This window comes from Cervus elaphus, chromosome 20 (genome assembly GCF_910594005.1).
Source record: "Cervus elaphus chromosome 20, mCerEla1.1, whole genome shotgun sequence".
Taxonomy (NCBI): domain Eukaryota; kingdom Metazoa; phylum Chordata; class Mammalia; order Artiodactyla; family Cervidae; genus Cervus; species Cervus elaphus.
Window position 1 is genome coordinate 130,558,197 of NC_057834.1, and position 51,903 is coordinate 130,610,099.

Genomic DNA, 51,903 nt, shown 5'->3' on the forward strand with positions numbered 1-51,903 from the left:
TATTTTTCTAACTATTGATGATAGTTTGTGGCTTGCTATGCTTGAAAGTCCATTTGGCTGGATATAAAATCCTGTTTGCGGACTTCCCTGGTTGTCCCATGGTTAAGATTCTGGGCTTCTAATGCAGCGGTGCATGATTGATCCTGGTCAGGAAACGAAGATCTCACGTGGTGTGACCAAAAAAAAAAAAAAGAAAAATCCTAAGTTCACGTTACTTCATTATCTTTTAACATAGTGTCACTATCAGAAAGTATGAAAATGATCAGATTTATCTTCTCTATGAGTGACCTACCCCCTTGCTTTTTTTTGAGGGCCTGGACTCCCAAGGACTTTTTCTTTTAAAAAACCCTTTCAAAATTGTTTCATTCTCTTTTTTAGGCCATGACTCGGCACTGACCATTCTGGGTCAATGTTCCTAGGTGTACAGTGTGTCTTCCCAATATATAAAGTATTTATAATTTCAAGCAAGTTCTCTTGATTCAGTGTATCAGAGTTCAGTCAGAACAGAAACCATACTAGTTATCTGAACAGAATATAATTTGCAACCTTGTGGACTGTAGCCCACCAGTCTCCTCTGTCTATGGAATTCTCCAGGTAAGAATACTGGAGTGGGTTGCCCTTTTCTTCTCCAGGGGATTTTCCCAACACAGGGACTGAATCTGTGTCCCCTGCTTGGCAGGCAGATTCTTTACCACTTAGCCATCAGGGAAACCCAAGGAGAGAGCAGCTAATATCCTGAAATGAGAGAACGAAGAAAGGAGTGGAATTAGAACAGCCTCGTGGAGCTGAAAGTTAAGGCACTGAGGAGGGATGATGCTTGTGCTGGTCTCTGAGCTTGGACCTAAGACCAAGATCCCTGAAAAGCGGCCGCTTGTATCTCTGACAGTAGGCATGATGAAAAGTGCTTCTTCAAGTGTTATAAAAACTGCAACCTGATTCAGCTGAGGCTAGGGAAGAAAGTGCTGGATCTAACAGCACTGGCTGGAATAATGCTCACAAGAATCACAAGCAGACATAAAGCCCACAGAAAGTAGACAGGATGAAAGATAATCCTGTTTCCTTCAGACCCGCCTTCTCCCTCTAGTGACCCCCTATTGACAGAGGCTAATATAAATACAGCTAGAGCAGAAATGGGGTCCCAGAGTCGGATACAACTGAAATGACTGAGCATGCACTTACACAGAGCAGAAACGTGCAGGGTTCCAGCTTCATCACCACAAGACTGAGGACAGAAGGGTGGTTGTATAGACAACAGCACAATAACCTGCACCAAGTTTTTAGTATTTGCTCTTTTCCATTGCTTTGGATTTCTTTGCAGACTCCTTTTTTTTAATGGATATCAGGTTTTCAATGACGTATCACTTTTCTTGATTTAAAACATTTTCCTTTTTTCCATCTATTTCTCTTAGGAATTATCAATTGTTTATTCACATTTGAGTTCCTTCCAGTTTTCACTTTGACTTTTATTCCTTTTAACTTCTAATACTTTCCTGAATTCTTTGCATTTATTTTTACACCTTTTATCCACTCACCTGAGCATTTCTAATTCTAGTTTACACTGTTCTTTTACAATTTTACCATCTAACCTTGGTTTGAAACAGTAGGTTGTTTTGTAAGGATTTAGTTTTATATTCTTCTAATTTTCTATCACATTCCACAATTCTATTGATCAGTTTTAAATACTTTTTAAAAAGGGATAGAATAAAAATAAATAAATAAAATAAAAAGGGACAGAATAACTTTTCTATCCTTGCGGTTCATGAAATATATTATTTTCACAAAGTGACTAAAATAGATGACCTAGTTCTGACAGCTGCTTCGTTTCTCCCCCACTTCATTCTGTTCTTTCCTTTGCCCCTATTGTCCATTCCTGCTCAAACTGGTGTTTACAGCCAGCAGTTTCTCCTTGAAAAAGGCTGTTTTGGAAGAAAGCTTACATTTATTAGTTTCAAAACAAGTTTGGAGTTTAGCAATCCTCTTAAACACCTGCATGTTAGCAGCGGCAGGATCCTTCACTTTCTGCGGCTGCTTTGAAACTGGCCCGCCACACTCTCCTGTGGCGATGTTTCGGGAGATCCCCTTTCTCAAGGCCATGGATGTCCCACTGCTTTTGTCTGTGACCTTCCCCACAGATAGCTGGCGCTGCTCAGGTTTTACAGTTGCTTCTGAGTCTGTCACTACCTGGTCTTATTTTGGGATTGTGGGGATACTGTATCACCAAGACTTGCTACAGATGCCACGCATAGATTTTTGCTTTTATGAAGGAATCTGGGAGATTAAGAGTACACAGCTATTTCTGTCATCTTCTATTCTTCAATGTACTCCTGGTAGTGAATTTTTTATTTAGAACATCTGTGATAATGGTTTGTATAAAAGGTAGTAGAACATAGTCATTAGAAGCATGAGCTTTGGAGTCACATTGTCTGGGTACAAATCCTAGATTCATCCAACATTTACTAATTACGTGATCATTAACTTCTATGACTTAATTTCTTCCATAAAATAATTGATTGTGAGAAGTGAAATAATAAGCACTGAGAAAAGTACTAAGGTTAAATAGTAAACATTCAACAAAGAAAGTGGCTTTTTTTCCTTGGCTGCACTGCACAGACTATGGGATTTTAGTTCCCCAACCAGGGATTGAACCTGGACCCCCTGCAGCAAAAGTGCTAACTATTGAACCACCAGGGAATTACCAAGAATCCCATTTTAGTTATTGTAGTTCTCATTTTCCTCTTTCTCAGTTCTAAATTTATTACTGACTTTAGACTACATTTGGAAAAAAACACCCAAGCTCTTGAAATCACAAATGCAAACTGCTAGAAAATAAAGAAAATGAGACAAACACATGGTAGGCAAAGGTGACTTCAGAGGAAAGGTCACAGTGTTAAGCACTTTCATACAAAACAGAAAGAAATGAAAATGTATGCAATAAGCATGGAATGCTAAAGATTAACTCCCTTCTATTAAAGCAGAAATCAATGGATTAAAAAAAAAGGAGTAAAGTGACAATATTAAATGTTGGCAAGGATGTGGAACAACAGATACAGATATTATCTGTAGATATTATCTGGGAGTAGAAAAATGGTTCAACTAGAAGTCTAATGCACAGTCTTGACCCATCAAGTCCACTTCAAAGAAAGTACCTCAGAACAGACCTTCCCAACTTCAGGCCAGCTGGGTAAAACCTGAAGTGGCCACTTAAGAGACAGCTGGACCACAAAGAAGGCAGAGTGCCAAGAATTGATGCTTTAGAACCATGGTGCAGAAGACTCTTGAGAATCTCTTGGACAGCAAGGAGATCAAACCCAGCCAATCTTAAAGGAAATCAGCCCTGAATACTCATTGGTAGGACTGATGCTGAAGCTCCAACACTTTGGCCACCTGATGTGAACAGCTGACTCACTGAAGATTCGGACACGACTTGGCAACTGAACAACCTAAGTGGCCTCAGCTCTTTCAAAGCCTCATGTTTTATCCTATGCAGCATACAAATATTCTTTTCTGTATTATCATCTATCTATTGGAGTTGCTAAGCAACCTCTTCTAATATTTTTGATTTCCACATGAGAAAGCTAAGCTTCCCTGGAGTCAAGGCCTTACTTTATTCTCTGCTGGATCTCTGCCAGCTAGAAAAGTGTCTGGTGTATCATGCATGCTGAAAAAATATTTGCTGGATGTACAAGTGTATATCACATACACAAAGGATCACTGCAGTATTATAAAAATACAGAATCAGATTATGTGAAATGCCCATTTAAATAAAGGATGAACATGTATATTCATATTATGGAGTGGGGAAAGGGACAACAGAGGATGAGATTGGCATCATCCATTGGTTTGATGGCATCACTGATTCTGTGGACATGAGCTTGAGCAAACTCTAGGAGATGGTAAAGGATACGGAAGCCTGGCGTGCTGCAGTCCATGGATTGCACAGTCAGAGAGGACTGAGCGACTGAACAAAAACAAATTCAGCAGTTAGAATGTATCAACTAGAAATCCATGTATAAATCTCAAACACTAAGTGAAAAAGGCAAACTGCAGAAAGATAAGTAGAATGTAACTTAAAGATTTATATAAAGTTTACAATCAGGTGGAGCAAGGCTATGTATTAAGTATAAAATTATATATGCATGGAATGATGCACACCAAGTGTGAAGACAGAAAAAGAGTTCCATCAGAATTATTTAAAAAAATAGTCACATTCTCATAAAGCAGATTAGGAATTCCTACTGTCACCCAGCTATGTATCAACCAAAACCACAACAAAATTTAGTTTTAATGTTTAAATGTGAGATTTCACAGAAATGGAAATTCAAATGAGATTCAATGTGATCCCTATCAAATTACCAATAGCATTTTTCACAGAACTAGAACAAAAAATTTCATAATTCATATGGAAATACAAAAGACCTCGAATAGCTGAAGCAGTCTTGAGAAAGAAGAGTGGAGCTGGAGGAATCAACCTTCCTGACTTCAGATTACACTAAAAAGCTACAGTCATCAAGACAGTATGGTACTGGCACAAAAACAGAAATACAGACCAATGGAACAAGATAGAAAGTCCAGAAATAAACCCATGCACCTATGGGTACCTTATTTTTGACAAAGAAGGCAAGAATATACAATGGGGCAAAGACAGCCTCTTCAATAAATGGCTTGGGAAAACTGAACAGCTATGTGTAAAATAATGAAATTAGAACACTTCCTAACACCATACACAAAGATAAATTCAAAATGGATTAAAGACCTAAATGTGAGACCAGAAACTATAAAACTCTTTTAAGTGAAAACAAAAACTCCACTGAGATTTCATCTCCACAGAGATTAGTATCAGTCAGTTCAGTTGTGTCTGATTCTTTGTGACCCCATGGACTGCAGCACACCAGGCTTCCCTGTTCATCACCAACTTGCAGAGTTTACTCAAACTCATGTCCATCAAGTCGGTGATGCCATCCAACCACCTCATTCTCTGTCGTCCCCTTCTCCTCCTGCCTTCAGTCTTTGCCAGCATCAGGGTCTTTTCCAATGAGTCAGTTCTTTGTAACAGGTGGTCAACACATCATTGTTCAAATAACACTTTGCAATAATCAAAATGTTTATTAATACTTAATAAAGATTCAAGGAAACAGGCACTCTCACATTGTTGGTGGGACTATAAGATTATACAATCCTTACAGAAAGCACTTTGCCAATATCTATGAAAAATAAAAATTTGCAAATCTTCTGACCTAGTAATTCCAGTTTAAAATTTTATTTTATAGCAACTCACTAATGTGCAACGGGACCTATGTACAAGGTTATTAAATGCAGCATTATCTGCAATTTAAATAGACTGGAAAGAAAATGTTTATCAGTAGGGACTGCTCCAATATATTATGGTACATCCATACAATTAAATCTTATGTGGTTATTAAAAAAAGACTCAAAAACTCTATGTACTGATATATGGAACATGAGAAAAATGTCATGTTAAATGAAAAAGGCAAGCTGAAGAACAGCGTGTACTGCACAGTACATTTACAACTAAATATCTCCAGAATGATATTTAAGAAACAGAGAATACTTTTGGGAGGGGGAAATGAGTATTTAAAAAGGGATGGAGCCTTTTCACTATGTATCATTCTATGTCATGAATTTTGAACCAAGTAAATGCTACATGTTCTGATGAAAAACCTTTTTTCTTAAAAAGACACACATATGAAATAAAAACTGTAATATACAACAGAAATCAAAATTCTTTCAGGTGAATTCAAGTTAGCAAGTACTATATTTCTTTCACCTGAAGGATAAACTTTTCCACAATTCCACTGAGCCTTTCAGGTTCCATCAGTTTATCTACCAATTCCTGTTCAACAGCCATTAGGGCTAAGCCACTAAGCTTTTCTTGTCCCCTGGTACGACATAAATATGTTTTAAGACGAGACAGTGTAGAAAATGAGTTTTCAACACTTGCTGAAGTGACTGGCCAAGACAAAGCAATATATAATAGCTTTGATATGCAAGGAATATTATTGTGAAGACCATGCTGAATAAATAAATGGCCAAGATTGCTGAAGTTGATAAAATCATATTCCAGGACAAAGTTGAGCTTTGCATAGTGCCGATAAAATCTAAGTTCTGGGATGATGTCTGCGTCAAATTTATAAAATTCTTGGACATCTTTGGCTGTTGCTTCATTTAAGGGTTCATTCCATTTAAGTAACAGTTCTGAAATTTGCTTCATTTTATAATAATCAAACTCTAAAAAACACAATTTTAAATTTTGCAATACAGTATCCAAGCCTTGGTAATAAATATTAACTTTGTATTGTTCTTCTGTTGAGGTAGGAAAAAACATACTGTCTGAATTGCCAGGATCTATAGTTTTCTGAATTTTTCTTCTTTTCTGAAATGAAGGTCTTTCAACTTCAAAACCTTTACAGGTTATTTTTTGACATATTTCCTCTGCTCCATCCCAGATAGTTTTGAAATAAGTATCATTTCTTTCAGATGATAAACACTCCAAAATTGCTTCTATTTTTGAAGACAAAGAAAAAATGTCTATTGTTTCACTTTGAAACTCTTTGGAAAGAATTCCTATAACACTTAGTATTCGATAAAGAAATTTCAAACAAAAGATAAATTCAAATTTGGAAACCAACGCCAACAAATCACTCAATTCATCAACTAAACTTGTGTTTGAAGAATGGTTTGATAGAACTTCCAGCGTTTCAATGATTTCGGGAAGACCCTCAATCACAGACAGTAATGTATTATCATGGGCTGTCCAACATGGTTGTGATGTGTGTTTCTTGCATGTTTTGTTTTGACTTAGGTTATAAATGTTTTGAAAATTTACCGACATTTCCCCATGAATAGTGCTGAACAAAGAACTGAGAGTATTTAGAGCACTTCGGAGCTCTTTCACTTCTTTACAAAACCTAATCACTGCTAAATCCAAACAATGTGTGTAACAATGCAGGTATAAAGCTCTTGGCTCTTCCTTCTTAAATTCTGCTGCAATTTTATTAAATTTTCCCCTCCAATTACTGGTGCTATCATAGGCCTGGCCTCGTATTTTATTCAAATCAACTCCAATTTGCTGCAGGTAAGCTTTGATACTCCTGTGTAAGTTGGTCCCAGTTATCTCTTCAACATCTATAAAACCCAAAAATCTTTCTTTAATTAATACAGCCTTTGATGTTTTCTGTGGGTATCTTACACAAACTGAGAGCTGTCCTTTAGTGGCACTATCAGTTGTCTCATCACATATTACTGAAAAAGCTGAGGAGACATTGATCTCATTTACAATATCTTGCAATATTTCAGTCTTTATTATTTCAATAATATCATTTTGAATTTGTGTACTATTATAGAAGTCAACTTGTGAATTCATAAGTCGAAATATTTCTTCTCCTTTATCTTTTGCTCGGATTTCTAACAATTCTAAAAAATTGCCTTTATTCACAGATGAAATAGACTGGTCATTTCCTCTTAAGAATAAACATTGTTTTCCAAGAAATAAAATATTTTCAATTATAAGCTTTAGGTACATTTTATTTCCTTCAATCTCTTTTGAATGATTAGATAAACTGTCATTAACAGCTTCATCACAAAATTGGTATTCTCTCCAAAACTGCAATGACTTTAAATGCATTTCACTTTTTTCATGCTTTCTGAATTTTTCCAGAGTTTTTTTCCAACTGGAAATTCCTTGCGCTATAAGTGACTCTCTTCCATAGTTAAATTTTTTCTGGCAGAACAACTGGCATGAATAACAGAATATTACATCCTTTTTAATACTGTTTTCTAATCGTTGAAAATTTGAACACCAAGATTTTTTAATACTTTGTGATTTACCTTTAACTTTACGTATTTTGGATGTAAATTTTGGGTGACGTAGTCTGTCACTTTTTTTCATGGATTTCATATTGTTTGGAGCATCTTGGTTTAACATATGATCTTTTTGTTCTTCTGTATCTAAGGCAACCGTATGCTGACTGACTACAGATGATGGTGGTGAAAGGCTAGGCTGCTGCACACTATTACTTGATTCAGTGGGCGAAATCTTGGGAGAAAAAGACAACATTTGTTTAAACAGTTTTCAAACAGTCAATTAAAATAACAAACATATCCATTCTAGTAACACGAAATCAATGGGTAAGTTACAATATGAACTCCACTAGAGGGAAACATTAACAACTATTATAACTCGGAATTCTTATTAATAATTTCAGGTCAGACTTGAGATGTGGGAACCTGAATGTGAATACCAAAAGGTGTTTATTGCTCTATATTTTTGAGGATCAAAACAGGAATGAATATGTTCAAATACACATATAATACGTTTAAAAAAGGAAAGCTTAAAAAAGAAGGCAGTTAGCAGGCTTCCCAGGTAGCTCAGTGGTAAAGAATCTGCTTGCCAATGTAGGAGACATGGGTTCAATCCCTGGTCCAGGAAGATCCCACAAGTCTCAGAGCAACTAAGCCTGTGTGCCACAACTACTGAGCCAGCGCTCTAGGGCCTGGGAACCACAACTACTGAACTGCATGTGCCTAGAGCCCGTGCTCAACAAGAGAAGTCAACACAATGAGAAGCCCATGCACTGCAACTAGAGAGTAGCCCCCACTCATGGCAACTAGAGAAAAGCCCATGCAACAACAAAGACCCAGCATAGCCAAAAATAATTAAAAAAAAAAAAAGGCAGTAGCAAAAACAATTAAAAATAAAACTTACATCCTCAACGACATTTGCTGTTACTGAAGAAACTGTACCTGTTAAAGCATAAATTCAAGATCTTATACTGTAATCTATAAAATAGTATCACTAACTATAATTATTCATTTCATATTAGACAACTGAAAGGAAACTTAGGATAAAGACAGATTCTATAATCAAGTATGGCAAAACAGTGTATATGTCAAATATCTTCACATCAATTTTTACCTTGTAATACATCAGAGTTCACAATGGGCAGGGCATCGTGAGTATCTGCCAATGACACTATATTGCTTATAACTGGAGTTGCGTCTTTCTTTGGAGAAGGGAGATTCGTTGAAGCATCACGTACCGCTGAAACATTTATTGATAAAAATGAAAAGATTTCTTATAAACCAGGCGGAATCAACCAATCAGAAAGCACTGTTTAATAACAAGTATCTCAATGAATAACATAAATATCTAATACCTTTAAGTATTGCCGAGTATTGGAGTACTTTTTATTAGGGCTTAAGGATAGCCAGGTTCTTTAGGATAACGTTAATACCAACATTAAACTGATAATTTACATTTTTCATATCTTTTACGTTTGCACAGTTTCTTAGTCCTCTTGTATTATTTGCTTGAAGTTTCAAGCAAATCTCTACTGTGAAACTACCCATGAAGAACACAAAAGAGATTCCTGTAGGATCTCCTAACGGGTATCATTTATAACCATTCCAGGATTCATCAACTTCAATATGAAGGAGCGAGGTTGGTGTCTAAGTATTGCAGAGATTGCTATAGTAAGTCCATCTGCATGATGCATAAGCTCCAGGGGAATCGCTCATTCCACTGTCTATGAAATTAACACTGTTGGTCCTACATGAGGTTCTTTGGTGGAATACATAGTTGGTTCTGGATTATCTACCCCTTTCTATTAGTGAACATCACAGTATTTTCAAGTAGCTCTGCTTCATGTGAAAAATGTTAACTTAGAGCCTTGTTTTTATAAAGCAGGGCTAAGTAGAAGATTCTGTATTCTAATACAAGAATCTTTACAATATTAAACCTTGTGATGAAGTGGTCTTCCTATCATGCAAAAACATTGGAAAACCTTTCTTTGAAACAAGTTTTAGATTGTTTTGACTTTTTTTCCCCCTGCTTCCTCCTCACCCTCCCAGGCCTCAACTCCAGTCACTACCTGTTTTAAGTCAGCTTAATTTGGCAATGAATCAAAGTTATAAATTAAGGGAAAGCAGTAATATTGTTCAACAGTTACTAAATCTCTGATAACTGCTAAGCAAATAATACCTGTAGAAGATTCCATCTTAGCTTTACTGTAAGCAGAGAAACAATTAATAGAGCAGAAAAGCTCTGTCTTCCCCAAGTCATTGGTAGTCTCAATCATTTCATCTGAGGGCTTCAATGATTCGCAAAGAACAGATGGGAGTGTTTTGGCTGGTTTCTGTTAAGAGAGTAAAATAAAGTTCAGATTCCTGCTCTATGACATATACCCACTACCACTGCTTAATTGAAATATTATAATAACAATGAAGTCACATTTTTGCACTTTCTTAAAAACCAGAAAAAAGGCCCTTATAGGTTGTAATGACTAAAATGAAAGGAAACTGATTAATCTATTAGATAACTATTAGTATTATTTGTTAGGTATATTAATAGCAATAACAGTACATATGCAAGCAATGAAGTGGTCATAAAAGATGTTCTTCATCCCAGGAAATCAAAACCAACTTCATACATGAACACAAGTCTTATAATTACAGATCCTTCCCCAATGCCAAGCTGGGCATCAACCAAGGAAAGCCTTCCACTGGTGCTAAGGAGGAGTCAGAAAAAAGCGCCTACTACACATTACAAAATGCTGTGGCAATCAGTTTTCTAGCCTAACTTCATGGTAAAAATTGCAAGCACATTCTAAGAAAGCTACATACAAGCAGCGAGAGGCACGGAACATAGTGTGCTCTGTAAGCAGTGAGTGTGCAAAGGGGAGAATCGAAACTCAGAGGTTCACCACCTCCTCTTTCTGGTGAAACGGCTAGGTAACACTAACAATGACCAAACAGTCTTAGGGGTACAAGATGCAGAGACAAATACAAATAATACAGATTTTCTGTGAAAGAATGTTGGCAAAGGAACAATGTAACAAAAAAGAGTATAATTTTGAAAATTACTATTTTTGTCCCTTACCGGTATGAATTTTCATATTTTGAGAAATTAACAACTCACCAATATTTAATATTAACCAACAAATAGTGATATAATTAACATATTACTGGGAAAGTCAAGACTTAAGCTAATTCTTGACTACAGTTCACTAACTATATGCATTTTCTCCATTATCAAAATCATACCAAAAACAAACAAACAAACAAAAATACAATACCTTAAATGTAGCATGGCATTGTGTTAGATGTGCCTTTTAACTTATCTAGCCAAATCAGTCATGCCCTATCACACAGGCTAAATAACTGAGTACTCAAATATAGGCTCTTAAAATGGGAAGTCTATTTACTGACTGTGTGGGGTAAAAAAAGAAAAGAAGGAATGGCATTAACTGCTTTCAGAGAAAGGGTTCTATGCTCTTTGTTCTCCCATTTGTGGTCCCAAGGTAGGATACTCTCATGGTGTGGGAATTCTGCCATAGAAAAGCTGTAGCTCCCAAATGACCTATTTGAATTGTGCCTTGTTGAGACTCATATTTTCAATTGCTTGTTTTTAAGGGAGAATTTATAGGCATAAAGTTGTATTTCAAAACAGTATCTGAACGCGCAAGACGTGTGATAGTCCACCTCATGAAAGGGACTCAGAACACTAATTGTGTTATCTCAATCCAGCAGAGCAGGGCCAGCTTCTCTGCTCTCAGAGCCACACATCCAAGGCCACACATCCTCTATCAGAAATAGAGGATTCTTTCTCATTGGTTTACTGCCTCCTAGGATTCCTGATTCAGAAAAAGCATGTGACATTCTTGATTCATCTTTCAGCCTTGCTTATGAGGTGTAAGAATTAAATATATGGAATTAAAAATAAAACACATTTCTGTGGTTGAGTCTTACTGACCAATAGACTATTGTTATTGTTGCTATCTAGTTTATAAATAAGCTTCCTTCTGCTTGCCTTTTCTTCAAGGTAAGGAGATCCCCCTGAGATTCTCTAGGAAAATCTCCATGTGTCTTTTATAATGAATTGTTGTGTAAGAAAGACCTGCTCTTTCACCTCTTTCATTATCTTACCAACTAAAAATAATTCCAATGGTACTAACATCTATACCCCTACATTCTCCTAAGGTGGAAACATTCACAAACCAACTAACAGAAGTCAACTGTCCATTTTTCACTAGAGTCTTATGCAACAAATTCAAAATGAAGTGATCTTTATTCATACCTGCTTATGTGCTGTAATACTCTTTGAACTATCAAAGTATTGAGACTGTCCTTCCATTTGAAGCATATGAAACATACCAGAGCTAGTGGAACAGTAAGCTCCACAATTCTCACAACAGTTCATGATGAGGTTGTTAGCAGAGTGAAATTTTGAAAAACAGGCATTACAGCAAAGACTATGTTTCATGCTCTGGTATTTTACTTCATACTGAATCTAGGATTAAAAAAAACATCCAGTAAAAACTCTGATATTTAAGCAGAATAATCAGAATCCCTAAAGGTTAAGAAATATTGTAACTTACAGCAGTAGTCTTCTGACACATGCTGCACTTGTCTGAAACACTATTAGTACACATGGTAACAACTGGCTTTCTTTTTTCTTCATATGATGAAAGACAAGACTGACTGCAAAAAGTTTTGCTAGCGGTAGTATCTTCCAGCTGTATACTGATCACATCCTTTAGATTTAAAATGTCTCTAAAAAATAAACAACAAGGGCACCATTAAGCTTTACCATAATTATTTTTTCTCTTCATAACCTAAATCACTCCCTTAAATAACTCTCTCCCCTTGTTTCATATACCTGAAGAACTATGAAATAGTAGAAACATAATCCTTGAAATAAGAAAATCTGAATTTGGTTTGATCCCTGGTTGGGGAACTAATAAGATCCCACATGCCACAGGGAAAGGCCAAAAAAAAAAAAAAGCCAAAATAGAATTAAAAAAAGGAGTAAGAACTAAATAAATTACAAAAAAACAAAAGCAAACAAAACCAAATCTGATTTTTAAAATACTGCAGAATGAAATGACAACATTTGGAAGTCTGTATACCTCAGGGAATCAGTATTTTCCAAATGATGATAGTATGCAACAAAAATCATTTGCGGGTAAAAGAACCATTATAAGTACAAACAGACCACTAAATTTTCAGGTGACAGTACAAAAAATTCACTGACATGGTTTCAGATTCCACATTACAACTAACATTTAAGAAACTACCACAATTCAAGTAGTATCAAAAAACATTTACAACTATCTCAAAAGCTATTAAAACACTACTCCCTTTTCCAAATATTTATTTTTAAGGTCAGATTTTCTTTAGACTTCAACCAAAACAACATTCTGTAACAAACTGAATGCAGAAGCAGATATTTAAACCCAGCCAAACAGTAAAGCAGTTTGCCATACTAATAAAACAATGCTCACTAAATTTTTTAAAAGGCTGTTTTCATAAAAAAATACTTATGTCAACATGCACTATTTATTGAGTTAATAGTTAAAAATTCCTCAGTTAAAATTCTAACACAATATATGTATAGCTAGATGTAATCTACATAAAACAAAGATCTTTGGATCTTCAAAAACTGTTGAGTGTAAAGGGATCCAGAAACCAAAAAATCTGAGAACTGCTACTACAGGAAAAACCAAAATATCTGGCTACCTAGATCCTTCAGAATATCAATCTCTCAAGATAATAGTTTTCCAGATGAAATACTCCTGAAATCAACACTACTTAATACCCCAATATTAACACATTTTTAGTGTATAAATCTTCCTTGACTTATGACGGGGTTATGTCCAGATAAACCCATTTTAAACTGAAGATATGGTAAGTTGAAAATGTACATCTAACCTATAGAAAATCAAAGCTTAGCCTAGTCTACTTTAAATTTGTTTAGAACACTTACCATAACAACCTACAGATGGGTAAAATCATCCTACAAAAAGTCTTATTAAAAAGTGATGAATATATCATATAACTTAATGAATATGGTACCAAACGTGAAAGAATGGTGGTAACGGTACGTAAAGATTTTAAGTTGATGAGCTGTTTACCCTTGTGATCATGTGACTGGTTGAGAGCGGGGCTCACTGCTGCTGCCCCCCACTGTGAGACTATCATACTGCATATTATTGCACTAGTCCAGGGAAAGATCAATATTCACAATTTGAAGTAAGTTTCTACTGGATGCATATCGCTTTAGCACCACTGTAAAGTAAAAAAATCATCATGGAGAACCACTGGAAATTGAGGACCATCTGTACTATAAGCTTTCTGCCTCCTTATACACCACCAAAATAATAGGTCAATTTTCATTATCATAACACCAGTCATTTTATTGGTTTAAGCTGTAGCTCTAAATGCAGTATCTAAGTTGTGACAAAATTTTTTCTAGGATTCACTGTGTTCCTAACAGTGTTTAGGAATTGGGCATACCAAGATGAATATAATCTGGTCCCTAAGGTCCAGAGGTTCATAGTCTAACTGGAGCAATATCAATTCTTTAAGAACATTATTTTAAGATAAGTGTTTTGGGAGTTATGGACACTATGAAAACACAGACTATGGAACAATTATCTGGGTGGTGGGTGGGGGAAATGAGAGGAAGGAATGGTATGGGAATTGATAAAGGGTACAGATATCTGAGGCAGATCTTTCAGATAGTAAGAAATTAGCCAGAGGGGAAGGAAGGTAGAAGAAACTGCACTGGCAGAAGCATGAAGTCTAAAATGCTTACTGGCTTTTACTGCTACTAGCATACTAGATTGCTGGCTTCTAATATACTAAGGCCTTATTTAAAAAAAATAATAAACCGGGAATTTCCTGGCAGTCCAGTGGTTAGGACTCTGTGCTTTCACTGCCAAGGGTGAAGGGTCAAACCTTGGTCGGGAAACTACGATCCTGCAAGACATGTGGTTCAGTTCAGTTCAGTCGCTCATTCGTGTCCAACTCTTTGCAACCCCATGAACTGCAGCACGCCAGACCTCCCTGTCCATCACTAACTCCCAGAGTTTACCCAAACTCATATCCATTGAGTCAGTGATGCCATCCAACCATCTCATCCTCTGTCGTCCCCTCTCCTCCTGCCCTTAATCTTTCCCAGCATCAGGGTCTTTTCAAATGAGTCAGCTCTTTGCATCAGGTGGCCAAAGTATTGGAGTTTCAGCTTCAACATCAGTCCTTCCAATGAACACCCAAGACTGATCTCCTTTAGGTATGGCCAAATAAATAAATAAAGGGTCTCATCTTTCTAACATGATTTAAAATGTCATTTTCAAAGCTATCTTTCAATTGGCTCATGAAACAGAATAAAAACTACATTGACTCTAACACAACATTGTAAATCAACTGATCTTCAAAAAAAAACCCCTACATTGACTCAAAACAGATTTTAAATCACTGCTATTAAAAAAACCTCATGGGTAACTGGTAATCAGCTAAAAATCCTGAGAACTACATATCAATACAAGATACTAATGAACACAGACGAACGCAGAATAAAAAGTTCTAAAAAAAGTACACGTTATTCTGAACAATGGATGGCCTCTCCTAGCCTAAGCATCACTACCTTTCCTCCCAACCTAAGCATCACTACCTTTCCTCCCAACCTATTATTTTGTATCAAAACATTTTTATTCCAAAGAAAGTAAAACTTGTTTGTTTGTTCATATTGGATTTCTTTGCCTTAAAGAACAACTTACACACTAAATCTTTCCTGCTTCAGCCTTTTCAATCTGCCTGGGAGCTCTGCTGAAGATGTGTAAACGGATAAACTCCAAACACAGGAACATGATACCTTAACTTCTCAGGGCCTCAGTTTCCTCAAAACCAAAAGAAAATGTTTGAACAGGATGATCTCTAAGGTCCCTTCCAGTTTTATGATTCTGCAGAGAAAGAAAGCATGCTGAAGAGAACGCCATACAGCCCACAGCAAAAAAAGAAAAAGAACAAAGTACAGTGTTAAACGGTTTACAAAGCACAAGAGAAAAGGTAAGTAGAATTCTGTGGAGGAAGATGAAGCAAGGGCTAACTCCTGAAGCAGCAGCCAAATGAGAAGCTAAAGCAACCAATGTAAAGAGTTGGTGAGTTTGTTCAGAGAATACCGATAGTCAACATTTACTGGGTTCTTATTACATGTCAGTATTGTTCTGAGCACTTAAATGTATTATTGAATGATCATAATTCTCATGTACATTTAACAAGACAGATGGGAATACTAAGTTCTCAATGTTGTTTGAACTTTGGCATGTATATGAATCACTTAGGGATAAACACAGTTCTGATTAATAGGCCTGGGGAAACCTGAGATTCTACATTTCTAACAGGCTCCCAGATGACATTAATAAAGCCACTCAGGGATCACATATAGTAGCAAAATGTGAACTAAGGAAGCAAGATTCAGATCGTGGCAATTTGATTCCAAAACAAGGTACTATTTGAAAGGCATTTAATCACATTCAGTGGCAAAACTGGAGGCTCATGTATTCTCTTGTTCTGAAACAAAGAACATTTAAAATGTTTAATACTAGCATTTAATGAGAAATAACAAACCAGAATTATAATACCATATGACTCTCAAAGCACTGAACCTTTATATATCTCAGTGTAGAGCTCAAAATTCTGGATGTTATGAAATCACTATTACGTCTTTTCTCCTTACCTAAATTGTCTCACATAAGTGAAAAAGTTAGCAAAAGAGACCCCAAGAGTAATTAGTTCACAGAAACCTTAAGACTACATACATACATCTATGTTTACTGAAGGCCATTAAATTTTTCAAAGGAAAATAATGAAACAACTTCACTTGCCACTACAAGAGAAGCATTATAAAACTTTACCCCTTGGAAGGTCAAAAAGTAACTCATTATGATTAATTTTTTAGTAAGTTACTTCCTATACAGTTAAATGATAAAACAGAATGGACTCACAATAACCCCAATTGTAGAGAATTTCCAATGTAAAGAAGAGGAAAATAAGTTTCGGAAGTCACATTATTTAAAGGTGAAGAGAAACACAACTCCTACCGTTTCAATTTCTGCAATTCTCTTAATAAACACACACACAAAAACTACTTCTGAACAATCTATTACAGGAACTAAAAGCAGAAGCAGCTTCTTTACCCTAAACCAAGGTAATTACTTCAGAAAAATACAAAGAAAATTACAACCAACATTCTGATCAAGATCTATGTAGGGAAGTAAAAGAGGGCATAATTTAGAATTATATACTTTGAGCAGTTTGAACAAGTTCTCTTCGGAAGAGCTGGTGAACTGACAGATGAAATGTATTCAGTGATGCACGGTCTAGAGCAGAAAAGCTCAGTAGAACCTTTCCTCTGATAAGCAGTTTGTCCCTTTTGAAAAACTTTTTTACAACCAGAACAGGAAACCTGAACAGCTGTGGTTGAAACTGAAGGAAGCATCTTATTCATGCCAGATGACGCCAGAGAAAGCTGAATGCCTGTAGTCATCTGAGGAGCTATAAATACAAAACAGGAAGGAAAAAAATTAGTATTTATATGAAATTAAGTATGCATTCTTTCACTATCTTTTAGAGGTTACTTCTCCTGGACTTGAAACACAAAACAATCAATGCACTATTCAAGGGGATTCTAAAAAAGTAGAATAAACTGGCCATCATATTGGTTAGAAGAAATATGATTAACTTAAGTAATTCTATTACCACTGTCTGAAAACGCAGAGTTTATTTTCAGGTCATTCTCCTGAGTTTTGGGCTGTTGGGCTTGACAGTACTCCTAAAAAAAAAAAAAGTTGAAAATAATGAAAACAATCAATCAATAGAAAATGATATATTATGCTCAAGTCTGTTCAGTGAATTGTATTATTGCACTGAACCATGGTATATAAGTAAACACTCCCCTTCTGGTGACTTCTGGCTGGTAACACCCACTAATTATTGCAGTATTTTCTACTGTACCTAGATACGACTTTATAAATTTTTGTTAACATAGTCCCTCAGCAGCTACTACAAAAAGAGGGGAGACATACTCAATAATGGTACTTGTTTCCCCTTCTTGTTCTGATCACTAACAGCTAACTGTCTTCATAAAGACCTTAAACATAAAAATTCTTAGACTGGGCTGAATGAGTCTTACAAAGCAGGATTTTTTCAGAGCGTCAGGCAATCAACCTAAACTTGCTCCATGTCTTTGAATGTTCAAGGACTGAAGAAGTAACAGGTATTTCTTAGATGGACAATATTAATATTGGCCATTGTCACCCAATGGGAGTCATACCCTTTACTTGGTACTAATTTACTTTATGTTATTTCTAAACAGAATACTAGAAGTAAATTTAAAATGAAATTGCTTTTCATTGTAAATTTCAGCAGGTTCATATATAAACAATCTAAGGAAATTTAGCCCTGCTTACAGCTTGATCTAATTTATCCTTTACGGGTTCTTTAGCATTTGATAAGTCTAAAAAAGTTTAAGGATAAAAATGAATCTAATCTGGATAAACAAAGAAAAATTCTAAGTACTTAAAATGTACTAAATAATTATATTACTTAATAGAGATAGTAGCACAAAAGCATGTAACTAGTTATTTGTATTGTTTCAAGTTAAGAAAAATGAAAACAAATATGTGCTAACCTCAAATAGACCCATAATATCCTAAGCAATCTTTTTTATTAAACCCAGTACCCACATCCAAACAGTACATCTTTCTCTCACATTCTTGCACATGCTTATTATGGCACTTAACCACATATTCTACATTACTTGGTCAACTGCTTTGGGGAAGGAATTAAGATTTTTAACCAATAAACTAGCATTTGCATACCTAAAATTTATAATTAAATGCTACTATGGAAAACAGAAGGTAAAATGCTTACCTGAATATTGTCGGGCTCTACCTTAATCTCATCTAGCCTCTTCACCTGTGTCCCCACCGCCTTGTCACATTCACCACTTGTTGGGGATTCTTTCATCTTAGCGTCTGATGCAAAGAAATCCTCTAGTTCCAAACTAATGGGTTTTTTCCTTTGGAAACAGTTTCCAGATTCCTAAAATAAATCATGAACTGATGAAGAGTCTGATTTTTAAAAGCCCCTTAAAATATAGTAATTTTCTGGAGGCACAAAAGGCTCTTACAGTACCTTTCCTTCATCCACTACTCCGCAATATAGCTTTGCTTTTTACACTTCTCCAGTAAATAAACTTCTATGCCTTCTTCCGGCATAAAAACTAGTCTTCTCTACTTCTATTCCCTCAGGCCCCCCATCCCCCTGATTATTGGTTCCTCTCATGCTCAGTCACTTCAGTCATGTCCGAAGTCTTTGCGATCCTATGGACTGTAGCCTGCTAGGCTCCTCTGTCCATAGGATTTCCCAGGCAAGAATATTGGAGTGGGTTGCCATTTCCTCCTCCAGGGGATCTTCCCAACCCAGGGATCAAGCCTGCGTCTCCCAGTTCCTTTCACAGAAGCATTTAAATACATTAAAAAAAAAAAAAAATCCAGTTTCTAAAGCTACTGCCTTCCATCTGACCAATTCTTCTCTTGTCTTTGAAATTCTTTCCTTCCTTGATTCTTGTAACTCCAAGACCTATTTCTCCTCCAAACTTTTTTTACTTCACCTGCTTCTAAATATCCGTGTTCCTCTAAGCACAATTCCTCAGGACTCTTCTCACTTGCTCATGGGTACAATCCAGGATTCAAGTATCATCCATATGCTCTTTCCCCCCTTTATGCCTGAGCACTACCCCAGGTAACCAACTACCTATTAAATATCTCCACTTGAATGTTCCAGGCATTCCTCAAATTCAAGAGACTTAAAACTACATTCCTGGGCTTCCCTGGTGGATCAGTGGTTAAGAAATCCGCCTTGCAATGCAAGGGACACCAGTTTGATCCCTGGTCCAGGAAGATTCCACATGCTGAGGAGCAACTAAGTCTGTGTGCCATAACTACTAAGCCCATGAGCTGCAACTACTGAAGCCTGCATGCTGCAACAGGAGCAGCCCCGAAATGAAGTGGGAAGCCCTTGCACACACAACAAAGAGCAGCGCCCCTTCTTCGCTACTGGAGAAAGCCCGAATGCAGCAATGAAGAACCACCACAGCGCCCCCCAAAAACAAACTTAATTCTCGTGTTATCCCCACAAGCCTGCTTTATACATGCTGTCTTTCTTGGGAAATGGCTTTATGGTATGTACCCATTTTTCCAGGCCAGAAGTCTAGGGATAGCCATAAACTTTTCTCCCAAAGTCCTCACATCTAATCACCAAATTGGATCAAATAATTATGTCTTGAATCTATTTTCTCATTATACTTAATGCCGTCTCCACCTCCTATCAATTCCTTTTTGGTAAATAGTGCAGAAGAAACAACAAGCCCAAGATGGACTTATTTGTGCTAAGTCCCATCAAGACTTAATACCTAACTGAATTGCAGTTTCAAACTCTCCAAACAGTGAAATTTTAAGCCAGTCAGTTAATTTCTTGGTCAGCACTAATGAGGTAATCTGCCCACAACTTTGTCTGAACTAGTCTACTCTTTTAGCTTCCTTATCCTACCCTCTTCCTGCCTATAAAACCTTCCATCTTGTATAGCTCCTTGAATATCCTGTTATTCACTAAATGGCATATTGTCAGATTTCTGAATGAAACTGATTAGATCTTCAAATTTATTGGGTTGAATTCTTTTTTAACAGTAGCTAATATCCAAAATCAAAATATAAGATTGCTGTGCATTTAGCTTAAAAAAGAACTCCATTTTATAACTTTTGAGGAACTACAGGAGTCTTTTGATTGTGCAAAGCAGACAGATTAGAGTTTCTGGAGAAGGAGAACCACATATGGCTTTCTTGACTTAAGAGAACCATTTTGGCCTAAACCATTTTGTGATCTAAGCCTGACTTCAATGCCTGTCCTTTAGCAGGTCAAGCATTAGCATTTAGCAGGTTAGTAATTAATGATCTTGCTGGTGGTAGCTGCTCAGTCATGTCTGACTCTCTGCAACTCCATGGACTGTAGCCCACCAGGCTCCTCTGTCTGTGGAATTCTCTAGGGAAGAACACTGGAGTGGGTACCCATTCTTCTTCAGGGTAGCTTCCCGACCCAGGGATCGAACCCAGGTCCCCAGATTCTTTACTGTCTGAGCCACCAGGGAAGTCTAAAATTAATGGGTTGAACTAGATAATCTAACACTAGTGCGTGTGTGCTAAGTCACTTCAGTTAAGTCACTCTGTGACCCTATGGACTGTGGCCCGCCAGGCTTCTGTCCATGGGATTTCCCAGGAAAGGATTCTGGAGTGGATTGCCATGCCCTTCTCCAGGGGATTCTCCCAACCCAAGGCTCAAACCCACATCTCTTATGTCTCCTGCATTGGCAGGCGGGTTCTTTACCACAAGTGCCACTTGAGGGAATGCTGAAACAAGGGAGGAGCAGTCAAGAAACAACACTGCCACAGCAGGGGCAGGGTCCTGGTTCCTCAAGGGAATAATATCTTTGAGGTCCACAGGAACTAAGGCTCCCTCCCAGTTGGAGGGTGGGAAGATGATGTTGACCCTCCAGACTTCAATCAACTAAACCTTGGGCTCTGTTGGCCTTTGTTCCAATTCTATGTTGAATTCTTCTCTGTTCAAGCCCCTTCGTGAATATGCAGGTACCCTCAGTTAAGAAGGGCTTTTGTTCGTCTGAGGGGAGGGCCGTTGGCAGGGGCCTGCGGTACGCCGCTTCAGTGAGGGGGCTCGACAGTGGTCACCCGACTTGTTGCTTTTCTGGTCGCCACTCCCCGGCCAGCCGGACAAGACCCGCCAGTAGCGCGGCACCGATTCCTCTCGGGTTTGTGGGCACTGCTCTGAGCAGCGTCATCCTTTATACCAGAAAGCTGGCGGGCACTATGGGGAAAAAACAAAACAAGAAGAAAGTGGAGGAGGTGCTAGAAGAAGAGGAGGAAGAGTGTGTGGTGGAGAAAGTCCTAGACCGCTGAGTGGTGAAGGGCAAAGTGGAGTACCTGCTGAAGTGGAAGGGGTCCTCAGATGATGATAACACATGGGAACCAGAAGAGAACCTGGATTGCCCTGACCTCATTGCTGAGTTTCTGCAGTCACAGAAAACAGCACACGAGACAGATAAATCAGAGGGAGGCAAGCGCAAAGCTGATTCTGATTCGGAAGATAAGGGGGGAGGAGAGCAAACCAAAGAAGAAGAAAGAAGAGTCAGAAAAGCCGAGAGGCTTTGCCCGGGGTTTCGAACCAGAGCGGATTATTGGAGCCAGGGACTCCAGTGGAGAACTCATGTTCCTAATGAAATGGAAGAACTCTGATGAGGCTGACCTGGTTCCTGCCGAGGAAGCCAATGTCAAGTGCCCGCAGGTTGTCATATCCTTTTATGAGGAAAGGCTGATGTGGCATTCTTACCCCTCAGAGGATGATGACAAAAAAGATGATAAGAATTAACTTTCTCGAATACCAGCCCCTGTCACATCTGACTGGGTTTCAAGTGGGGAAAGAAGGAGTTCTACTTGTCTTAACACCATAAAGGTGGCTTGAGAAGATGTCCTTTGAAGAGCCAGTATAGTTTCTGTGCCCTACAGCAGCCCAAGTGCTTTAAAGCCATTCCATGCTGTATAGTTTGCATACCCATCCCCGTGGAGGGGAAGGAGGGTCAGTGTTTAAAGGCAACCCGTTCTGAACTTTGCTTAAAAAAAAACAAACCAAGGGCCTTCTATGAAGGACAAAATGCAGAATGGGATGTGGGAGAGCAAGCGATACTGTAAATCTTTAAAGAGCATCTCCACAACCCACACAGCCTTCTTCCCGATAGTGTTAACTCTGCATTTTTACAGCGTAGCATCTGCGTAGTGTTTGTCAATTACTGGTGTATTATTTGGGGTGGGTGGGAAAGAAGGGAGATGGGTCAGGATCATTTTTGTTAAAATTTGGGGAAATGGTGAAACAAAAGAAAGAACAACTAATGATTGGGTTCTGTGTCCAGAATATTGTACCCTTTCAAAAAATGTCATTGGCAACCTAAATGAGGACTCTGAGAGACTATTTAAAAGCTGTGAATGCCTGAAACTTAGAAGCCAAGGTATTCCCTGCCTGAGCTTAATGCTGTTCCCAACAAAGAACTAAGAAGCTGCCAAAGCTGCCATTTGGGGGATGGAAACTGGTTGAAGAGGAAAAGTCTTATTGGAGTGTATACACAGGCAGATCATTCTGTCTTAGAGGTGCTACTTATGAAACTGACAAGAAGACCCTTTCTTTTCCTATTGTGAAATTAACAATATCAGCTTCTCCATCCAAGCCACTGGTGAAGTATTTAGGGAAGGGCACAGAGTGGTATAGGAGGTAAGTGAGTAGGGAAAGACAAGGGTCGGTGCTCATAGGGTGGAAAACTCTTGGAGCCTCTGTTTTTTGAACTTTGAAACCACTGGTGGCAGGGTTCAGTCACTGACAGCATAAGTTCAAGAGTTGAATGATTTCAAAAGCCCTGGACTCAGGAGAAGGTTTAATTTTCATACTGGGGCAGTGGTTCACTTTAAAACAAAACAAATTTTTTAATTCTAAGAATTAACTAAAATCCAAAACACTGTCTTCAGTCATAAGATCCATCAGTTGTTGACATCGTCTTGACCTGCATCTAGAACGCCACTGTAATTTTTAGGCATGTGATAGGTTTTTGTGAAAACTTTTGTTTAAATGTAAACTTCATATCAACACTGTCAGTTTTTTGTCTTAATAAAACTATATAGATTTATAATCAAAAAAATAGAAAATAAAGAAGAAGGAAGTGGCAACCCACTCCAGTATTCTTGCCTGGAAAATCCCATGGACAGAGGAGGCCGGTAGGCTCCAGTCCATGGGGTCGCAAAGAGTTGGGTCACGACTGAGCGACTTCTCTTTCTTTCTTTCACTTTAAAACTTTCCCAGTTTTGCTGCTGGGGAGACAATGCTTTGGGTAAGATCCCCAGTGTTCTCCTTACTTGCTGCATGAATATGTGCCCAGTCTCATCTGATTCTTTGCTACCCCATGGACAGTAGCCTGCCGGGCTTTTCTGTCCATGGGATTTCCCAGGCAAGAATACTAGAGAGGGTTGCCATTTCCTTCTCCAGGGGATCTTCCCAACCCAGGGATCAAACTTCCATCTCCTGCACTGGCAGGTGGATTCTTTACCACTGAGCCACTCAGGAAGTAAGTTAATAACAAATATTTCCTTCTCCCAGTATTTGGCGTGGTTGTGTCTATTGGCTTGACAACCACCAAGAGGTAAACCCAGTTTTCAGGCAACAACTGTTCAGTCCCAAGGCCTCTATTTTCAAGGACAGACTGGTTCCTTGCATTCTCCTTCTTTCCTTGCATGCTAAGTAGCTTCAGTCATGTCCAACTCTTTGCCACTCTACAGACTGTAGCCTGCCAGGCTCCCTTGTCCATGGGATTCTCCAGGCAAGAATACTGGTGTGGGTAGCCATGCCCTCTGCCAGGGGATCTTCCTGACCCAGGCATCGAACCTGTATCTCTCTCTCTTTTTGAACCTGCATCTCTTACATCTCCTGCGTTGGCAGGGGGTTCTTGGCCTATTTTCCATTTTTCTTGCAGCTGCCACCTCCAATTCTAAATCCTCTGGAACTCTTTCCCTTCCTAATCTTCACTGCAGAGGACAAGTCTCCTGGATTTCTTTTCTTATACCACCTCCATGAGAAAAGGAAACTCTTTTTGCTTTACAAATAATGATTATGGAGGGCAGGAGGTAAGTAAAACAGATATGGTTAAGTTAAAGTTCTTACTGGAGTAATGGTTTTATACTGAGTTAGTATGTTGAAAATCCCCAAATTCTGTCACTGTCTTTTATTTTTGAGGTTGGAGCTCAACCACCAACCTCATCCTGATCTTTAACCCAGCTTTCACTGTAATCTCCTAGCTCTAGGCAGAAAATTAAATAAGGCCTCACTGTGAAGTGCAATAAAAACTCATACAAGGCTCTGCTCAGTCCATTTGAGCATTATATACAATCAGTAAAGTAAAACTCGCTGGAAGTTAACTACTAGATTGTAGATCCCCCTTCACTTGAAAGTAAATATGCTATATTAATTTTAAAGATCAATTAAAAATAAAATATCGAGGAATTCCTTCAAACATGTCATCACACAGGCAAAGAATAGAAAGTACCTTGAAAATGTAACTAATCTAAAATATATTTGAGACAGAAGAAAATGGTACATTAACACTTCTTTAGCTACTAAAAAAACAAAAAGAGCAAAAGACATATGTGAATAACAAATTCATTACTTCCTTTCTCAATAAGATGAACAAAGGAGTAACAAGTCCTAGAGACCTCTTTTTAACATAATCGCATCCATCTTCCCAAACTGGAGCTAAACCACATATACACTGGAGACTATAAATAGTCACAGAATAAATGTGGTGCATCTTCCTGCTAGTTAATTAAAAAAATTTTAATTTAAACCAAAGAGGGACAGATTATGAAGCAGAAAACTCACATTATTTTAAAAGGAAAGCATGAGTATCAGAAAGAGAGTAAAAAGGACTTCCCTGGTGGTGCAACAGATAAGAATCCACCTGCCAAAGGAGGGGACATGGGTTCAATCCCTGGTCCGGGAAGATTCCACATACCAAGGAACAATGGGGTCCGTAAGCTGAAACTACTGAGCCTGTGTGCTGCAAAAAGAGAAGCCACCGCAAAGAGAAGGCTGTGCACCACAACAGAAGGGCAGACCCCGCTTACCACAACTAGAGAAACTCTGGGTGAAGCAACCATGACCCAGTGCTGCCAAAAGTTAAAAATAAATAAATAAATAAAATTACATAAAAAAAAATCCCATTTGATACGATGTCAACCCCTTCACAAAACTCTAAGGAATAAATTTAACCAAGGAAGTGAAAGACCTATACACTGAAAACTACATAACACTGATAAAAGAAACTGATTATGGTTCAAAGAAATGGAAAGATATCTCATGATCTTAGATTTGAAGAATACTGTTAAAATGGCCATACTACCTAAAGCAACTATAAATTTAATGTAATCCCTATGAAAATACCCATGACACTTTTCACAGAACTAGAACATATAATCTTAAAATTTATACAGAACCATAAACACAAAAAACAACATTGGAAGCATAGTACTTCCAGACTTTGGACTACATTACAAAGCTACAGTGATCAAAAACAGCATTGTACTGGCACAAAAACACACACATGGCTCAGTGGAACTGAACAACCACACACATATGGCGCACACACACTCCTATGGCAAATCAGGTGAGAAAACACAGTGGAGAAAAGACAGTCTTTCCAGCGAGTGGTGTCAGGAAAGCTGGACAGCTATGTGTTAACAAGAGAAATTAGAACATTCCCTCACTCCGTGTACAAAAGTAAACTCAAAATGGTTTAAAAACCTAATTATAAGATGCCATAAAACTCCTAGAAGGGAACACAGGCAAAACATCTTGGACATAAATCATAGAAATATTTTCTTAGATCAGTCTCCCAAGGCCAAAAGAAAGCAAAAATAAACAATTGGGACCTAATCAAACTAAAGAACTTTTGAACAGCAAAGGGATTAATAAAATGAAAAGACAACATACAGAATGAGAGAAAATATTTGCAAATGATAGCTTAACTTCCAAAATATACAAACAGCTCATACAATTCAATATCAAAAAACACCAAATAACCCAATTAAAAAATGGGCAGAAGATTTAGTCATTTCTCCAAAGAAGTCAAATAGATGGTCAATAGGCACATGGAAAGATGTTTAACATTATTAGAGAAATGCAAATCAAAACTACAAAGAGGTATCAGCTCATTGCAGTCAGAAAGGTTATCATCAAAAAGTGTAGAAATAATAAATGCAGGACAGGGTGTAAAGAAGAGGGAACCTTCCTACACTCTGGTGGGAATGTAAATTGGTACAACCACTATGGAAGACAGTATGGAAGTTTCTTAAAAAACTAAAAATAGAGCTTCCACATAATCCAACAACTCCACTTCCAGGCATATATAAGCAAAAGACGAACATTCTGAATCAGAAAAAGACATGCTGCACAGCAGCACTATTTACAACAGCCAAAACACAGAAACAACCCAATGTCCATGAACAGACAACCGGCTTAAGAAGATGCGGCGCATACATACAATGGAGTATTATTCTGCCATAAAAAAGAATGAAACACTGCCATCCGTAGCAGCAGTAATGAATATTATACTAAGTGAAATAAGTTAGACAAAGACAAATATATCACTTTTAAGTGGAATCTAAAAAATAATACAAATAGTCTACTCACAAAACAGAAACAAACTCACAGACACAGAAAATAAGCTTAACAGGTTACTAAAAGGGAAAGGGGGAGGAGGGATAAATTAGGAGGATGAGATTAACAAATACAAACCTCTATACATAAAACAGGCTTCCCTGGTGGCTAGGATAGTAAAGAAACTGCCTGCAATGCAGGAGACCTGGGTTTGATCCGTGGGTTGGGAAAATCCCCTGGAGAAGGAAATGGCAATCCACTCCAGTATTCTTGCCTAGAGAATCCCATGAACAGAGGACCCTGGCAGGTTACAGTCCATGGGGTCACAAAGAGTTGACTAACACTTTCTTTCATACATAAAACAAGGATTTACTTTATATATAGCACAGTAAACATACACACAGCCAATATCCTATAGTAATCTATAATGGAAAATAATGTTATGGAAATATACATATTTCCATATGTGTGTATACATATATATATAAATATATAACTGAATCACTCTGGTATACACCTGAAATTAACACAATACTGTGTCAACCTCAATGAAACAAACAAAAATCCATGAGACTGCAAAGAATTTGCAAGCTATTAGAAGTTACTTCCAGATACATAAACAGACCTCCAGAGGGAATGTATATACTTCCCTCCTGGAAATGACAATACTGCATATATAAACCTGTTGATGAAAAATGAAACAATTGTCAATCTGAGAGAGAGGATTTTATTTGAGCCAACCTGAGGACTGTAAACTGGAAAGTCCTTCACAAAGCACTGAGGACGGTTTCATCTATTAGGAGATGAAGGCACCATCACGTTCATTTTCAAGACAAAGGATCATATGTCAAAATAACATACTGACACTTTACATAAAGGTCATCAAAGATACAAAGTCTACATAAGCATGTAGAAAGTGAGCAGTAAGTCACCATGACTCCTCAATGAGTTTGGAAAGAACGCTAATCTTTTAGGAAATTCCATTGCTGCTGCTGCTGCTGCTGCTGCTGCGTCACTTCAGTCGTGTCCGACTCTGTGCGACCCCATAGACAGCAGCCCACCAGGCTCTGCCATCCCTGGGATTCTCCAGGCAAGAACACTGGAGTGGGTTGCCATTTCCTTCTCCATGCATGAAAGTGAAAAGTGAAAGTGAAGTCGCTCAGTCGTGTCCAACTCTTGAGGACCCCATGGACTGTAGCCCACCAGGCTCCTCTGTCCATGGGATTTTCCAGGCCAGAGTACTGGAGTGGGTTGCCATTTCCTTCTCCATTCCATCGCTAGAGGGGGGAAAAATAATTGGCATTATAATATTATTGGCCATTATATATATTGGCATTATAATTAATGCCAGAAGGCATTCCCATTTTTGAGGAGGTCTGGTTAATGTATAATGCAGATGAACACTACACACTAAAGGGGGAGAGAGGAGGCCCAAAGGGACACAGGAGATAATTCTATGCTTAAATTTTTTCTTTCCTTAAGATATAAACTTCATCAAACCTGATGCTTCAAACTGAGTCACTTTAATCTTTTCATTCCTCCCCGCTATACTTCTGCTGTTACTCTTCTCCTACTTGCAAAGTCATTTTTGCCTATTCAAACTCTATTCAGCTTCTAAACCAACTCAGCTCTGGATTTCATCAAGAGAATTAAAAACAAGATATGCCTAGACAAGATAAATACATAGGCCTATGAGAATAGCTTCTAGCATGGTAAAACCCTGCCACTGGCAACAATTATAAAATTAAGACTACCTCTGAGGACACTCTCCAGGATAAAGTCTTATCTCTTAGGAATTGTGACCTTTACTTCTAGGGTTTGGCCCCCCTACCCCAGAATCTCAACTGAAAGTCCACATCTTTACCAAGTCCCCTCTACCTTAACTGGGCTTAAATTTCAAGTGCTCCTAGCTTTGCAAAGCTACTATAATCTATTTTTAGGTGTTTATCCTCCCAACTGCTGTTTTCTGCTAAGTTTTTTTGAGTCTTGCTTTGTAGATGTGCAGTTCAGGAGATAGTTAAAAAGTGGAAAGTCAAAGTGTTAGTTGCTCAGTCCTGTCCAACTCCTTGCGACCCCATGGTTTGTCCACGGAATTCTCCAGGCAAGAGTATTGGAGTGGGTAGCCATTCACTTCTCCAGGAGATCTTCCCAACCCAGCGACTGAACCCAGGTCTCCTACATTGCAGTCAGATTCTTTACCATCTGAGCTACCAGGGAAGCCCAAAGAGTGGAGGAGGGGATCTTTGTCTGCAAATTTGGGGGCTTATGTCTCAGAGGTTCTTTCCTCCCAGATTGTACCACTTGAGTTTCAACTACTTAGGCAACCCAAAATTCCTCTCTCTTTAACTCACTAGGCTATAAGAAGATACTGTTTGAGATAAAATGCAAGAGTGCTAGAGGAAGGAAATAAGGTTAGAAGAGCAGATGTGAGTCATATCAGGAAAGCACTTGAATACAAAAACCTTGCACTTAAGCTTTTGGGGTTCAGCAACTATTTCATTCATAGTTCTTTTAAGTAAAAATTTACTTAAAAAAAAAAACACCTAATAAAATCCTAAGATACACTCAACTGTGTCACACACCAAATGTTAGGTATTTTGGAGACCTCCAAAGCATTAATTTGTGCTAAATTACAGAGACCTATAGAAAATAATTTTTCCATCCAGGTGAATACAGTTGATGTATCACTAATAAAGAAGATTACAGCTTTGGACCTATCCTCTTTGGGTTCTGAACTGTGTATTACGCTCACAGAAAATCCTAGACGGAAATTCACTATTTAGCAAAGGAATCTACTCCTCCAAGTAATACTCTTGATTTAAGACTAAGATTTTAGATGGGCAAAGTGCTGAGTCCTGATTCCATCAGGTCTAACTGTAATATAATTCGTGTTATACACTTGGCGGGCGTCTTGTCATATATTTGTGATGAGAAATACAAGCTATCGTCAGATGTTATTAGTGATTCAACCCTTAGAGAACTCTCCACTTGCCTACCTTTGAGCTTTCGGTTCAGTTTAAGTGAAAACTATCAGGCTGTAACCTGAGAAAGTTCAAAACGTAACCATCCATGAAACCACGTTACTTTCAATCTTGTACACTAAAGCAAAATACTGAAATAAAATGATGAAGACTGCATCTTCATCTAATTCCAATTTCAAATCCGAAATTCTTATAATTTGAAAATCTCTCTTAGCAAACATCCCGTGTACAACTCTATTTGCAATAAGGAGTGTCAAGATTTTTTAAGTTTGAAAAAATAATTGCCTTAACGAGGGAGAGCCACAGGTGTGATCTCATGAAATGTTTTAGAAACAGAGAACGCAGAGAGACACCCAAGGCTGAAAAGGAGTTACGGCGCAGGGGTAGTAGGCGGCGAGAAACGCGGAAAGTGGGGGCAAATACGCCCCGACTCTGAGGGCAAGGAGACGACAAACACTAGCCAGGGGGACTGACCCTGAATTCTCGACCCCCACACGGCGGCATCCACAGGCAAGGCTGGGTTCCTAGAACCCCGGCTCTCCCGGACACTTCATCTTCCCTCTGACAGGCGAAACTCTCCGCTCGCCTCTGGTAAAGCACATGAATAAAGATCGACGCCACAACCGCTTAAGGAGGCTTACTAATTTCTTTCAGGAACGCCCGCCACGCGAGGTTTCTAAAAGCAGTTTCGACGCAAAACGGTCGCGTAGGCCCCGCCCCTTTCCCGTCGTGCGCGGCGGCCGAGCTTGCGCAGTGCGTCCGGCCAGGCTCGGCCCCTTGAAAAGGAGACCTTGGGCCTGGAAAGCTGGTGGGGGTGGGGGCGGCAGGCGGGGCGTTTAGGTTTCCTGAATTTGAGTGATGGCTCTATAAGCAGTTTGTGTAAATCCTAGTGTCTTCGTCCTAGACATCCGCTTGCAATGCAGGAGACCCCGGTTCGATTCTTGGGTCGGGAAGATCCCCTGGAGAAGGGATAGGCTACCCACTCCAGTATTCTTGGGCTTCCCTGTGGCTCAGCTGGTAAAGAATCCGCCTGCAATGCGGGAGACCTGGGTTTGATCCTTGAGTTGGGAAGATCCCCGGGAGAAGGGAAAGACTACCAACACCAGTATTCTGGCCTAGAGAATTCCATGGTCGCAAAGAGTCGGACGCGACTTTAACTTTCACTTTTGTCCTAGAAGCCGGGATAATTTTAGTGTTTGCATCGTAAACTTGTGAAGATCAGCAAGGCGATGGTACTTAGTAAAAATACCAGGTACCAAGTAAATTCCTGGTAAAAGGAATTATCCCCAGAGATAAGAGAGGGTTTTCAGGTTTCTTCCGTTTTGAGGAGCCAATAGTATGTTAGCATTAATTTCAAAACGGTGTGGCAAAAATCATGGCTATTTTAAGTGCTACTTAAAAAATTAAATTTCAACCCTAAAATAGTATAGAATCAAACACTTGTGCTGTTTCTCAAGTCATACTAGGATTATAAAAGATTTATAAAGTTCAATGGTGAATTTGCTGCAATCCTGTCTTTGAACATGCTTCCTGAGATGGTATCAAACGGCTAAATATGAGGCCCTTTGCAAATATGACGTCCAGGTCAAAAGGGACTCCTCTGCTGCTTTGGTCCATAAATATATACTCTACAGTTAAACTCACTAGAATACTAGACTGGTAACTAAAGTTTCTCCAACAGTTATTCTTGCCTTCCTAATGCAGTTACATAGTAATCAGATATACCATTTTATTACTCTGTTCCCTTTGTTCCCCTTTCCTGCCTTATTTGACTAATTCGAACATTTTTTAATGTTGCATTTTATCAATTGTGTTTATGACATATCTCTTTTTATGTATCTCTTTAATGATCACTTTGTGTTTACAGTAAACATAAGTAACTTTTCATAGCTTATTTAGAATCAATGTTTTACACTTCAAGTGGAATGTAGAAATATTATTACCATATAAATCCCTTTGTGCTGTTCCCACTATTTATGTTATAGTTGTCTCATGTATTAGAATTATAAACCCCATCAGTTAGTGTTATAATTTCTCTGTCACCTATCAAATATTTTTAAAGAACTCAAAAAGAGAAGAAGAGTCTATTATGTTTACCCAAATATTTACCATTTCTGTTCTTCATTCTTGGATATTCCACCTTCCTTCTCTCTGATGAGCTTCCTTTAGCAGGGCTGTTGGTAACAAATTCTTTTGGTTTTCCTTTTCTAATAATGTCTTTGTTTTATACCCATGCCTGAAGGATATTTTCACTGGATATGGAAGTGTATTTCTTGATAAGTTAGGAGGAAAAAAAATCCTGGCAAAGTGCTGATTCCATCGAATGACCATCACTGACCTAATCATAATGCCCAGGAGAATGAGTACTCAGATTCCAGCATAGGACATATAATGACAATTTTGACACCTTCCTTCCCCAATCATCCCCATCTGTGATATCCAACTCTTAAAACTTTCAAATGAAAAAAAAAAAAAACAACAACAAACTTTCAAATGATCTGAGCCAGTAGATTTTCTTTTGTACTTAACCTACGTTGTCCTGGTTTTCTGTCTGTTGCAGCCCAAAGTCTTATCTTTTCATAAATGTACTCATGAGCAATTCCTAACAATAAATGTATTTTAGTTTCTAGGTTAATAAAATGTGTCTCACGATAAAATAAAGCAGTTGAGCCTGTAAGATGTGTAGGCTCCTGTTTCTAATGAATGACTCTTAGAAGTGAAAAATATCAGAATCTGTGAGACAAGCCTTACCTTTTGTGTAACAACTTTAAGAGAACTCGAGCTGGAGAAGGAAATGGCAACCCACTCCAGTATTCTTTCCTGGAGAAGTCCATGGACAGGGGAGCCTGGCGGGCTGCAGTCCATGGGGTTCCATGACTGAGCATGTGTGTATGAGGGAGGAGGGAGATGGGTTGGTAGCAATAAAGTGGTGCAACTGAAAAAAAAAAAAAAAGAGAGAGAACTGGAGCAGTGAATGCACACTTCTGCTTCTGATAGAGAGGGGAAAAGTTCAACACTTGACTAGGTTGTATAATTCTCTCAGTTCTACCCTCTGTTTTTTTTTTTTTTAAGTTGAAATATAGTTGACTTACAATAGTATGTTAGTTTCAGGTATATTCCATAGTGAAGCTCTGCCCTCTTTGATTGACTTTATTTTCAAGGTGGCCTCCTTCATGGTAGCAAGGTCATTACCAGGGAGTCTACTTCCTCATTCACAAACAGCAGGCCTATCTAGGATCCTGTGATGTTTTTGAACCAATTAGTTTGGTAAGGGGTCTAGGATACTATTACTGAATTATACCAATCAGGGACCACTCTTGGACTTGGGAGGTAGTATCAGTCCCATTCAAAGCACATGGCTACCACACAGTGAGGAGGGTTGGGATGGAGGATTGCATAAATAGCACGATTTCAAATAAATTTTAAAAAATGACTCACAGAAGATATGGAAAAATATGCTAAATGTAAAGAATAGTTGCCTTTGAGACAATGAGACTGATGGTTGATTTCTTTTTGCCTTACAGCTTAAAATATTTGTTTGCTTACTTATTTATCTCCCTACCACTCCAAATATAACCTTGTATCACTTTTATAATGGGGGAAAAGTCTCATAAATTTGTTGGGAAAAAAAAAATCAAGAGTCAAAGAATGATGCAAATAGTAGTGTGAGATTTCAACAGCTTGTTAGTATCCAGCTAACAGGCAATAAGTGGAACAATGTGCCCCAGGGAGGGTAAGATGAGTCATAATTCTGTTTGTCTCTGTAAAGAGCCCTTCTCCCTCCTCAGTGCTCTTCATACTAAAAAAGGGCATTTTTAAAGCCCCTAGTACTTCACTGCTGGTACAATGGATAGAGATCCACTTGCAAATGCAGGGGACATGGGTTCAAGCCGTGCTTTGGGAAAATCCCACGTGCCATAGAGCAATTAAGTTTGTGAGCCACAGCTACTGAAGCCTGTGTGCCTAGAGCTTGTACTCCACAACAAGAGACGTGAATGCAATGAGAAAACTGCGCGCTGCAACGAAGAGTCACCCCTGCTCCCTGCAACTAGAGAAAGCAGGTGCATACGACGAAAGCCCAGCACAACCAAAACTAAATAAATAATTAAAATAAAAGCACCCTAACTATGTGTCTCAGGAGAACTATTTGAAAGATATATTGGATTTTCTTTGCTGGTTATCACACAAACTCAAATGAAACTCACTATCTAACTCTTGCTCTGCGTTTCTGACTGACATGTACTTTCTCTGTTTCTAAAACAGGGTATCTTTGCTCCTACAGCTCTTCTCCTAGTACTCAACATAAGAGTAGGCAAGGAGTCACTCTATGGCAATACTATCTTTGGGGTCAGACAGCCTATGTGTAAATTCTGGTTCTCTTATTTACTAGTTGAATGACCTTGGACATTAACCTGTGTGAGCCTCAGTTTCCTCAAGTGTAAAATGGAAATGACAATAACACTTTCTTTATGGGATTGCTGAGAAGATCCAAGTGGGATAATGTACATAAAGTATAATATTTTCCCTAAAGTAAGTACTGACTAAATATCAGTAATTATTATTTATTAACAAATATCTGTTGAGTGTTGTTTATGTGACAGGCACTATACTCAGTTCAGTTCAGTTCAGTCACTCAGTCGGGTCCGACTCTGCAATCACACGAACTGCAGCACGCCAGGCCTCCCTGTCCATCACCAATTCCCGGAGTTCACCCAAACTCATGTCCATTGAGTCAGTGATGCCCTCAACCATCTCATCCTCTGTCGTGCCGTTCTCCTGCCCTCAATCTTTCCCAGCATCAGGGTCTTTTCAAATGAGTCAGCTCCTCACATCAGGTGGCCAAAGTATTGGAGTTTTAGCTTCAATATCAGTCCTTCCAATGAATACCTTAAAGGACTAATCTCCTTTAAGATGCACTGGTTGAATCTCCTTGCAGTCCAAGGGACTCTCAAGAGTCCACTCCAACACCACAGTTCAAAAGCATCAATTCTTCGGCGCTCAGCTTTCTATGATCCCTGTCTCCTGTACAATGTCACGAACCTCCGTCCATAGTTCATCAGGCTCTCTGTCTATCAGATCTAGACCATCCCCATGGCAAAGAAATGCAAAAAGGCAAATGGTTGTCTGAGGAGGCCTTACAAATAGCTGTGAAAAGAAGAGAAGCAAAAAGCAAAGGAGAAAAGGAAAGATTTCCCATTTGAATGCAGAGTTCCAAAGAATAGCCAGGAGAGATAAGAAAGCCTTCCTCAGCAATCAATGCAAAGAAATAGAGGAAAACAATAGAAAGGGAAAGACTAGGGATCTCTTCAAGAAAATTAGAGATATCAAGGGAGCATTTCAGGCAAAGATGGGTTCGATAAAGGACAGAAATGGTATGGACCTAACAGAAGCAGAAGATATTAAGAAGAGGTGGCAAGAATACACAGAAGAACTGTACAAAAAAGATCTTCACGATCCAGATAATCACGATGGTGTGATCACTCACCTAGAGCCAGACATCCTGGAAGGTGAAGTCAAGTGGGCCTTAGAAAGCATCACTACGAACAAAGCTAGTGGAGGTGATGGAATTCCAGTTGAGCTATTTCAAATCCTGAACAATGATGCTGTGAAAGTGCCGCACTCAATATGCCAGCAAATTTGGAAAACTCAGCAGTGGCCACAGGACTGGAAAAGGTCAGTTTTCATTCCAATCCCTAAGAAAGGCAATCCCAAAGAATGCTCAAACTACCGCACAATTGCACTCATCTCACACGCTAGTAAAGTAATGGTCAAAATTCTTTAAGCCAGGCTTCAGCAGTACATGAACTGAGAACTTCCAGATGTTCAATCGGGTTTTAGAAAAGGCGGAGGAACCAGAGATCAAGTTGCCAATATCCGCTGGATCATCGAAAAAGCAAGAGAGTTCCAGAAAATCGTCTATTTCTGCTTTATTGACTACGCCAAAGCCTTCGACTGTGTGGATCACAATAAACTGTGGAAAATTCTGAAAGAGATGGGAATACCAGACCACCTGACCTGCTTCTTGAGAAACCTGTATGCAGGTCAGGAAGCAACAGTTAGAACTGGACATAGAACAACAGACTGGTTCCAAATAGGAAAAGGAGTATGTCAAGGCAGTATATTGTCACCCTGCTTATTTAACTTAACATGCAGAGTACATCATGAGAAACACTGGGCTGGAAGAAGCACAGGCTGGAATCAAGATTGGCGGGAGAAATATCAATAACCTCAGATATGCAGATGACACCACCCTTATGGCAGAGAGTGAAGATGAACTGAAAAGCCTCTTGATGAAAGTGAAAGAGGAGAGTGAAAAAGTTGGCTTAAAGCTCAACATTCAGAAAACTAAGATCATGGCATCCGGTCCCATCACTTCATGGGAAATAGATGGGGAGACAGTAGAAACAGTGTCAGACTTTATTTTGGGGGGCTCAAAAATCACTGAGGATGGTGACTGCAGCCATGAAATTAAAAGACGCTTACTCATTGGAAGGAAAGTTATGACCAACGTGGATAGCATATTAAAAAGCAGAGACATTACTTTGCCAACAAAGGTCCGTCTGGTCAAGGCTATGGTTTTTCCAGTGGTCATGTACGGATGTGAGAGTTGGACTGTGAAGAAAGCTGAGCGCCGAAAAATTAATGCTTTTGAACTGTGGTGTTGGAGAAGACTCTTGAGAGTCCCTTGGACTGCAAGGAGACCCAACCAGTCTATCCTAAAGGTCCTGGGTGTTCATTGGAAGGACTGATGCTGAAGCTGAAACTCCAATACTTTGGCCACCTGGTGGGAAGAGTTGACTCATTGGAAAAGACCCTGATGCTGGGAGGGATTGGGGGCAGGAGGAGAAGGGGACGACAGAGGATGAGATGGCTGGATGGCATCACCGACTCGATGGGCATGAGTTTGAGTAAACTCCGGGAGTTGGTGATGGACAGGCAGGCCTGGCGTGCTGCAATTCATGGGGTCACAAAGAGTCGAACACGACTGAGAGACTGAACTGAACTGAACAGCTTTCTTTATAGTCCAACTCTCACGTCCATACATGACTACTGGAAAAACCATAGCTTTGACTAAACGGACCTTTGTTGGCAAAGTAATGTCTCTGCTTTTTAATATGCTGTCTAGGTTGGTCATAACTTTCCTTCCAAGGAGTAAGTGTCTTTTAACTTCATGGCTGCAGTCACCATCCTCAGTGATTTTGGAGCCCCCAAAAATAAACTCAGCCACTATTTCCACTGTCTCCCCATCTATTTCCCATGAAGTGACGGGACTGGATGCCATGATCTTAGTGTTCTGAATGTTGAGCTTTAAGCTAACTTTTTCACTCTCCTCTTTCACTTTCATCAAGAGGCTCTTTAGTTCTTCACTTCTGCCATAAGGGTGGTGTCATCTGCATATCTGAGGTTACTGATATTTCTCCCACTAATCTTGATTCCAGCCTGTGCTTCTTCCAGCCCAGTGTTTCTCATGATGTACTCTGCATGTTAAGTTAAATAAGCAGGGTGACAATATACTGCCTTGACATACTCCTTTTCCTATTTGGAACCAGTCTGTTGTTCTATGTCCAGTTCTAACTGTTGCTTCCTGACCTGCATACAGGTTTCTCAAGAAGCAGGTCAGGTGGTCTGGTATTCCCATCTCTTTCAGAATTTTCCACAGTTTATTGTGATCCACACAGTCGAAGGCTTTGGCGTAGTCAATAAAGCAGAAATAGACGTTTTTCTGGAACTCTCTTGCTTTTTTGATGATCCAGCAGATGTTGGCAATTTGATATCTGGTTCCTCTGCCTTTTCTAAAATCAGCTTGAACATCTGGAAGTTCACGGTTCACATATTGCTGAAGCCTGACTTGGAGAATTTTGAGGAGACAGCCATTTTGCTTTTTTTGTATTTCTTTTTCTTGAGATGGTCTGTTCCCTGTCTCCTGTACAACGTCACGAACCTCTATCCATAGTTCATCAGGCACTCTGTCTATCAGATCTAGTCCCTTAAATCTATTTCTCACTTCCACTGTATAATCATAAGGGATTTGATTTAGGTCATACCTGAATGGTCTAGTGGTTTTCCCCATTTTCTTCAATTTAAGTCTCAATTTGGCAAGAAAGAGTTCATGATCTGAGCCACAGTCAGCTCCTGGTCTTGTTTTTGTTGACTGTATAGAGCTTCTCCATCTTTGCCTGCAAAGAATATAATCAATCTGATTTCGGTGTTGACCATCTGGTGATGTCCATGTGTAGAGTCTTCTCTTGTGTTGTTGGATGAGGGTGTTTGCTATAACTAGTGCGTTCTCTTGGCAGACTGTATTAGCCTTTGCCCTGCTTCATTCTGTACTCCAAGGCCAAATCTGCCTGTTACTTCAGGTGTTTCTTGACTTCCTACTTTTGCATTCCAGTCCCCTATAATGAAAAGGACATCTTTTTTGGGTGTTAGTTCTAAAGCTCTAATAGGTCTTCATAGAGTCATTCAACTTCAGCTTCTTCAGTGTTACTGGTCAGGGCATAGGCTTGGATTACCATGATATTGAATGGTTTGTCTTGGAAACGGACAGAGATCATTCTGTCATTTTTGAGATTGCATCTAAGTACTGCATTTTGGACTCTTTTGTTGACAATGATAGATGGGGATTTAAAAAAGTGCCAAGATAGGGACTTCCCTGGTGGTCCAGTGGTTAAGAATCTACTTTCCAATGCTGGGGATGTGGGTTTGATCCCTGATCAGGGAACTAAGGAGCTTCCCAGGTGGCGCTAGTGGTAAAGAACTCGCCTCCCAATGCAGGAAATGTAAAAGATGCAGGTTCCATCCCTGGGGGGAAAGATCCCCTGGAGGAGGGCATGGCAACCCACTCCAGTGTCTTTGCCTGGAGAATCCCATGGACAGAAGAGCCTTGAGGGCTACAGTTGATGGGGTCAGACAGGACTGAACGGCTAACACACATACACACACACACATGCAAACAAAGTAGGAGTAGTTAGGCTTGAGGCCAAAAGTAAATGGGATCATATCATGTTGAGCCTTATAAATCAGGTTAAAGGGTGGGGAAAGTAGTGGGGAGACAAGAATTTTAATCAAGGAAGTTACATAATCAGATTTACACTAAAGAAAAATTTATCTGGCTATTGCTATTGTGGGTAAGGGTAGAAAGGATAGAATAACTAGGTACAGAGACCACTTCTGAAGACCAATTCAGAGACTGCTGGAGAAATCCACATGAGAGATGATGGTGGTCTGAACCTGGAGAGTGGAAGTGGGGGATGAAGAGAAAGGAACCAAATAAAGAGATATTTAAGAGAAGAATCACTGTGGATTAGTGTGGGAGATGAAGGAGTTAAGTGTGATGATCAAAAACCTGGTGGATAGAGGTATACATCATCCATGGGATATGGAAAACAGGGAAAGGAGAAGCAGCTGTGGGGGGCACTGGGGCAAATACTGGGTTCAGTTTTAGATTTGTTGATTTTCAGATCATATGGAATAGCCATAGGAAAATATTTAATAGGCAGCTGGAACAGTTTAGAGAAAATATTTTGGGAAAGATTTATAGAATTGTGAGTCCTCACAGAGTTGATGATTAAAGACATAGAAGTGGGTGATGAAAGTACACTCATTGTGGGTAGAATGAGGTGAAAAGAAGACCAAAGAAAGAAACTTTGAGGATTTGGCAACTGATAACTAAAAAATTAGTGCAGATGTGGGAACATAAGAAAGAAATTAAAAAGAAATGGCCAAGGCATATGAGAACATGGTATCACAAAGCAGTGGATATGGTATCATGGCAGCAGGTTGAGGAGTGAGTGTGATGTGAAGGAATGAAAAAAGTGATTATAATTAGCTCTTCTGAAAGGTGTGACATCATACAGGAGGCAGTGATCAAGACCATCCCAAGAAAAACAGATGCAAAAAGGCAAAATGGTTGACTGAGGAGGGCTTACAAATAGCTGTGAAAAGAAGAGAGGCCAAACACAAAGGAGAAAAGGAAAGATATATCCATCTGATACAGAGTTCCAATGAATAGCAAGGAGAGATAAGAAAGCCTTCCTCAGTGATCAAAGCAAAGAAATAGAGGAAAACAATAGAATGGAAATGACTAGAGATCTCTTCAAAGAAAATTTAGAGATACCAAGGGAACATTTCATGCAAAGATGGGCACAATAAAGGACGGAAATGGTATGGACTTAACAGGAGCAGAAGATATTAAGAAAAGGTGGCTAGAATACACAGAAGAACTACACAAAAAAGATCTTCATGACTCAGATAACCACAATGATGTGATCACTCATCTGGAGCAAGACATCCAGAAGTGTGAAGTCAAGTGGGCCTTAGGAAGCATCACTACAAGCAAAGCAAGTGGAAATGATGGAATTCCAGCTGAGCTATTTCAAGTCCTAAAAGATGATGCTTTTAAAGTGTTGCACTCAATATGCCAGCAAATTTGGAAAATTCAGCAGTGGCCACAGGACTGGAAAAGGTCAGTTTTAATTTCAATCCCAAAAAAGGCAATGCCAAAGACTGTTCAAACTACTGAACAACTGCACTCATCTCCCATGTTAGCAAAGTAATGCTCAAAATTTTCCAAGTCAGGCTTCAGCAATACGTGAACCGTGAACTTCCAGATGTTCAAGCTGATTTTAGAAAAGGCAGAGGAACCAGAGATCAAATTGCCAACATCTGCTGGATCATTGAAAAAGCAAGAGAGTTCCAGAAAACATCTATTTCTGCTTTATTGACTACACCTAAGACTTGACTAGGTGGATCACAACAAACTGTGGAAAATTCTGAAAGAGATGGGAATACCAGACCACCTTACATGACTCCTGAGAAACGTGTATGCAGGTAAAGAAGCAACAGTTAGAACTGGACATGGAACAACAGACTGGTGCTAAATCTGGAAAGGAGTATGTCAAGGCTGTATATTGTCACCCTGCTTATTTAACTTATATGCAGAGTATATCATGTGAAATGCTGGGCTGGATGCAGCAAAAACTGGAATCAAGATTTCTGGGAGAAATATCAATAACCTCAGATATGCAGATGACACCACCCTTATAGCAGAAAGTGAAGAGGAAATGAAGAGCCTCTTGATGAAAGTGAAAGAGGAGAGTGAAAAAGCTGGCTTAAAACTGGACATTCAAAAAACTAAGATCATGGCATCTGGTCCCATCACTTCATGGTAAGTAGATGGGGAAACAAAAGAAACAGTGACAGAAAAAGCTATGGTTTTTCCAGTAGTCATGTATGGATGTGAGAGTTGGGCCATAAAAAAAGCTGAACGCTGAGGAATTGATGCTTCTAAACTGTGGTGTTGGAGAGGACTCTTGAGAGTCCCTTAGTCTGCAAGGAGATCCAACGAGTCCATCCTAAAGGAAATCAATCCTGAATATTCATTGGAAGGACTGATGCTGAAGCTGAAACTCCAATACTTTGGCCACCTGATACGAAGAACTGACTCCTTAGAAAAGACCCTGATGTTGGGAAAGGTTGCAGGCAAAAGGAGAAAGGTATGACAGAGGATGAGATGGTTGGAAGGTAACCACTGACTCGAACATGAGTTTGAACAAGCTACTGGAATTTGTGATAGACAGGGAAGCCTGGCATGCTGTAGTCCATGGGGTCACAAAGAGTTGGACAGGACTGAGTGACTGAACTGTAGTGGTGTGTTGTTATGACAAAGAAGATAAGGTTGTCGTTGGTAAGACACTCCCTCCTTTGCGATTGGAGGAAAGAAAGAATGATTTGTGTAATTTCAGAAAATTTTTGTGAGTTTGGTGCCATAATGTGAAGTTCTTTTTTAATGGCTCCTATGATATTTTCTCTGTGAAATAAGAGGTCAGATTATCTGCTGTGAGTGAGACGAAAGGGTCAGAGATTTGAACAGAAGGGAGAAACTGAACAGTCATTGTGAAGAATGAAGAGAGAACTGAAAAGGGCATGGGAGCATTTCTGGACAATACCATTAGCACAGTTGAGGTTGAGGAACTTGAATGTATATTTGTGCCAGCCTGGAGGTTGTATGATTTTTTACCAACAATAATAAGCAGTCCAGGTGTGGTCATGAAGAAGTTGATTCAGGGTTGTTTATCCATGTAATTACAGTGGTAAAAAATCTGCCTGCCAATGCAGGAAATGTAGGTTTGGGAAGATCCCCTAGAGTAGTAAGAGAGTTAATTCTTGGGTAGGTTGACACAGAGACCAGGGCCCTTGAGAAGGAGGAAGCGACAAGCATTTTTTTCTACATTCCTTTGTCTTTGTCACATAAGACATTTTTTCTTTAGCTCTGAGTTGTTATGACAACAATCATATTAATTATATTAATTTCGCCTAAGACTAACTTTGTTTAAGCCCAGAGCTAATGAAGGCAGGAGGAGAAGGGGACGACAGAGGATGAGATGGTTGGATGGCATCACCAACTCGATGGACATGGGTTTGAGCAAGACTTGGGAGTTGGTGATGGACAGGGAAGCCTGGCGTGCTGCAGTCCATGGGGTCGGAAAGAGTAGGACACAACTGAGCGACTGAACTGAACTGAACAACAATGTATCTTGCTCAAGGACATGTTTCTTCTTCTTGACAGAAACCTGTTCCTTCTGGCGAATCCTGTTATCCTAAGAGGTGTGTTGTGGGAGTGGGCCTGGTAAGCTCTTTACCACCTTGAGACATTCTTCTGACTAGCAGAAAACAGAAAAGGAAATGAAGACAGCAGAAGGTTAATAGAATGAAAATAGGCAGATTAAGGAACGAGAGGTCTTCATATGAAAGAAGCATAAATTTAGAGAGAGAAATTAAGTGAGAAAATAGAAAAGATAGAAGAAGGCTGTAGTCAGAAAGTAGGATATCTTGACATATTATTTCAGAGGTGGAGCAAATTTAGGTGGTCAAAGGATTCAGATTGGACGTGAGGTGTCCATGATTTTGGTTACAAACATCTGGTCAATTATACAGCACTCTAAAAGAATCTCATGCCAATGCAGGAGATGTGAGAGATGCAGGTTCGATCCCTGGGTCTGGAAGATCTGGAGGAGGAAATGACATCCCATTCCAATATTCTTGCTGGGAGAGGAGCCTGGCAGGCTACAGCCCAGGGGGTCACAAAGAGTTGGACATGACTGAGTGTCTGAGCAGATGCTTATACATGCTACTATGTCTAGTATGTGATGGGTACACATGTTGGGTTAACTTCTCTTTCCTGTGCTACCATGGCATCCCTTTGGTAATATTCACCACACTGTAGGGTAATTATCTGTTTGGCTGTCTGTCCTTCTCAGAAAGTGTACGTGCCACAGTTTCCCAAATTTTTTCAACCACCCCCTTATTCTAGTCCCCTATTTATTAATTTCCCTTCTTCTGAAGGAGTAGTAAAAGCATATAATCTACTTTGTGACATGTAATTCAGAATTTTTCATGGATTCTTTCACATCCAAGGGACTTTTTGCCTGGGGAAGAATACTCACAGCTACTTGTTTGTTGTTTAATGCCCAATTTACTCAAGTCATGTTTCTAATAAACAATATGTTGAAATCATTTTTTTTGAGCATTGAACATGGAATACACATTTGATTACTTGCAGATGTAAACTGCAATTACAAATTTCACATGACTGATATTTTTGAATGCCTAATATTAATACCTTAAAAATTGTTCATATGAATACCTTAAAAATCAGCAAAACATGCACACATATAAAGATTATACAATTGACTACACTTATATCTAAGCCTATCCAATGCCATAGGTTAAATATACTTCATTGTTTTTGCACTGTTTTATACTTAAGATTATACCTATATATTTTGTTATCTTCTTAAAGTTTCAGTAATATTATTTTAATTATGTTCTGGGACTTTAGAAATATTACCAAACCCAATAGAAATATAAATACAATTTTACACCAGTTGAAGTTCTGGGATCTGTGATATTAACTAATCTTTCTTAGTCTGGATTTAAGATCTAGTTTTGATGTTCAAGGTAATTTAGACTGTTAATGCCCTCTAAGTTTTGCATAATCAATCATCTTGCCATTAATAACATTGTTCCGCTTGAAAACTTAGGTATTTCTCATGAGTATCTTATTATATGTAGTAGGGCCATTTAGTTGTTTTATCACCTGAGAGATAAAGGATTGATTCACCATTCTCATGTTTAGAATATCTGTTGAACTCTATTTTTACTTGCTTACTGTTAAATGGTGCTGATTGGTTAATATGACTGCTGGACTCTCTTTTTATCTGGTGGTGATAAATTTATGAAATCACTAGTACTAATGATTTCTTCCTATATTTGGTACTTTTTAAAGGTGCTTCAGCTTATTCATAAATTTTTGTTCATTTTTATCTGCTTGCTCATATGTATCCGTATAAACATAAAGATAAGGAAATTATATATGCATGCTATGTCGCTTTAGTTGTGTCTGACTTTGCGACCCTATGGACTAGGGCGCCTCCAGGCTCCTCTGTCCACAGGATTCTCTAGGCAAGAATACTGGAGTGGGTTGCCATGACCTCCTCCAGGGGATCTTCCTGATCAGGGATTGAACCTGAGTCTCCTGCATTGGCAAGCAGGGTCTTTACCACTAGTGTCACCTTGTAGCCAGCCCCTTCTCTGGGGTATCTTCCCAACCCAGGGATCGAATCTGGGTCTCCTGCATTGCAGGCATATTCTTTACTGTCTGAGCCACCAGGGAAGCCCAAATTATATGTCAGTCAGTCAGTCAGGTCAGTTCAGTCGCTCAGTCATGTCCGACTCTTTGCGACCCCATGAATCGCAGTACGCCAGGCCTCCCTGTCCATCACCAACTCCCGGAGTTTACGCAAACTCATGTCCATCGAGTCAGTGATGCCATCCAGCCATCTCATCTTCTGTTGTCCTCTTCTCCTCCTGCGCCCAATCCCTCCCAGCATCAGGGTCTTTTCCAATGAGTCAACTCTTCCCATCAGGTGGCCAAAGTATTGGAGTTTCAGCTTCAGCATCAGTCCTTGCAATGAACACCCAGGACTGAGCTCCTTTAGGATGGACTGGTTGGATTTCCTTGCAGTCCAAGGGACTCTCAAGATTATCTTCTCCAACACCACAGTTCAAAAGCATCAATTTTTCGGCGCTCAGCTTTCTTCACAGTCCAACTCTCACATCCATACATGACCACTGGAAAAACCATAGCCTTGACTAGACGGACCTTTGCTGGCAGATGTGTTTAAATCAACATATCATTTACAGAAGAAAAAAATATATGCATTCATACTTCTACTTGCAGACACACATATTAAAGATTATTAAACATATCATGTTGTATTCATCCTTTTATTGTATTAAGGTTTTTTTTACTTTTCTCTTTTCAGTCTTAGTATGACTGCATAGCCTTTATAGATTCGACTTATTCCAATTAGCCGTAACAATGATGTTTTACAGTCAAATTATTACAAGCTGTCCAAAAGAAAACATAGGCATAAATTGTAGCGATATATTTTGGATGTCTCTTAAGGCAAAAATAAACAAATGGGACCACATTAAAAGCTTTTGCACAGTAAAGGAAAGCATCGATAATGAAAAGATAATCTACTGAGTGGGAGAAAATATTTGCAAATGATATGACTGATAAGGGGTTAATATCCAAAATATATAAACAGCTCATACAACTCAATACCAAAAACCCCCCAAATAATCTGATTAAAAAAGTAGGCAGAAAAAAAAAAAAAAAAGTAGGCAGGAGACCTGAATATACATATTCCTGAAAAATATATATTTAGATGGCAAAAGGCACATGAAAAGATGCTCAACATTACTAATCGTCAGAGAAACGCAAATCAGAACCACAATGAGATATTACCTCACATTTGTCAGAATAACTATGATCAAAAAGTCTATAACAAATGTTGATGAGGATGTAAAGAAAAGGGAACCCTAGTCCACTGCAGGTGGGAATGTAAATTGGTGTAGTCACTATGGGCTTCCCAGGTGGTGCTAGTGGTAGAGAACCTTCCTGCCAATGCAGAAGAGTTAAGAGACAGGGGCTCGATCCCTGAGGTTGGGGAGATCCCCTGGAGAAGGAAATGGCAACCCACTCTATTATTCTTGCCTGGAGAATCCCATAGACAGAGGAGCCTGGCGGGCTATGGCCCATAGGATCACAATGAGCTGGACACGACTGAGGTGACTTTTAATGCACGTAGTCACTATGGAAAACAACATGGAAGTTTCTTAAAAAACTAAAAAAGAACTGCCATGATCCAGCAAATTCACTCCCTCGTATATACATCTGAAGAAAATGAAAACACTAACTCGAAAACATACATGCATTCCGATATCCATAGCAGCATTCTTTACAATTGCTAAGACATGGAAATAACCTAAGTGTCCATCAACAGATGAGTGTATAAAGAAGATGCATATATATACAATGGGTTATTACTCAGTCATAAAAAGAATGAAATAATGTCATTTACAGCAAAATGGATAGATCTAGAGGACATAATGTTTAGTGAAATAAATCAAAGAAAGAAAGGCAAATACTATATATTATGACTTATGTGTGGAATCTGAAAAATAGAACAATCAAATGAATACAACAAAACAAAAACAGACTCACAGATACAGACAACAAACTAGTGGTTATCAGTGGGAAGAGGGGAGAGGCAAGATAGGAACAAGGAATTAAGAGATGCAAACTAAAAAATAAATTTAAAATACAATAATTACAAGTTGGCCAATGAGTGTATCTATTCATTTATGAATATGTTTTGACTCTGCTGGGTCTTCTTGGCTGCTCGCTGGCTCTATCTACTTGTGACCAGCAGGGGTGACTCTTCTTCGCGGGGAGCAGGCTTCTCACTGGGGTGGCTTCCCCTTTTGGAGCATGGGCTCCAGATCACAGGGTCAGTAGTTGTGGTGCAGGGGCTTACTTGCTCAGCAGCATGTGGAATCTTCCAGGACCGAGGATCAAACCATATCCTCTGCACTGGCAGCTGAATCTGTAACCACTGGACCACAAGGCAAGTCCTACATCCTTTTTTAAAAAAATAATTTTTATTGGAGTATAGTTGCTTTAACATGTTGCGTTAGTCTTTGCTATAAAGCAAAGTGAATAGGCTCTCAGTTTGGTTCAGTCGCTCAGCTGTGTCCGACTCTTTGCTACCCCATGGGTTGTAGTATGCCAGGCTTCCCTGTCCATCAGCAACTCTCAGAGCTTGCTCAAACTCATGTCCATCGAGTCCAGTGGTTGCCATCCAACCATCTCATCCTCTGTTGACACATTCTCTTCCTGCCTTCAATCTGTCCCAGCATCAAGGTCTTTTCTAAGGAGTCAGTTCTTCGCATCAGGTGGCCAAATTATTGGAGCTTCAGGTTCAGCATCAGTCCTTCCAATGAATATTCAGGACTGATTTCCTTTAGGATGGACTGGTTGGATCTCCTTGCAGCGCAAGGGACTCTCAAGAGTCTTCTCCAACACCACAGTTCAAAAGCATCAATTCTTTGGTGCTCAGCTTTCTTTATGGTCCAACTCTCACATCCATACATAACTACTGGAAAAACCATAGTTTTGACGAGATGGACCTTTGTCAGCAAAGTAGTGTCTCTGCTTTTTAATATGCTGTCTAGGTTGGTCATAGCTTTTCTTCCAAGGAGCAAGCATCTTTTAATTTCATGGCTGCAGTCATCATCTGCAGTGATTTGGGAGCCCCCCAAAATAAAGTCTCTCACTGTTTCTATTATTTCTGCATCTATTTGCCATGAAGTGATGGGACCAGATGCTATAATTTTAGTTTTTTGAATGTTGAGTTTTAAGCCAGCTTTTTCACTCTCCTCTTTCACTTTCATCAAGAGGCTCTTCACTGATCACTGCACAAGGATATACACAAATTCATGAACTGTTCTACATATTTTATAAATGGCATATATTACTTTCATTACTGGAAAAGGCTAGGTTGGAGGATATAGCCTCTTTATGTGGCAGGCCTGCTCCTATGAGACTTAAAAGACAGATAATAACTAGGAAAACTAGTGTTCTCTGTTAACAACCTGCTTCCATGTAGAAAGAGGAAGAGGCTAGACTGTACACAATCAGTTTCTCCTTCTAAACTCTCCACTTAGAGAAGTCACGACCTAAATTGCGGAAGAATGAAAGGGTAGACAGAAATCAGTATTGCTAATAACTGACCCTTTATATAAAAAATGAGAAATAAGATATATATCTTACTCATCAGCAGATTGATAGCTAGATCATGTTTTTGCTACTAGAAATATTTTGTTTTACTTCTGATAATACATCATTGTCTGAAACACTGAAACAAAGTCCCCTTAGAGTCTACCCATCTCAGGTAAGAGCTGTTAATAGTTTAGTCTGTATCCTTCCTTAGGGCCATTCTAAAGTTGAGTTGAGTATTAAAGGATTAATCTATAAAAGAAAGAGAGTTCCAGAAAAACATCTATTTCTGCTTTATTGACTATGCCAAAACCTTTGACTGTGTGGATCACAATAAACTGTGGAAAATTCTGAAAGAGATGGGAATACCAGACCACCTGACCTGCCTCTTGAGAAACCTGCATGCAGGTCAGGAAGCAATAGTTAGAACTGGACATGGAACAACAGACTGGTTCCAAATAGGAAAAGGAGTACGTCAAGGCTGTATATTGTCACCCTGCTTATTTAACTTAACATGCAGAGTACATCATGAGAAACACTGGGCTGGAAGAAGCACAGGCTGGAATCAAGATTGGCGGGAGAATTATCAATAACCTCAGATATGCAGATGACACCACCCTTATGGCAGAGAGTGAAGAGGAACTAAAAAGCCTCTTGATGAAAGTGAAAGAGGAGAGTGAAAAAGTTGGCTTAAAGCTCAACATTCAGAAAACTAAGATCATGGCATCTGGTCCCATCACTTCATGGAAAATAGATGGGGAGACAGTGGAAACAGTGGCAGACTTAATTTTTGGGGGCTCCAAAATCACTGCAGATGGTGACTGCAGCCATGAAATTAAAAGACGCTTACTCCTTGGAAGGATAGTTATGACCAACCTAGATAGCATATTAAAAAGCAGAGACATTATTTTGCCAACAAAGGTCTGTCTCGTCAAGGCTATGGTTTTTCCAGTAGTCATGTATGGATGTGAGAGTTGGACTGTGAAGAAAGCTGAGTGCCGAAAAATTGATGCTTTTGAACTGTGGTGTTGGAGAAGACTCTTGAAAGTCCCTTGGACTGCAAGGAGATCCAACCAGTCCATCCTAAAGGAGATTGGTCCTGGGTGTTCATTGGAAGGACTGATGCTAAAGCTGAAACTCCAATACTTTGGCCACCTGATGGGAAGAGTTGACTCATTGGAAAAGACCCTGATGCTGGGAGGGATTGGGGGCAGGAGGAGAAGGGGATGACAGAGGATGAGATGGCTGGATGGCATCACCGACTCGATGGATATGAGTTTGAGTAAACTCCAGGCCAGAGAGGCCTGGCATGCTGCGATTCATGGGGTCACAAAGAGTCGGACACGACTGAGCGACTGAACTGAACTGAATCTGTTTGAAGCACTGGCACCTGGCATAGGGCCTGGTATAGTAGGAGCTCATTTGAGTCCTTCCTTTATTCCTCCTTAGGGCCCCAGAGCCTTCTCTAGTCTGAGAATCTGTGACCAGTGTTGAGCTGGGCCAATGTGACCTGAGAGTCCAAGGTGTGCTCTGGCTTCCAGGATGCAGACGTACATGCCCACCTGGACTGCCAAAGAACTACAGTAGTTAGAAGTCCAAGCCCATCACAGGGGTCCATCAGGCAAGAGCTGCTAAGCCAGGCCAAGCTCATAGCCTTTCCTACTCTCTGGTCTAAGGATCCAGACCACCACCAGTGCCAGCGCTTAGGACCATCTCCTGCATTAGCACATTGTCCTGCAGGTGAGCTGTGACAAGGCTTCCCCCAGATCAGGGTCTGTCCCCTCCTTCTGGGCCTCTCCCAAAGTGGGGGTTAAGCATAAGTCTGAGTCTTCATACATTCTTCACAGGCAGACATGTTAAAACCTAAGCTCATCACTAAATAAACACTCACTAACCCAAACTTATAAACACTCCCTCGCTGTAATTAAAACTTTTTCTACTGCTTCCAGGCCCAGGTAAATTATGTAGCTCCTTTCTCTTGGGACTGGCCAGGCAGTCCTGAGAGGAGGAGCAGTGAAAAAGGTTTAGCCTGCCTGTGATACATGAAATTAATCTACTAAGCTGAAGAAACTAAATAATTAGCTTCCTAATCACTCCACAAGCCAGCCATGCTATAGCTGAGAGAGGAGGGTACTTTGAGACCCAGACAATAACCTAGAGGTAGGGGTGGGGTGCTTGTGAAGGGAAGCATGGACAGAGCATGTCCAATTAGTAGTGACCCCATGGACTACAGTACACCAGGCTCCCCTGTCCTTCACTATTTTCCAGAGTTTGCTGTCTAACCATCTCATCCTCTGTCACCATCTTCTCTTCCTGCCTTCAATCTTTCCCAGCATCAGGGTCTTTTCTAATGAGTTAGCTCTTCACATCAGATGGCCAACGTATTGGAGCTTCAGCTTCAGCATCAGTCCTTCCAGTGAACATTCAGGGTTGATTTCCTTTAGGATTGTCTGGTTTGATCTCCTTGCTGGACAGGGGACTCTCAAGAGTCTTCTCTAGCACCACAAATTGAAAGCATCAATTCTTCAGCACTCAGCCTTTTTTATGGTCCAACTCTCACATCCGTACATGTCTACTAGAAAAACCATAGCTTTGACTAGATGGACCTTTGTCAGCAAAGTGATGTCTCTGCTTTTTAACATGCTGTCTAGGTTTGTCACAGCTCTCCTTCCAAGGAGCAAGTGTCTTTTACTTTCATGGCTGCTGTCACCATCTGCAGTGATTTTGGAACCCAAAATCTGTTACTGCTTCCACTTGTTCCCCTTCTATTTGTCATGAAGTGATGGGACTGGATGCCATGATCTTAGTCTTCTGAATGTTGAGTTTTAAGCCAACTTTTTCACTCTTCTCTTTCACCCTTATCAAGAGGCTCTTTAGTTCCTCTTTGCTATATGTCGTTAATGTGGTATCATCTGCATATCTGAGGTTGTTGATATTTCTCCCAGCAAGCTTGATTCCAGTTTGGGATTCATCCAGCCTGGCATTTGATGTACTCTGCATAAACAGTTACCTTGTTAAGCAAGGTAACAATATACATCTTTGTCATACTCCTTTCCCAATTTTGAACCAGTCCTTTGTTCCATGTTCAGTTCTAACTGTTGCTTCTTGACCCACATGCAGCTTTCTCAGGAGACAGGTAAGGTGGTCTGGTATTCTCATCTCTATAAGAATTTTCCACAGTTTGTTGTGATCCAACACAGTCAAAGGCTTTAGTATAGTCAATGAAGCAGGAGTAGATGTTTTTCTGGAACTTGCTTTCTCTATGATCCAACAAACGTTGGCAATTTGATCTCTGGTTCCTCTGCCTTTTCTAAATCCAGACTGTACATCTGGAAGTTCTTGGTTCATGTACTGCTGAAGCCTTGCTTGAAGTATTTTGAGCATTGCCTTGCTAGCATGTGAAATGAGTGTAATTGTGCAGTAGTTTGAACATTCTTTAGCATTGCCCTTCTTTGAGAGTGGAATGAAAGCTGACTTTTTCCAGTCCTGTGACCACTGCTGAGTTTTCCAAATTTGCTGGCATATTGAGTTCAGCACTTTCACAGTATCATATTTTAGGATTTGAAATAGCTCAACTGGAATTCCATCACTTTCAGTAGCTTTGTTCATAGTAATGCTTCCTAAGGCCCACTTGACTTCATACTCCAGGATGTCTGGCTCTAAGTGAGCGACCACACC

The 51,903-nt window shown here is 39.4% G+C and overlaps 1 protein-coding gene and 1 pseudogene across 8 annotated transcripts; one reads left to right on the forward strand and one right to left on the reverse strand.

The window, feature by feature from the left end:
• Positions 1-712: 712 nt before the first annotated feature.
• ZMYM1 (zinc finger MYM-type containing 1) lies at positions 713-30,848 on the reverse strand. 8 transcript variants are annotated; one of them, XM_043877451.1, is made up of 11 exons: positions 30,573-30,809; positions 18,730-18,900; positions 17,557-17,629; positions 17,103-17,352; positions 12,393-12,567; positions 12,092-12,304; positions 9,998-10,151; positions 8,933-9,058; positions 8,723-8,760; positions 7,846-8,053; positions 713-735 (listed from the first exon to the last, which is right to left on the reverse strand). In XM_043877451.1, the coding sequence occupies exons 1-11, from the start codon at positions 30,600-30,602 to the stop codon at positions 728-730; spliced, it is 1,446 nt and encodes a 481-aa protein (XP_043733386.1). In that variant the 5' UTR covers positions 30,603-30,809; the 3' UTR covers positions 713-727. The 8 variants fall into 8 exon arrangements, with proteins under 8 accessions (XP_043733386.1, XP_043733380.1, XP_043733379.1 ...); XM_043877445.1 differs by lacking the exon at positions 713-735 and having other exon boundaries at positions 5,084-8,053; positions 30,740-30,848; XM_043877444.1 differs by lacking the exon at positions 713-735 and having other exon boundaries at positions 5,084-8,053.
• Positions 21,515-22,307, forward strand: LOC122677420 (annotated as a pseudogene).
• Positions 30,849-51,903: the final 21,055 nt, after the last annotated feature.

Excerpts from the sequence above, each read along its gene's own strand:
- ZMYM1 (XM_043877444.1), bottom strand. The coding sequence starts at position 30,602 with ATGCCGCCGTGTGGGGGTCGAGAATTCAGG. Across the intron at positions 18,901-30,572 it reads GTGGGGGTCGAGAATTCAGG|GAATCTGGAAACTGTTTCCA; the intron begins GTCAGTCCCCCT and ends GATTTATTTTAG. Across the intron at positions 17,353-17,556 it reads CTCTGCGTTTTCAGACAGTG|CTCCTCAGATGACTACAGGC; the intron begins GTAATAGAATTA and ends TTGTATTTATAG.